The sequence below is a fragment of the Salmo salar genome, chromosome 06, assembly GCF_965601325.2.
Source record: "Salmo salar chromosome 06, fSalSal1, whole genome shotgun sequence".
In the NCBI taxonomy this organism is placed as follows: domain Eukaryota; kingdom Metazoa; phylum Chordata; class Actinopteri; order Salmoniformes; family Salmonidae; genus Salmo; species Salmo salar.
The window spans coordinates 4035366-4107454 of record NC_138296.1 but is presented as its reverse complement, the minus strand read 5'-3'; the positions used below and the strand labels follow the sequence as shown (position 1 = coordinate 4107454).

At 40.7% G+C, this 72089-nt stretch overlaps 1 protein-coding gene and 2 long non-coding RNA genes across 4 annotated transcripts; all 3 read left to right on the top strand.

The window, feature by feature from the left end:
- The first annotated feature begins 5511 nt into the window (after positions 1 to 5511).
- On the top strand, positions 5512 to 9530 carry LOC145879746 (uncharacterized). Its single transcript, XR_014392506.1, has 3 exons — positions 5512 to 8255; positions 8468 to 8523; positions 8896 to 9530. It is a non-coding gene; the product is annotated as an uncharacterized LOC145879746 (long non-coding RNA).
- Positions 9531 to 16895: 7365 nt separating this feature from the next.
- On the top strand, positions 16896 to 42927 carry LOC123740220 (NLR family CARD domain-containing protein 3-like). The gene is made up of 9 exons (XM_082976241.1): positions 16896 to 16976; positions 29054 to 29121; positions 31439 to 31537; positions 37628 to 37744; positions 39244 to 39360; positions 39677 to 39761; positions 39873 to 40101; positions 40457 to 42254; positions 42538 to 42927. The coding sequence occupies exons 3-9, from the start codon at positions 31455 to 31457 to the stop codon at positions 42725 to 42727; spliced, it is 2619 nt and encodes an 872-aa protein (XP_082832367.1). The 5' UTR covers positions 16896 to 16976; positions 29054 to 29121; positions 31439 to 31454; the 3' UTR covers positions 42728 to 42927.
- A 4317-nt stretch (positions 42928 to 47244) lies between these two features.
- On the top strand, positions 47245 to 52594 carry LOC145879786 (uncharacterized). 2 transcript variants are annotated; one of them, XR_014392543.1, is made up of 4 exons: positions 47245 to 47414; positions 47596 to 47642; positions 48084 to 48220; positions 50533 to 52594. It is a non-coding gene; the product is annotated as an uncharacterized LOC145879786 (long non-coding RNA). The 2 variants fall into 2 exon arrangements; XR_014392542.1 differs by lacking the exon at positions 50533 to 52594 and having other exon boundaries at positions 48084 to 49267.
- Positions 52595 to 72089: the final 19495 nt, after the last annotated feature.

Genomic DNA, 72089 nt, shown 5'->3' with positions numbered 1-72089 from the left:
CTCCGCTCTCTCTCTCTGATATCTGCTTTCCCTGCTCTCTCTCTCTGCTCACTCTCTGCTTGCTGTCTCTGCTCTCTCTTTTTTCTCTGCTGTCTCTGGTCTCTCTCTCTGCTCTCTCTCTGATCTCCCAGCCTGCTCTCTCTCTCTATCTCTCTCTCTGCTCTCAATCTGCTCTCTCAGCCTGCTCTCTGCTCTCTCTCTGCTCTCAATCTGCTCTCTCAGCCTGCTCTCTGCTCTCTGCTCTCTCTCTGCTCTCTGCTCTCTCTGCTCTCTGTTCTCTGCTCTCTCACTCTGTTCTCTGCTCTCTCTCTGCTCTCTCTGCTATCTGCTCTCTCTCTCTGTTCTCTGCTCTCTCTGCTCTCTCTTTGCTCTCTCTCTGCTCTCTCTGCTCTCTGCTCGCTCTCTGCTCTCTCTCTCTGCTCTCTCTGCTCTCTCTCTGCTTTCTCTTCTCTCTCTCTGCTCTCTCTCTCTGCTCTCTCTGCTCTCTCTCTCTGCTCTCTCTGCTCTCTCTCTCTGCTTTCTGCCCTCTCTGCCCTCTCTGCTATTTCTCTCTGATATCTGCTTTCCCTGCTCTCTCTCTGCCCACTCTCTGCTTGCTCGCTGTGCTCTGTCTGCTCTCTCTCTGATCTCTCAGCCTGCTCTCTGCTCTCTCTCTCACTCTCTGCTCTCTCTGCTCTCTGCTCTCTTGCTCTGCTCTCTCAGCCTGCTCTTTGCTCTCTCTCTCTGCTCTCTCTGCTCTCTCAGCCTGCTCTCTGCTCTCTCTCTGCTCTCTGCTCTCTCTCTGCTCTCTCTGCTCGCTCTCTCTGCTCTCTGCTCTCTGCTCGCTCTCTGCTCTCTCTCTCTGCTCTCTCTGCTCTCTCTCTCTGCTTTCTCTGCTCTCTCTCTGCTCTCTCTCTGCTCTCTCTCTGCTCTCTCTACTCTCTCTGCTCTCTCTTTGCTCTCTTTCTGCTCTCTCCTGTCACTGCTCTCTCTCTCTGCTTGCTCTGCTCTCTCTGCTCTCTCTCTGATCTCTCAGCCTTCTCTCTGCTCTCTCTCTGCTCTCTCTGCCCTATCTGCCCTCTCCGCTCTCTCTCTCTGATATCTGCTTTCCCTGCTCTCTCTCTCTGCTCACTCTCTGCTTGCTCTCTCTGCTCTCTCTGCTCTCTCTTTGCTCTCTGCTGTCTCTGGTCTCTCTCTCTGCTCTCTCTGCTCTCTCTCTGATCTCCCAGCCTGTTCTCTGCTTTCTCTCTCTCTCTCTGCTCTCAATCTGCTCTCTCACTCTGTTCTCTGCTCTCTCTCTCTGCTCTCTCTGCTATCTGCTCTCTCTCTGTTCTCTGCTCTCTCTTTTCTCTGCTCTCTCTGCTCTCTCTCTGCTCTCTCTCTGCTCTCTGCTGGCTCTCTGCTCTCTTTGCTCTCTCTGCTCTTTCTCTCTGCTTTCTCTGCTCTCTCTCTGCTCTCTCTCTGCTCTCTGCTCTCTCTCTCTCTGCTCTCTCTCTGCTCTCTCTGTTCTCTCTCTGCTTTCTGCCCTCTCTGCCCTCTCTGCTCTCTCTCTCTTATATCTGCTTTCCCTGCTCTCTCTCTGCTCACTCTCTGCTTGCTCTCTGTGTTCTCTCTGCTCTCTCTCTGATCTCTCAGCCTGCTCTCTGCTCTCTCTCTGCTCTCAATCTGCTCTCTCAGCCTGCTCTCTGCTCTATCTCTCTCTGCTCTCAATCTGCTCTCTCAGCCTGCTCTCCCTCTCTTCTCTCTGTTCTCTGCTCTCTCACTCTGTTCTCTGCTCTCTCTCTGCTCTCTCTGCTATCTGCTCTCTCTCTCTGTTCTCTGCTCTCTCTGCTCTCTCTTTGCTCTCTCTCTGCTCTCTCTGCTCTCAGCTCGCTCTCTGCTCTCTCTCTCTGCTCTCTCTGCTCTCTCTCTCTGCTTTCTCTGCTCTCTCTCTGCTCTCTCTCTCTGCTCTCTGCTCTCTCTCTCTGCTATCTCTGCTCTCTCTCTCTGCTCTCTCTGCTATCTCTCTCTGATATCTGCTTTCCTTGCTCTTTCTCTGCCCACTATCTGCTTGGTCTCTGTGCTCTGTCTGCTCTCTTTCTGATCTCTCAGCCTGCTCTCTGCTCTCTCTCTCTCTCTGCTCTCAATCTTCTCTCTCAGCCTGCTCTCTGCTCTCTCTCTCTGCTCTCTCTGCTCTCTCTGCTCTCTTGCTCTGCTCTCTCAGCCTGCTCTCTGCTCTCTCTGCTCGCTCTCTCTGCTCTCTGCTCGCTCTCCGCTCTCTCTCTCTGCTCTCTCTGCTCTCTCTCTGCTTTCTCTGCTCTCTCTCTGTTCTCTCTCTGCTCTCTCTCTGCTCTCTGTACTCTCTCTGCTCTCTCTTTGCTCTCTCTCTGCTCTCTCCTGTCACTGCTCTCTCTCTCTGCTTGCTCTGCTCTCTCTGCTCTCTCTCTGATCTCTCAGCCTTCTCTCTGCTCTCTCTCTGCTCTCTCTCTGCTTTCTGCCCTATCTGCCCTCTCCGGTCTCTCTCTCTGATATCTGCTTTCCCTGCTCTCTCTCTCTGCTCACTCTCTGCTTGCTCTCTCTGCTCTCTCTGCTCTCTCTTTGCTCTCTGCTGTCTCTGGTCTCTCTCTGCTCTCTCTGCTCTCTCTCTGATCTCCCAGCCTGCTCTCTGCTTTCTCTCTCTCTCTCTGCTCTCAATCTGCTCTCTCACTCTGTTCTCTGCTCTCTCGCTCTGCTCTCTCTGCTATCTGCTCTCTCTCTGTTCTCTGCTCTCTCTTTTCTCTGCTCTCTCTGCTCTCTCTTTGCTCTCTCTCTGCTCTCTCTGTTCTCTGCTCGATCTCTGCTCTCTTTGCTCTCTGCTCGCTCTCTGCTCTCTTTGCTCTCTCTGCTCTTTCTCTCTGCTTTCTCTGCTCTCTCTGCTCTCTCTCTCTGCTCTCTGCTCTCTCTCTCTGCTCTCTCTGTTCTCTCTCTCTGCTTTCTGCCCTCTCTGCCCTCTCTGCTCTCTCTCTCTCTTATATCTGCTTTCCCTGCTCTCTCTCTGCTCAATCTCTGCTTGCTCTCTGTGCTCTCTCTGCTCTCTCTCTGATCTCTCAGCCTGCTCTCTGCTCTCTCTCTCTGCTCTCAATCTGCTCTCTCAGCCTGCTCTCTGCTCTATATCTCTCTCTGCTCTCAATCTGCTCTCTCAGCCTGCTCTCTGCTCTGCTCTCTCTCTGACTCTCTGCTCTCTCTGCTCTCTGCTCTCTTGCTCTGCTCCCTCAGCCTGCTCTTTGCACTCTCTCTCTCTGCTCTCCCTGCTCTCTCAGCCTGCTCTCTGCTCTCTCTCTGCTCTCTGCTCTCTCTGTTCGCTCTCTCTGATCTCTTCTCTGCTCTCTCTCCTCTCTGCTCTATCTCTCTGCTCTCTCTGCACTCACTCTCTCTGCTCTCTCTCTCTCTCTGCTCTCCCTGCTCTCTCAGCCTGCTCTCTGCTCTCTCTCTGCTCTCTGCTCTCTCTGCTCGCTCTCTCTGATCTCTTCTCTTCTCTGCTCTCTCTCCTCTCTGCTCTCTCTATCTCTCTGCTCTCTCTGCACTCACTCTCTCTGCTCTCTCTCTCTGCTCTCTGCTTTTCCTGCTCTCTATGCTCTGTTCTCTCTGATCTCTCTGTTCTCTGCTCTCTCTGCTCTCTCTTCCCTCTCTCTGCTCTCTTCGCACTCTCTGCTCTCTGCTCTCTCTCTCTGCTATCTCTCTCTGCTCTCTCTGTTCTCTGCTCTCTCTGCTCTCTCTTCTCTCTCTCTGCTCTCTTCTCACTCTCTGCTCTCTGCTCTCTCTCTGTTCTCTCTCTCTGTTCTCTGCTCTCTCTCTCTGCTCTCTGCTCTCTCACTCTGCTCTCTCACCCTGCTCTCTGCTCTCTCTGCTCTCTCTGCTTTCTCTCTCTCTGCTCTCAATCTGCTCTCTCAGCCTGCTCTTTGCTCTCTCTCTCTCTGCTCTCTCTCTCACTCTCTGCTCTCTCTGCTCTCTGCTCTCTTGCTCTGCTCTCTCAGCCTGCTCTTTGCTTTCTCTCTCTCTGCTCCCTCTCTGCTCTCTCAGCCTGCTCTCTGCTCTCCCTCTGCTCTCTCTGCTCTCTCTCTGCTCTCTTCTCTGCTCTCTCTCTCTCCTCTCTGCTCTCTCATCTCTCTGCTCTCTCTGCACTCACTCTCTCTGCTCTCTCACTCTGCTCTCTCACCCTGCCCTCTGCTCTCTCTGCTCTCTCTATGCTTTTTCTCTCTGCTCTCAATCTGCTCTTTCAGCCAACTCTCTCTCTTCTCTCTGTTCTCTGCTCTCTCACTCCGTTCTCTGCTCTCTGCTATCTGCTCTCTGCTCTCTGCTCTCTCTCTCTGTTCTCTGCTCTCTCTGCTCTCTGCTCGCTCTCTGCTCTCTCTGCCCTCTTTCTCTGCTCTCTCTGCTTTCTCTGCTCTCTCTCTCTCTGCTCTCTGCTCTATCTCTCTCTGCTCTCTCTGCTCTCTCTCTCTGCTCTCTCTCTGCTTTCTGCCCTCTCTGCCCTCTCTGCCCTCTCTGCTCTCTCTCTCTGATATCTGCTTTCCCTGCTCTCTCTCTGCTCACTCTCTGCTTGCTCTCTGTGCTCTCTCTGCTCTCTCTCTGATCTCTCAGCCTGCTCTCTGCTCTCTCTCTCTCTCTGCTCTCAATCTGCTCTCTCAGCCTGCTCTCTGCTCTGCTCTCTCTCTGCTCTCTCTCTCACTCTCTGCTCTCTGCTCTCTTGCTCTGCTCTCTCAGCCTGCTCTTTGCTCTCTCTCTCTGCTCTCTCTCTGCTCTTTCAGCCTGCTCTCTCTGCTCTCTCTCTCTGCTCTCTCTCCTCTCTGCTCTCTCTATCTCTCTGCTCTCTCTGCACTTACTCTCTCTGCTCTCTCTCTCTGCTCTCTGCTTTTCCTGCTCTCTATGCTCTGTTCTCTCTAGTCTCTCTGTTCTCGGCTCTCTCTGCTCTCTCTTCTCTCTCTCTGCTCTCGGCTCTCTCTCTCTCTGCTACCTCTCTCTGCTTTCTCTGTTCTCTGCTCTCTCTGCTCTCTCTTCTCTCTCTCTGCTCTCTTCTCACTCTCTGCTCTCTGCTCTCTCTGTTCTCTGCTCTCTCTGTTCTCTGCTCTCTCTGTTCTCTCTCTCTGTTCTCTGCTCTCTCTCTCTGCTCTCTGCTCTCTCGCTCTGCTCTCTCACCCTGCTCTCTGCTCTCTGCTCTCTCTCTGCTTTCTCTGCTCTCTGCTCTCTCTCTGCACCTTCTGCACTCTCTCTCTGCTCTCTCTCTCTCTGCTCTCAGCCTGCTCTCTCTCTGCTCTCTGCTCTCTCTCTCTGTTCTCTGCTCTCTCTCTGCTCTCTGCTCTCTCTCTGCTCTCTGCTCTCTGCTCGCTCTCTCTGCTTTCTGCCCTCTCTGCCCTCTCTGCTCTCTCTCTCTGATATCTGCTTTCCCTGCTCTCTCTCTGCTCACTCTCTGCTCACTCTCTGCTTGCTCTCTCTGCTCTCTGCTGTCTCTGGTCTCTCCCTCTGCTCTCTCTCTGATGTCTCAGCCTGCAGGGAACAGAGCATCAAGGTACATTCAAATCTGACCTCCGCCTGAAGCTAAGGGTGAAGGAACACTGTGGAAACTAAAAAGGTCTGTGTATGGCCTGCCAGGTGCATCACTATACTGGTACAGCAAAGTCAAGGCAACAGTGCTGAGTACAGGTGGAAAAATGTCACAAGTGTATCCTGCAGATTTCTATTGGCTTGACTGGAGTACTTGCCTGTCATGTTGATGACTTCATCTGGGGTGGCTCACAGACCTTTGCTACAACTGTGATTCCACACCTCAAAGCTGTTTTCCTGGTCGACCACAAAGGAGCAGCTTGCTGACTGTCTGACTGAAAAGGGAGCATCCAGTCTTGTGCTCCTAAAGGCACTCAGTAATGGAAAGTGGCAGCTTGAGTAATACAAATATAAACTGAGTCACACAACCCATTTGTAATGAGGAAGTTAAATAATACTTGGGACATTTCATTATTTAGTTGTTTTATTTGTCTTTAAAGAAAAGTGGGAGATTGTTAAGTTCATGTTTTAAGTCTCCCTATATTTATGTTACTACGGTGATATCACTCTGTTATTAGTACGCCTGGGAGTCTCAGTGTTGATGGACCTGGCCTGAGTGCTATGGTAACCATGGTAACCATGTATTGTGGTAATACGGTTTAGTAAACGTTGTTCAACTGAAACATAGTCGTTGTGTCATTTTAAGTTAACATTGGTAACAGAGGAGGGTTAATAACTACAATGTGCCTCCTCACTTCTCACCAGAAGAATATCATTTTAGAGTTAACATTGGTAACAGAGGAGGGTTAATAACTACAATGTGCCTCCTCACTTCTACCAGAAGAGGTTGTATGAACGTTGGAAAAATGAACTTGGAATCTGGACACTGGTTACTAATCTGGATAAGAAAAAGCAAGTACTTCGGTGGTATTATCGCTGGAAGGAAGAGCGAGAGATACAGCACTGGAAATATCCCTGGAGGATTTGAACAAGGATGACGGTATGGGAACTTTGATCAGAGCACTGGATTCTGTGTTTCTTAAAGAAGAGAAAGGCCGTGCCTACGAGGCATATTCAAACTTTGAGTGAACACTGTTTACTCAATACAATCTAATTCTGATACCTCACTGTCAAAATAGATATGGTGTGGACTGTATACTCAATACAATCTAAATCTGATACCTCACTGTCTGTCTTTTGACTGATACTGCTTTTTAAACTGGTCTGGTCAGTCTACTCAAATATTTGTACAATAAATGTTTCTATCTACAAGCAATAATTTGATAGTTTGTCAATTCTAATAATGATACATTTATTAATTTATGAATAGATATGGAAGGTTTCAGGACACTGATATATCTGAATATGATGAAAAATTATACTGCCACTATTTTCACCACCAAAGAATAGCAGTGTGATTTTAATATGATTTGACTCTTTGCAGGCTGTCACGCTGTCTAGTCACAGAGGAAGGCTGTGCTTCTCTGGTCTCAGCTCTGAGGTCAAACCCCTCACACCTGAGAGAGCTGGACCTGAGTAACAATGACCTGAAGGATTCAGGAGTGAAGCTGCTCTCTGCTGGACTGGGGAATCCCCACTGTAAACTGGAGACTGAGCTCAGTATTCCTGTAGTTGGTCAACAAGTGATAACTGTTCACCAGATCCACATGTGTTTACCAGGAACACATAGCATTTTTTTTTTGTACTGGCCCTCCGTGGGAAACAAACCCACAACTCTGGCATTGCTAACACCATGCTGTACCAACTGAGCCACAGGGAAGGCTAGTTAATGGTGAGAGTTTAGCATGTTATGTAGCCTCTGTTATTGGTAATGGTGAGAGGTTAGCATGTTTTGTTGTATCCTCTGTTATTGGTAATGGTGAGAGGTTAGCATGTTTTGTTGTAGCCTCTGTTATTGGTAATGGTGAGAGGTTAGCATGTTTTGTTGTAGCCTCTGTTATTGGTAATGGTGAGAGGTTAGCATGTTTTGTTGTAGTCTCTGTTATTGGTAATGGTGAGAGGTTAGTATGTTTTGTTGTAGTCTATGTAATTCTCATTATGAGAAGAATATGGGACCAAATACTATACTTTTGACTACTTTAATACACTAAGTGAATTGGTCAGAATACTTATGACTTCTTCAAATAGGGGGGACTAGATACATCAAGTGATTTTATTTTTCTAAATGGTGAAACAGATATGTATTAAAATACCCTCAAATAAAAGGTGACATTATATACTGTCACCTCATATGAAACATTTGATCTGAAATCCAAAATGTTGGAGTATAGAGCCACATTTAAAATTTTAGCTTCACTGTCAAAATAGATATGTTGTGGACTGTATACTCAATACAATCTAAATCTGATACCTCACTGTCTGTCTTCTGACTGATACTGCTTTTTAAACTGGTCTGCTCAGTCTACTCAAATATTTATAATATACATTCTCTAAAATTACATTCTCTCTACAAGTAATATTATTATTTATAATAATGATACATTCATTTATTTATGAATAGATATGGCAGGTTACAGGACACTGATGTATGTGTATTTGTTGAAAAATATACCTCCATTATTTTATGATTTGACTCTTTGCAGGCTGTCAGGCTGTCTAGTCACAGAGGAAGGCTGTGCTTCTCTGGTCTCAGCTCTGAGGTCAAACCCCTCACACCTGAGAGAGCTGGACCTGAGCTACAATCACCCAGGAGACTCAGGAGTCAGACTGCTCTCTGCTGGACTGGAGGATCCACACTGTAGACTGGAGAAACTCAAGTATGTAGAGGGTTTATGTCAATGTTCATATCAGACATGTTTGACTTATCAGGCTAGTTAAGACAAACATTCTTTCCACCACTTGGATAAAGTTATATGTTACTGTGTGTGTGTGTGTGTGTGTGTGTGTGTGTGTGCGTGTGTGTGTGTGTGTGTGTGTGAGTTCAGGTGTATCCCTCAATGACTGTCTGTTCTTCTGCTTACTGCTACAGTGTGGAACATGGTGGAGAGAACACAATGAAACCTGGGCTCAAAAAGTGAAGAAAATGTGAGTGTTGACTTCTTCAATTTGTGTGTGTGTGGCGCGTTCTGTTACATTAGAAATGTGTGTTCATGCATAATGTGTGTGTGTGTGTGTGTGTGTGTGTGTGTGTGTGTGTGTGTGTGTGTGTGTGTGTGTGTGTGTGTGTGTGTGTGTGTGTGTGTGTGTGTGTGTGTGTGTGTGTGTAATTATTGGGAATAAGTGTGTTTTATATTACCATACAGTATAACATATGATCATTCAACAAGTCTCAAGTTACCTTAACTTCTCCTTTTGATACCTAGTAACATCTACATTAAATGAATTAGTGAAAAGTGAGTTAACATTCTAATGTGAATGATGATGATTTCTAATATTGTGTCTGGTTTCATCCATCAGATGTCTGTGATCTCACACTGGACCTAAACACAGTAAACAGACACCTCTCTCTGTCTGAGAACAGAAAGGTGACATGGAGGACAGAGGAGCAGCCGTATCCTGATCACCCAGAGAGATTTGAGGACTGTAGACAGGTGCTGCGTAGAGAGGGTCTGACTGGGCGCTGTTACTGGGACGTAGAGTGGAGTGGGAGAGGGGCTGATATAGGAGTGACATATAAAGGAATCAGCAGGAGAGAAGAGGTTAACCTCTATGGGCTAGGTGGGACGCTAGCGTCCCCCCCGTGGTGCACTCCATCAACAGCAGGTGCATTTCAAGAGCGGCAAATTTGAAACCAAATAAATGTCAAAATTCAAATTTTTCAAACATACAACTATCTTACACCCTTTGAAAGATAAACATCTCCTTAATCTAACCACGTTGTCCGATTTCAAAAAGGTTTTACGGCGAAAGCATAAAGTTAGATTATGTTAGGAGAGTACATTGACAATAGCTGTGTGTAATGTTTTGTCAATTCAAAGACAGGGTCACCAAAACCATAAAACCAGCTAAAATGATGCACTAACCTTTTACAATCTCCATCAGATGACACTCCTAGGACATTATGTTAGACAATGCATGCATTTTTAGTTCTATCAAGTTCATATTTATATCCAAAAACAGCGTTTTACTATGGCATTGATGTTGAGGAAATCGTTTCCCTCCAATAACCGGCAGTCAAGTCAGCACCACAAATTAAATAATTAAAATTAGAAAACATTGGTAAAATATTATATTGTCATTTAAAGAATTATAGATTTACATCTCTTGAACGCAATCAACTTGCCAGATTTAAAAATAACCTTACTGGGAAATCACACTTTGCAATAATCTGAGCACTGCGCCCAGAAAAATACGCGTTGCGATACAGACTAGCCGCCATGTTGGGGAGATCTAAAATCGAAAATACTATGTAAATAATCCATTACCTTTGATTCTCTTCATCAGATGTCACTTCCAGGTATCACAGGTCCATAACGAATGTAGTTTTGTTCAAAAAAGCTCATCATTTATGTCCAAAAATCTCCGTCTTGTTAGCACATGATCTAAGCCCGCCGGACTTCACTTCATGAACGAGGGGAAAAAATATATTTACGTTCGTTCAAACATGTCAAATGTTGTATAGCATAAATCATTAGGGCCTTTTTTAACCAGAACATGAATAATATTCAAGGTGGACGAATGCATTCTCTTTTATAACGTATTGGAACGAGGGTACCCAACATGAACTCGCGCGCCAGAGTCTAATCGGCCATCACCGTTCCATGGCTCTTGTTCGGTCAGATCTCACAGTAAAAGACTCAAAACACTTTGTAAAGGCTGGTGACATCTAGTGGAAGCAATAGGAAGTGCCAAAATATTCCTCAGCCCCTGTGTTTTTCAATGGCATAGGTTTAAAGGTAATACAACACATCAGATATCCACTTCCTGTCAGAATCTGTCTCAGGGTTTTGCCTGCCAAATGAGTTCTGTTATACTCACAGACACCATTCAAACAGTTTTAGAAACTTTAGGGTGTTTTCTATCCATATATAATAAGTATATGCATATTCTAGTTACTGGGTAGGATTAGTAACCAGATTAAATCGGGTACGTTTTTTTATCCAGCCGTGAAAATACTGCCCCCTAGCCCCAACAGGTTAATGACTGTTGGCTTGGATGTAATGACAAGTCCTGGAGTCTGTTCTGCTCTGACATCGGTTACTCTGCCTGTCACAATAATAATCTCACTACCATAGGCGTCCCCTCCTCCAGCTCCCACAGAGTAGGAGTGTATCTGGACTGGCCAGCCGGCACTCTGTCCTTCTATAGAGCCTCCTCTGACACACTGACCCACCTGAACACATTCACCACCACATTCACTGAGCCCCTCTATCCAGGGTTTAGGGTTTATGATGACTCCTCAGTGTCCCTGTAAATAATAACCTGACACACACACACTGGACACACACACACACACACACACACACACACACACACACACACACACACACACACACACAAACACACACTCTGGACACACTCACACACTGGACACACACACACACACACTCTGGACACACTCACACACTGGACACACACACACACACACTGAACACACTCTCACACACACTTAACACACTCACACACTGAACACACTCACACACTGGAAACACACACACACTGACACACACACACACACACACACACACACACACACACACACACACACACACACACACACACACACACACACACACACACACACACACACTCAAACGGACACACACACAAACACACCGGACACACACACACAAACACTGGACACACACAAACACACACTCTGGACACACTCACACACTGGACACACACACACACACACACTGGACACACACTCACTGGACACACACACACACACACTGAACACACTCACACACACACTTAACACACTCACACACTGAACACACTCACACACTGGAAACACACACACACACTGACACACACAAACACACTGACACACACACACACACACACACACACACACACACACACACACACACACACACACACACACACACACACTGGACACACACACACTCACACACAGTCAGATACAGCGGACACACTCACAGTGTGATTGTATGATATATTTTACTGTTTGTATTTGTACCACAGGAGGTTGTTGGGACCTTATTTAGGGAGGACAGGCTTGTAATGGCTGGAGTGGAATAAGTGGAATGGTATCAAACACGTAGTTTCCATGTGTTCCATTTCATTCACTCTGTTCCAGACATTATTATGAGCCGTCCTCCCCTCAGCAGCCTCCTCTGGTATGTACTGTCCTATATGTGAGAGAGCTCCAACAAGGAATTACAATGTATGTATTACTTTTAATACCTGCAAATGGGAAATAAACTACTTAAACTCCTTATGATTGTCTGCAGCCAACTAGGCTGTTGGCGTCTGACAAATGTTGATGAAGACGTCACTCAATCCACCCAAAACAACATGCAGTCTTTCCGCCAGACTCCCATGAAGTTATAGTGTGACGTTATGAGTTGAGGTTAAAGTAACATTCTCAGAACATACTGCACTTGTTTTATACTGTTTTAGATGTATCCTCTGTTTATCATCTTGTATTATACTGTTTTAGATGGATCCTCTGTTTATCATCTTGTATTATACTGTTTTAGATGGATCCTCTGTTTATCATCTTGTTTTATACAGTTTTAGATGTATCCTCTGTTTATCATCTTGTTTCATACAGTTTTAGATGGATCCTCTGTTTATCATCTTGTTTCATACAGTTTTAGATGGATCCTCTGTTTATCATCTTGTTTTATACTGTTTTAGATGGATCCTCTGTTTATCATCTTGTTTTATACTGTTTTAGATGGATCCTCTGTTTATCATCTTGTTTTATACTGTTTTAGATGGATCCCCTGTTTATCATCTTGTTTTATACTGTTTTAGATGGATCCTCTGTTTATCATCTTGTTTTATACTGTTTTAGATGTATCCTCTGTTTATCATCTTGTATTATACTGTTTTAGATGGATCCTCTGTTTATCATCTTGTTTTATACTGTTTTAGATGGATCCTCTGTTTATCATCTTGTTTTATACAGTTTTAGATGGATCCTCTGTTTATCATCTTGTTTCATACAGTTTTAGATGGATCCTCTGTTTATCATCTTGTTTTATACTGTTTTAGATGGATCCTCTGTTTATCATCTTGTTTTATACTGTTTTAGATGGATCCTCTGTTTATCATCTTGTTTTATACAGTTTTAGATGGATCCTCTGTTTATCATCTTGTTTTATACTGTTTTAGATGGATCCTCTGTTTATCATCTTGTTTTATACTGTTTTAGATGGATCCTCTGTTTATCATCTTGTTTTATACTGTTTTAGATGGATCCTCTGTTTATCATCTTGTTTTATACTGTTTTAGATGGATCCCCTGTTTATCATCTTGTTTTATACTGTTTTAGATGGATCCTCTGTTTATCATCTTGTTTTTCCTACTCAGAAAAATTGACATTTTAGCTTGACCCAAAATAAAATGTAACATTTGACATTTTCTTTTCTGTGGCTTACTATATTGAAACCCCAAAATAAAAACAGTGTTATTAAAATCTCCCCTACAGCTGTAAACAAAGACTCTACTATTTCAAAGAGAGGCTTTATCCTCTCACACTCCATAAAACAGTGAACAATAGTTTATCTTATATTACATAAAGGACATCCATCTCCAACATCTGAGTTAATGACAGAAACAAAAGCATTAACTGCTTTGATGCCATGCATCACCCTCCATTACATATCACCAGTACCCTTTTGTAACGGTGGTTTGTACAGTGCTCTCCATGCTGGCTTTACCTTGTCATCAAGGTCCAGTTTTACCCTCTAAGGAGTTTCTTTTCTATTCTTCAATGTATCTTTATTTAAAACCTTGACACACCCCCTATATAACTCCTTCCCATTCACCTCATCCAAACCCACCTCTTCCAACCCTCTCAAATCCACTAATAAAGCCTTTCTGTCTGACTCTGGGATATTGGGTGTAATCAAATCAAATTTTATTGGACACGTAAACATGGTTAGCAGTGTAGTGACATGCTTGTGCTTCTAGTTCCAACAGCACAGTAATATCTAACAATTCCCAACAACTACCTAATACACACACATCTATAGGGGTGAATGAGAATATGTACATATAAAAATATGGATGAACGATGGCCGAGCGGCATAGGCATGGTGCAATAGATGTTATAAAATACAGTATATACTTGTGATATGAGTAACGTAAGATATGTAAACATTATTAAAGTGACATTATTTAAAGTGGCACTGTTTAAAGTGACTAGTAATCCATTTATTAAAGTGTCCAGTGATTGGGTCTCAGTGTAGGCAGCAGCTTCTCTGTGTTAGTGATGGCTGTTTAACAGTCTGATGGCCTTGAGATAGAAGCTGTTTTTCAATATCTCAGTCCCAGCTTTGATGCACCTGTACTGACCTCGCCTTCTGGATGATAGCGGGGTGAACAAGCAGTGGCTCGGGTGGTTGTTGTCCTTGATGATCTTTTTGGCCTTCCTGTGACATCGGGTGGTGTAGGTGTCCTGGAGGGCAGGTGGTTTGCACCTGGTGATGCGTTGTGCAGACCTCACTACCCTCTGAAGAGCCTTACGGTTGTGGGCGGAGCAGTTGCCGTACCAGGCGGTGATATGACCTCAAATGACAAAGGCAAAAAACCTTTTGAGAACAGGATGGCCACACCCCCACATGTTGAGTTTTTATGACTAAACACCACTGCCCCCCCCCCCACCCCACTCCTGTTGCCACATAACTTCATTTCCATATTACTATGCGTTTCTTGTAGAAAAATGATGTCACTTCCCTTTGCCTTTATTATCTCATACACTATGACTCTTTTTTTCCCGTCTCTTGCCCCATTTACGTTTAATAAAGAAGAAATCTTAAAACTGCTCATGGCTGAAAAAAATACAGAGTAAGAAACAGAAAACACATCTCTTTACAGAGTTAAGGCTGAGACTGAAATCAGAAAACACATCTCTTTACAGAGTTAAGGCTGAGACTGAACTCAGAAAACACATCTCTTTACAGAGTTAAGGCTGAGACTGAACTCAGAAAACACATCTCTTTACAGAGTTAAGGCTGAGACTGAACTCAGAAAACACATCTCTTTACAGAGTTAAGGCTGAGACTAAACTCTTTCATTTCCTTTAGAATTTACCTCACTTGTCTCCTGACCACTTTCTTTAGTCTAGTGATTTCTGGGCTTGTCAAACCTCCACCCGTTTTGACATCAGAAACTTTGCTGATACAGTAAACATTTCACTTTCAGGAAAAAAATGTGTTACATTATAATTCTGCGTATATCTCTTCCCTTTTGTCAAATTCAGAAATTGACGTACCTTCTCAATCCCATACCACCCTTCCACCCCATTTCTCTCACTATTTTGTTGTGACGCATCAGATGACTCACTCTCACTATCCTCCCCAGAGGAAAACTCCACCATCTCTACAACCTGTTTATTTTTGTTAAATATTTGTATTTATTTAACTAGGCAAGTCAGTTAAGAACAAATAATTTTTACAATGACGGCCCACACCAGCCAAACAGACGATGCTGGGCCAATTCACCATATTTTGCCCCACTGTAGCTCAGTTGGTAGAGCATGGCGCTTGCAACGCCAGGGTTGTGGGTTCGATTCCCACGGGTGGCCAGTATTTAAAATGTAATAAAAGTGTATGCACTCTACTGTAAGTCGCTCTGGATAAGAGCGTCTGCTAAATGACTAAAATGTAAAATGAAAAAAATGTCCTGACCGGATGCCCAAATATGGGCATGCACACATCATCCGGACACAGGGTCATAAATCAAACGTTTAACGCATGTCGTCTACTGTATTCTCTCTAAGGACACTTTTCTCATTCCGGAGTGAGAGCGCATATGAAGTGTCTATGTTGAGCATGAAAGTGGTAATTTGAAACAGTTATTTGGCAACTTTAGTTGTGATTGATACCAACCTCAGTAAAGCCAATTCTAAAGGGTAGTTTCACCAGGACATCTAACTGAGGCATTTCAACAGTGGTACAGCAACAGGTAGCCATGGAGACATGCACTTATTAAACACATCCCCTACATTCATATAGAAATATAACAGACTTTATTATAGTTTCACCAGGACATCTAACTGAGGCATTTCAACAGTGGTACAGCAACAGGTAGTCAGGAAGACATGCACTTATTAAACACATCCCCTACATTCATCTAGAAATATAACAGACTTTATTATAGTTTCACCAGGACATCTAACTGAGGCATTTCAACAGTGGTACAGTAACAGGTAGTCAGGGAGACATGCACTTATTAAACACATCCCCTACATTCATCTAGAAATATAACAGACTTCATTCTAAAAATATAATGTTGAGTATATTATCAAAATATTGCCACTTTATTCTCGAAATATTGCCACTTTTAAAAGTACTATCAAAAAAGTGTGACTTTAGAGAGAGAGAAAAAAAAGAAAGAAGGGATTGCGGGGTAATTTAATCAGATTGGCTTTTTGGACAGGTCAGAGTCAATGTTTGAAGTTGTTGGCAATACACTGTAGATGTATGTGTTCAAAAGTAGCTCCCAATGTCTTCAAATCCCTGGGGAGAAAGGAGCTGCTACCCCTGTGGAGAGAGGAGCTGCTACCCCTGGGGAGAGAGGAGCTGCTACCCCTGGGGAGAGAGGAGCTGCTACCCCTGGAGAGAGAGGAGCTGCTACCCCTGGGGAGAGAGGAGCTGCTACCCCTGGGGAGAGAGGAGCTTCTACCCCTGGGGGGAGAGGAGCTTCTACCCCTGGGGAGAGAGGAGCTGCTACCCCTGGGGAGAGAGGAGCTTCTACCCCTGGGGAGAGAGGAGCTGCTACCCCTGTGGAGAGAGGAGCTGCTACCCCTGGGGAGAGAGGAGCTGCTACCCCTGGGGAGAGAGGAGCTGCTACCCCTGGAGAGAGAGGAGCTGCTACCCCTGGGGAGAGAGGAGCTGCTACCCCTGGGGAGAGAGGAGCTTCTACCCCTGGGGGGAGAGGAGCTTCTACCCCTGGGGAGAGAGGAGCTGCTACCCCTGGGGAGAGAGGAGCTGCTACCCCTGGGGAGAGAGGAGCTGCTACCCCTGGGGAGAGAGGAGCTTCTACCCCTGGGGAGAGAGGAGCTGCTACCCATGGGGAGAGAGGAGCTGCTACCCCTGGGGAGAGAGGAGCTGCTACCCCTGGGGAGAGAGGAGCTGCTACCCCTGGGGAGAGAGGAGCTGCTACCCCTGTGGAGAGAGGAGCTGCTACCCCTGGGGAGAGAGGAGCTGCTACCCCTGGGGAGAGAGGTGCTACCCCTGGGGAGAGAGAGGAGCTGCACATTGTAAGAGCTGTAAAGAGAGAGGGAGTGGAGAGAGAACAGGCAGAACCTGATATGTAAATGAGCAGAGCAAACGAAACTAACTTTCGACGACCGAATGATCATTCAGACTCTGTTTCTATTGAGAGAGAGATAAAAGGTAAGATGATTATTGTGTATTCATATAGTTGATGATATTGTTATGTGTATTAATATAGTTGATGATATTGTTATGTGTATTAATATAGTTGATGATATTGTTGTGTGTATTAATATAGTTGATGATATTGTTATGTGTATTAATATAGTTGATGATATTGTTATGTGTATTAATATAGTTGATGATATTGTTATGTGTATTAATATAGTTGATGATATTGTTATGTGTATTCATATAGTTGATGATATTGTTATGTGTATTAATATAGTTGATATTGTTATGTGTATTAATATAGTTGATGATATTGTTATGTGTATTAATATAGTTGATGATATTGTTATGTGTATTAATATAGTTGATGATATTGTTATGTGTATTCATATAGGTGATGATATTGTTATGTGTATTAATATAGTTGATGATATTGTTATGTGTATTAATATAGTTGATGATATTGTTATGTGTATTCATAGTTGATTATATTTTTGGTGGACAGTGTTATAATAGTCCTACTGTCCTTAAAATATTTTTGATATAAATTAGATGTGTGGGGTGAATTCGTTCTGTGCCCCAGGGTGATCGCTCCTACACCATCTAGAATCTAAAAGGGTTCTTTGGCTGTCCCCATAGGAGAACCCTTTGTAGAACCCTTTTTGGTACTAGGTAGAACCCTTTTGGGTTCCATGAAGAACCCTTTCCACAGAGGGTTTTACACTGAAGCCAGAAGGGTTCTACCTGGAACCCCAAATAATCTCCTATGGGGACAGCCGGAGGACCCGTTTGGAACCCTTTATTCTAAGAGTGTACTGGATCATAGGTCTATAGACTTGTCTTCTCAAAACATTTTTAAAACATTTTGTGGAAAGCCAAACAATAACTTACACTTCCTCAAAACAGGTTGTGTGTATTCATTAGTGCCGACCGTAGCAAAACGTTTGGCAACAGAAACCGTTTAGGTCATATTGTACAGTGTTTGGAGTAAACTGTTTATGCATCATTTTAGAACTGTTGGCTGTGGAGTAAACTAATGAATACAACCCAGTTTGTAGCCAACAACTCGGCTGTTTATACCTGATGCTGAAACCTGAACATAGCCTGAGGGGTGTACTATGATGCAAGCTAGATATACTGGTTTTCTAAAGTTAGCCAGCTTCAGTTATCTTCACATTCCATCTCAGGCCTCATCCATCAGAATATACAGAGCGCTAGTCATCAGGAAGCTGCTCTCTCATCAGAACAGAAAATATCTCAATGACTTGACATGTTCTGGTTGTGAATTCAGGCTACAAGGTGACAATCCTGTCAGGGATTATTGTAAAGTGTGTAGATAAATTAAATGTAATGTTAGTATAGTGAATGACAGTAAAACACTCCTAACGGTCTACTACTACTGAGACAGGTTGGTGTAATGTTAGTATAGTGAATGACAGTAAAACACTCCTAACAGTCTACTACTACTGAGACAGGTTGGTGTAATGTTAGTATAGTGAATGACAGTAAAACACTCCTAACAGTCTACTACTACTGAGACAGGTTGGTGTCAGTTTAATCAGACAAAATGGAGCTGACTGGACGTGGTCAAGTCAAATTCAATATATCAATATTCAGATATTATAGTTCTACATTTAACATTTCAATGTAATTGTATCATAGTTCCTCTATAGCGTAGTGATCCTCTACATTTCATATGATAATGTATTTGTATCATAGTTCTACTATAGTGTAGTGACCCTCTACATTTCATATGATAATGTAATTGTATCATAGTTCCTCTATAGTGTAGTGATCCTCTACATTTCATATGATAATGTAATTGTATCATAGTTCCTCTCTAGTGTAGTGATCCTCTACATTTTATATGATAATGTAATTGTATCATAGTTCCACTATAGTGTAGTGATCCTCTACATTTTATATGATAATGTAATTGTATCATAGTTCCACTAAAGTGCAGTGATCCTCGCTATTTGAGCCACTTCACAATTCCAACCAAGTGACCCAATTGGTGCCAATGGCACGATGCATAGGTTGTTGGCCTTTTACATGTGCGACCTGGGTTCGCTTCCCTGCCCCGCTGTTCGCTACATTGGTGTCAGAAGTGGTATGGTGTCTGGGAGGCCATCAGAATGCATGGACCGGATGTGTGAGGGGTTCTGGTAGTTGAAGCACGGGACTTGCTTTTATAGGGAGCAGTGTGAGCCAGGTTACAATTCCCATCGCAGCTATAGGACCCTGTTTATACTGATACTGGGTTAACCCTATTTATACTGATACTGGGTTAACCCTGTTTATACTGATACTGGGTTAACACTATTGATACTGATAGTGGGATAACCCTATTGATACTGATACTGGGTTAACCCTATTTATACTGGTACTGGGTTAACCCTATTAATACTGATACTGGGTTAACACTATTAATACTGATACTGGGTTAACCCTATTGATACTGATACTGGGTTAACCCTCTTTATACTGATACTGGGTTAACACTATTGATACTGATACTGGGTTAACCCTATTGATACTGATACTGGGATAACCCTATTTATACTGATACTGGGTTAACACTATTTATACTGATACTGGGTTAACCCTATTGATACTGATACTGGGATAACCCTATTAATACTGATACTGGGTTAACACAATTTATACTGATACTGGATTAACACTATTTATACTGATACTGGGTTAACACTATTTGAGCACATCAATTTACAAAAATACTCATCATAAACGTTGATAAAATTTACAACAGTTATAGAAATAATTATAGATATACTTCTCCTTAATGCAAACGCTGTGTCAGATTTTAAAATAGCTTTACGGAGAAAGCATATTTTTCAATATTCTGAGTACAGACCTCAGCAATCAAAGCAAGCTATACAGATACCCGCCAAGTTCTGGGTTCAACTAAACTCAGAATTAGTATTATAAATATTCTCTTACCTCCGAGGACTCCGACTTCCACAAGAAACATTCGTTTTGTTCAAAATACTCCATATTTATTTCCAAATACCTCCGTTTTGTTCGTGCGTTCAGATCACTATCCAAAGGCATAACGTGCGAGCGTAAATCAGGACACAAAAAGTCAAAAGTCAAAAGTATACTGATACTGGGTTATACCTATTTATACTGATACTGGGTAAACCCTATTGATACTGATACTGGGTTAACACTATTGATACTGATAATGGGTTAACCCTATTTATACTGATACTGGGTTAACCCTATTTATACTGATTCTGGGTTAACACTATGTATACTGATACTGGGTTAACACTATTTATACTGATACTGGGTTAACACTATTGATACTGATACTGGGTTAACACTATTTATACTAATACTGGGTTAACTTCTATGGGCTACGTGGGACGCTAGCATCCCACCCCCGGTACACACTATCAACAGCCAGTGAAATATCAAGGGCTCCAAATTTCTCAAACATACAACTTTCTCAATCTTACACCCTTTGAAAGATAAACATCTCCTTCATCTAACCACGTTGTCCGATTTCAAAAAGGCTTTACAGCGAAAGCATAAAGTTAGATTATGTTAGGACAGTACATTGACAAAACATTACATACAGCCATTTTCAATGCAAAGACAGGCGTCACCAAAAGCAGAAAACCAGCTAAAATTATGCACTAACCTTTGACAATCTTCATCAGATGACACTCCTAGGACATTATGTTAGACAATACATGCATTTTTTGTTCTATCAAGTTCATATTTATATCCAAAAACACGAAAGTATTGCCACGAAAGTACAAAAAAAAAATATTTACGTTTGTTCAAACATGTCAAATGTTGTATAGCATAAATCTTTAGGGCCTTTTTCAATCAGAACTTCAATAATATTCAAGGCGGACGATTGCATTGTCTTATAAAATGTTTCGGAACGAAACAGTCCTCACATGCATGCGCGTCATAGTAGTATAGGCCATCCGCTTATGACAAACTTTCCAGGCTTCTCGATCGGTCAGTTTTTACCGGAGAAGACTCAAACCACTTTGTAAAGACTGTTGTCATCTAGTGGAACTCACTGTGTGTTTCATAGGCAAAGGCATGAAAGTAATTCCACACATCAGCTTTCCACTTCCTGTTAGGATTTGTCTCAGGGTTTTGACTGCCATATGTTCTGTTATACTTACAGACACCATTCAAACAGTTTTAGAAACTTCAGAGTGTTTTCTATCCAAATCTAATAATAATATGCATATCCTAGCTTCTGAGTTTGTGTAGGAGGCAGTTTAATATGGGCACATTTTCAAAATTCTCAATACTGCCCCCTAGCCCCAACAGGTTAACCCTACTTGGGGCGGCAGGTAGCTGCACTCCAACGCTTTAGTGGTTAGAGCGTTGGATTAGTAACCAAAAGGCTGCAAGATCAAATCCCCGAGCTGACAAGGTAAAAATCTGTTGTTTACCTCTGAACAAGGCATACCTGGTTGGGGCTAGGGGGCAGTATTTGCGCGGCCGGATAAAAAACGTACCCGATTTAAACTGGTTACTGCTCTTGGCCAGAAACGAGAATATGTATATAATTAGTAGATTTGGATAGAAAACACTCTAATGTTTCTAAAACTGTTTGAATGGTGTCTGTGAGTATAACAGAACTCATATGGCAGGCCAAAACCTGAGAAGATTCCATACAGGAAGTGCCCTGCCTTACAATTTGTTCTCCTTCTGTGGCATCTCTATCGAAAATACAGCATCTCTGCTGTAACGTGACATTTTCTAAGGCTTCCATTGGCTCTCAGAAGGCGCCAGAAAGTGGAATGACGTCTCTCCAGTCTCTGGGCAAAAAACAGAAGGAGATTTTGTAAGTGGTCAGGCTGAGAACAGTGACACTGGAGATGCGCGTTCATGTGAATTCTCCATGTTTTTCTTTCTCTCTTTGAATGAATACAATGTTGCCCGGTTGGAATATCATCGCTATTTTACAAGAAAAATTGCATAAAAATTGACATGCTTCGAAGTACGGTAATGGAATATTTTGACATTTTTTGTCACGAAATGCGCTAGCGCGTTACCCTTAGGATACTGACCTGAACGCACGAACAAAACAGAGCTATTTGAACATAACTATGGATTATTTGGAACCAAAACAACATTTGTTGTTGAAGTAGAAGTCCTGGGAGTATATTCTGATGAAGAACAGCAAAGGTAATCCAATTACTCTTATAGTAAATCTGAGTTTGGTGAGGGCCAAACTTGGTGGGTGTCAAATTAGCTAGCCGTGATGGCCGGGCTATCTACTCAGAATATTGCAAAATGTGCTTTCACCGAAAAGCTATTTTAAAATCTGACATCGCGATTGCATAAAGGAGATCTGTATCTATAATTCTTTAAAAAAATGTTATGTATTTTGTGAACGTTAATCGTGAGTAATTTAGTAAATTCACCAGAAGTTTGCGGTGGATATGCTAGTTCTGAACATCACATGCTAATGTAAAAAGCTGGTTTATGATATAAATATGAACTTGATTGAACAAAACATGCATGTATTGTATAACATAATGTCCTAGGAGTGTCATCTGATGAAGATCATCAAAGGTTAGTGCTGCATTTAGCTGTGGTTTTGGTTTTTGTGACATATATGCTTGCTTTGAAAATGGCTGTGTGATTATTTGTGGCAGGGTACTCTCCTGACATAATCTAATGTTTTGCTTTTGCTGTAAAGCCTTTTTGAAATCGGACAACGTGGTTGGATTAATGAGAGTCTTATCTTTCAAATGGTGTAAAATAGTCATATGTTTGAGAAATTGAAGTTATAGCATTTTTGAGGTATTTGTTTTTCACGCCACGCGATTCCACTGGCTGTTGACTAGGGTGGGACGCTAACGTCCCACTGCCCCAGAGAGGTTAACCCACTGTTCCTAAGCCATCATTGAAAATAAGAATTTGTTCTTAACTGACTTGCCTAGTAAAATAAATAAATAAATACTGGGTTAACCCTATTTGTGCGATGCATAGGGTGTTTTCCTTGTTCACCAGTGACCTGGGTTCACTGCCCTGCCCCACTGTTTGCTACAATATTAATATCATAGATTACCTGTTAACCTCTATGGGCTAGGCGGGACGAATTCGTCCCACCTACGCAACAGCCAGTCTAATCCTGTGGCGCGATTTTCAAAACGTTTGAAATGCTATTACTTCAATTTCTCAAACATATGACTATTTTACAGCTATTTAAAGACAAGACTCTCGTTAATCTAACCACACTGTCCGATTTCAAAAAGACTTTACAACGAAAGCAAAACATTAGATTATGTCAGCAGACTACCCAGCCAGAAATAATCAGACACCCATTTTTCAAGATAGCATATAATGTCACAAAAACCCAGAAGACAGCTAAACGCAGCACAAACCTTTGATGATCTTCATCAGATGACAACCCTAGGACATTATGTTATACAATACATGCATGTTTTGTTCAATCAAGTTCATATTTATATCAAAAAACAGCTTTTTACTTTAGCATGTGACGTTCAGAACTAGCATACCCCCCGCAAACTTCCGGGGAATTTACTAACCATTTACTAAATTACTCACGATAAACGTTCACAAAAAGCATAACAATTATTTTAAGAATTATAGATACAGAACTCCTCTATGCACTCGATATGTCCGATTTTAAAATAGCTTTTCGGATGAAGCACATTTTGCAATATTCTAAGTACATAGCCCGGCATCACAGGGCTAGCTATTTAGACACCCAGCAAGTTTAGCCTTCACCAAAATCACATTTACTATAAGAAAAATGGTCTTACCTTTCCTGTTCTTCGTCAGAATGCACTCCCAGGACTTCTACTTCAATAACAAATGTTGGTTTGGTCCCAAATAATCCATCGTTATATCCGAATAGCGTCGTTTTGTCCGTGCGTTCCAGAAACTATCCGAAATGGCAAATAACGGTCGCGCGCATGGCGCTTTTCGTGACAAAAAAATTCTAAATATTCCTTTACCGTACTTCGAAGCATGTCAACCGCTGTTTAACTTGTTAGGGCTAGGGGGCAGTATTGTCACGGCTGGATAAAAAACATACCCGATTTAATCTGGTTACTAATCCGACCCAGTAACTAGAATATGCATATACTTATTATATATGGATAGAAAACACCCTAAAGTTTCTAAAACTGTTTGAATGGTGTCTGTGAGTATAACAGAACTCAAATGGCAGGTCAAAACCTGAGAGATTCCTTTACAGGAAGTGGCCTGTCTGACCATTTCTGGAACTTCTTTGCCATCTCTATCTTTTACAAGGGATCTCTGCTCTAACGTGACACTTCCTACGTCGTCCATAGGCGCTCAGAGCCCGGGAAAAAACAGAATGTCGTCATCCCAGCCCCAGGCTGAAGCGCTTTATCGCCTTTCTCAAGTGGCCGATCAAGGTACTCTGGGCTTATGCGCATGACCCGGTCGCCCCCGTCTTTGTGATTTTTCCCTCTGTTTGCTGAAAAGGAGATTCCCGGTCGGAATATTATCGCTTTTCTACGAGAAAAAATGCATAAAAATTGATTTTAAACAGCGGTTGACATGCTTCAAAGTACGGTAAAGGAATATTTAGAATTTTTTTGTCACGAAATGCGCCATGCGCACAACCGTTATTTACCATTTCGGATAGTTTCTGGAACGCACGGACAAAACGACGCTATTCGGATATAACGATGGATTACTTGGGACCAAACCAACATTTGTTATTGAAGTAGCAGTCCTGGGAGTGCATTCTGACGAAGACAACAAAAGGTAATCAAACTTTTATAATAGTAAATCTGATATTGGTGAGTGCTAAACTTGCCGGGTGTCTAAATAGCTAGCCCTGTGATGCCGGGCTATGTACTTAGCTATTTTAAAATCGGACATATCGAGTGCATAGAGGAGTAATGTATCTATAATTCTTAAAATAATTGTTATGCTTTTTGTGAACGTTTATCGTGAGTAATTTAGCAAACTGTTAGTAAATTCCCCGGAAGTTTGCGGGGAGTATGCTTTTTCTGAACGTCACATGCTAATGTAAAAAGCTGGTTTTTGATATAAATATGAACTTGATTGAACAGACATGCATGCATTGTATAACATAATGTCCTAGGGTTGTCATCTGATGAAGATCATAAAAGGTTAGTGCTGCATTTAGCTGTCATCTCTATATGTTTGAGAAATTGAAGTAATAGTATTTCAAACGTTTAAAATATCGCGCCACTGGATTCAAGTGGCTGTTACGTAGGTGGGACGAATTCGTCCCGCCTAGCCCATAGAGGTTAAAATCAATTTTTATGCCATTTTTCTCGTAGAAAAGCGATAATATTCCGACCGGGAATCTCCTTTTCGGCAAACAGAGGAAAAAATCACAAAGACCGGGGCGGCCAGGTCACGCGCCTAAGCCCAAAGTACCTTGATCGGCCACTTGAGAAAGGCGATAAAGCGCTTCAGCCTTTATCAACAGGGTGAAATGTAACAAATTACATCAAAGTTGGGAGATAACCAGTCCCAGTTTAACATCTCTACTCAACAGCCAGTGTAATCCCGTGGCGCGATATTCAATTACCTTAGAAATGCTATTACTTCAATTTCTCAAACATATGACTATTTTACACAATTTTAAAGACAAGACTCTCATTAATCTAACCACACGGTCCGATTTCAAAAAGGCTTTACAACGAAAGCAAAACATTAGATTATGTCAGAAGAGTACCCAGCCAGAAATAATCAGACACCCATTTTTCAAGCTAGCATATAATGTCACATAAACCCAAACCACAGCTAAATACAGCACTAACCTTTGATGATCTTCATCAGATGACAATCCTAGGACATTATGTTATACAATACATGCATGTTTTGTTCAATCAAGTTCATATTTATATAAAAAAAACAGCTTTTTACATTAGCATGTGACTAGCATGTGACTAGCATTCCCACCGAACACTTCCGGTGAATTTACTAAATTACTCACGATAAACGTTCACAAAAAACATAACAATTATTTTAAGAATTATAGATACAGAACTCCTTTATGCACTCGCTATGTCCGATTTTAAAATAGCTTTTCGGTGTAAGCACATTTTGTAATATTCTGAGTAGATAGCCCGGCCATCACAGGCTAGCTATTTTGACACCCACCAAGTGTGGTACTCACCAAACGTTGATTTACTATTAGAAAAGTTTGATTACCTTTGCTCTTCTTCGTCAGAATGCACTCCCAGGACTTCTACTTCAATAACAAATGTTGGTTTGGTTCCAAATAATCCATAGTTATATCCAAACAGCGGCGTTTTGTTCATGCGTTCAAGACACTATCCGAAGGGTAAAGAAGGGTGACGCGCCCGACGCGTTTCGTGACAAAAAAATTCAAAATATTCCATTACCGTACTTCGAAGCATGTCAACCGCTGTTTAAAATCAATTTTTATGCTATTTTTCTCGTAAAAAAAGCGATAATATTCCGACCGAGAGTCGTTGTTTTCGTTCAAAGAGAGAGAAAGTAAAAACATGGTGTCGGCTTGTGCCCGCGCCTCCAGTCTCATTGTCCTCAGGTCGACCACTTACCAAATGCGCTAATGTTTTTCAGCCATGGCCTGCAAAGCCACCATTCATCGTTCTGGCGCCTTCTGAGAGCCTATGGGAGCGTTAGAAAATGTCACGTTATGCCAGAGATCCCCTGTTTTGGTTAGAGATGATCAAGAAGGCCATGAAATGGTCAGAGAGGGCGCTTCCTGTTTGGAATCTTCTCAGGTTTTGGCCTGCCAAATGAGTCCTGTTGTACTCACAGACACCATTCAAACAGTTTTAGAAACTTTAGGGTGTTTTCTATCCAAATCAAACAATGATATGCATATTCTAGTTACTGGGCAGGAGTAGTAACCAGATTAAATTGGGTACGTTTTTTATCCGGCCGTGCAAATACTGCCCCCTATCCCCAACAGGTTAAATCACCATGACAACCATTTCATTATTTCTCCAGAGCAGCAAGGGAATCTATAGACTCAACCTTTGTAGAATCACAATCACCTTTATTCACCAAGTACATTTGCACGTACATATGTAGGATCTTAATTTGAGCCAATTTACTACAGCAGGAAAATATTCCTGCAGGAACAGGAAATGTGAATTATTATGTGAATTATACTTAATTGACATTTTTGTAGGAGTTACTACATTTTTCGTAAGGAAAAGATCTAAGTGGAAATTACAAACTTCAGAAGCCTTTGTAAACCTTTTACATTTGAGTCATTTAGCAGACACTCTTATCCAGAGCATACATTTGATGCATTTTTATTTTAATGTACTGGCCCCCCATGGGAATCGAACCCACAACCCTGGCGTTGCACACACCATGCTGGCGTTGCAAACACCATGCGCTACCAACAGGGCCACAAGGAATACACTACAAGTTTTACATGTCCTGCATTGCTGGAAAGTTATTCTGCAGTGGGGGGTGATCAAATGAAGATCCTATATCTGTACATATAATTGTACATGGGGATATGTATGGGGGTCTATAACATCCAATCACAGAGGTTTACAGCAGCTGACAGTTGCAATGTTATTGCTAATAAGTCAAACTGCCCTTTTCAGATAAAGATTAGCCTTCCCTGTAGCTCAGTTGGTAGAGCATGGTGTTTGCAGGGTTGTGGGTTCAATTCCCATGGGGGGCCAGCACAGAAAAAATAAAATGTATGAAATGTATGCATTCACTACTGTAAGTCGCTCTGGATAAGAGTGTCTGCTAAATGACGTAAATGTAAAGACATAATCTCTGTACAGATGTAGGATCTTAATTTGATCACCCTGTTGCAGAAAAAATAAACTTGTAGTGTAGTTGAGTGTAATTAAACTTTAAAAAAGGTTTCTGAAGATGATAAATTCCACAAAACTGTTCATTAATTATAATCCACATAATAATTAAAATGTCCTGTTTCTGCAGGATTATTTTCCTGCTGTAGCAAACTGGCTCAAATTAAGATCCAACACCTGTAGCAATATACCTCTAATGTATATGGCTATATCAGGATATATATACCTCTCTCTAATGTATATGGCTATATCAGGATATATATACCTCTCTCTATTGGATATGGTTATATAAGGATATATATACCTCTCTCTAATGTATATGACTATATCAGGTTATATATACCTCTCTCTAATGTATATGACTATATCAGGATATATATACCTCTCTGTAATGTATATGACTCTATAAGGTTATATATACCTCTCTCTAATGTATATTGCTCTATCAGGATATATATACCTCTCTCTAATGTATATTGCTCTATCAGGTTATATATACCTCTCTCTAATGTATATGACTATATCAGGATATATATACCTCTCTCTAATGTATATGACTATATCAGGATATATATACCTCTCTCTAATGTATATGACTATATCAGGATATATATACCTCTCTCTAATGTATATGACTATATCAGGATATATATACCTCTCTCTAATGTATATGACTATATCAGGATATATATACCTCTCTCTAATGTATATGACTATATCAGGATATATATACCTCTCTCTAATGTATATGACTATATCAGGATATATATACCTCTCTCTAATGTATATGACTATATCAGGTTATATATACCTCTCTCTAATGTATATGACTATATCAGGATATATATACCTCTCTCTAATGTATATGACTATATCAGGATATATATACCTCTCTCTAATGTATATGACTATATCAGGATATATATACCTCTCTCTAATGTATATGGCTCTATCAGGATATATATACCTCTCTCTAATGTATATGACTATATCAGGATATATATACCTCTCTCTAATGTATATGACTATATCAGGATATATATACCTCTCTCTAATGTATATGACTATATCAGGATATATATACCTCTCTCTAATGTATATGACTATATCAGGATATATATACCTCTCTCTAATGTATATGACTATATCAGGATATATATACCTCTCTCTAATGTATATGGTTATATCAGGATATATATACCTCTCTAATGTATATGACTATATCAGGATTGGCTTTTGACCATTTGACATCTTTTATTTACTGTTGTTTAGGCTGGTTGAATGAGTTGCCTGTGAAAGCTACTTCATCTGCAAGAAAACAGACGGCTGCACCAGTGACTGTAAGTTATGTGATTTCCTCATATGAAATTAAAAGTAGGTTTGTAACCTACGCAGTTACAAAACGGCTGTTGAAACTGTGGCACATATTTCTCGGTAACATTAAATAAATGTGTTGGTATGTAGGAAAGACTGGCAGACTCTCGTACTGTATGTCTAGGTTACCTACAAACTATTATAAGGTTAGGGCGACGTCAGACATTAAATAGTCAGAGTAGGTTTGAGATATGATCACTTATCATGCTGACAAACCTGATGGTCTCTGTGAACTGATCTGAACAGGTTTAGACTGGTCATCTATGATATGTAGGTTATATAAAGTACATTCTCTGACTTGCTAATGGTAGGACTATAACATTATGTTGATCTGAACAGGTTTAGACTGGTCATCTATGATATGTAGGTTATATACAGTACATTCTCTGTCCTGCTACTGGTAGGACTATAACATTATGTTGATCTGAACAGGTTTAGACTGGTCATCTATGATTTGTAGGTTATATACAGTACATTCTCTGTCCAGCTACTGGTAGGACTATAACATTATGTTGATCTGAACAGGTTTAGACTGGTCATCTATGATATGTAGGTTATATAAAGTACATTCTCTGTCCTGCTACTGGTAGGACTATAACATTATGTTGATCTGAACAGGTTTAGACTGGTCATCTATGATATGTAGGTTATATACAGTACATTCTCTGTCCTGTTACTGGTAGGACTATAACATTATGTTGATCTGAACAGGTTTAGACTGGTCATCTATGATATGTAGGTTATATAAAGTACATTCTCTGTCCTGCTACTGGTAGGACTATAACATTATGTTGATCTGAACAGGTTTAGGCTGGTCATCTATGATATGTAGGTTATATACAGTACATTCTCTGTCCTGCTACTGGTAGGACTATAACATTATGTTGATCTGAACAGGTTTAGACTGGTCATCTATGATATGTAGGCTATATACAGTACATTCTCTGTCCTGCTACTGGTAGGACTATAACATTATGTTGATCTGAACAGGTTTAGACTGGTCATCTATGATATGTAGGTTATATACAGTACATTCTCTGTCCTGCTACTGGTAGGACTATAACATTATGTGAACTGATCTGAACAGGTTTAGACTGGTCATACATTTTAGGCCTTCAGTCTATATTCTCAGGTACATTTAGAAAATAACAGATTGAAAGACAATATATATCCTACTTTTAATGAATAAAAATAATTTTGAGATTTGGCCTTGTGTTGTTGCACTGTCTATAACTACCTTAACAAACAGTGACTTATTATTATTATTAATATTATTATTATTGTTGCTGTACTGTCTATAACTACCTTAACAAACAGAGACTTATTATTATTATTGACAGTTACCATGGAGATGAAATGTCCCAACTACATGTTCATGTGATGCATTAAATCACCTGACTGTTTCTATGTCTGTTAGTAAATGTTTTATTTCTCAAAGAGATAATGAATAAATGATAACAATTGACCTTCAATAATTAGTTGTTACTGTGTTGACCACAACCAACATGTTGGATCTCTGTTTAGTTGTCACTGTGTTAACCACAACCAACATGCTGGATCTCTGTTTAGTTGTCACTGTGTTAACCACAACCAACATGTTGGATCTCTGTTTAGTTGTCACTGTGTTAACCACAACCAACATGCTGGATCTCTGTTTAGTTGTCACTGTGTTAACCACAACCAACATGTTGGATCTCTGTTTAGTTGTCACTGTGTAAACCACAACCAACATGCTGGATCTCTGTTTACTTGTCACTGTGTTAACCACAACCAACATGCTGGATCTCTGTTTAGTTGTCACTGTGTTAACCACAACCAACATGCTGGATCTCTGTTTAGTTGTCACTGTGTTGACCACAACCAACATGTTGGATCTCTGTTTAGTTGTCACTGTGTTGACCACAACCAACATGCTGGATCTCTGTTTAGTTGTCACTGTGTTAACCACAACCAACATGCTGGATCTCTGTTTAGGTGTCACTGTGTTAACCACAACCAACATGCTGGATCTCTGTTTACTTGTCACTGTGTTAACAAACATGCTGGATCTCTGTTTAGTTGTCACTGTGTTGACCACAACCAACATGCTGGATCTCTGTTTAGTTGTCACTGTGTTAACCACAACCAACATGTTGGATCTCTGTTTAGTTGTCACTGTGTTAACCACAACCAACATGCTGGATCTCTGTTTAGTTGTCACTGTGTTAACCACAACTAACATGCTGGATCTCTGTTTAGTTGTCACTGTGTTAACCACAACTAACATGCTGGATCTCTGTTTAGGGGTCAGTGCTGTAAAATGAGTCTCTCTGAGGAGAGAGAGGAGGGGGGCCCTGCCTCTAAAATGAGTCTCTCTGAGGGACATGACACCAAAGCTAAGAGGTAAGATGACAATTTTATGAAGAATTTATTATGTTTATTTCCAAAATAAATAGCAATCTCAAGATGAATGCAGTTACTGTAAATCTCTCTAGATAAGAGCATCTGCTAAATCAGGGGTTCTCAATCCGGGGTCTGTGGAGGTACTGCAGGGGTTCCGCGGCACCCTGACTGTACTCGTTGCAATGTAAGACATTTGATAGAACTTTCACATGACACGACAACTTTGCCTACTCTTAATTATTGCCTAATATAATGGCATGCATATTTTTTTTAACCAATTGTGATCGTTTTTACAAGCAGAATTCTGACAATATTACCGTTATATCAACACACTCTTCACACCCGTTTAACAACTCTAAATAGCTTTGGCATAGTAGACATCAAGTCCCTTGCCAATAATGTTGCCGACAACGTTGCATACAATGTTAATTTTCATCAAACACATATTATGCCCTAGATGCCTTCAATTGCCTAATTTATAGCCATGTCCAATTTAGGATTATTTTTTAACAATGTGATGTTGCGCTCCAAAGGGAGAACTTGAAATAACATGATGTAGATAATTAAATAATTTTAAAAAACTTGTTTATTATACACTCTTAGAAAAGAAGGTTCCTTATAGAACCAAAAAGGCTTCTATCACTTCCTTAATATATGGAACCACTAAAAGTGATATATATTTTTGGGTTCAGTGAAGAAGAACCTCTAGAGTTCTGATCAACGAAAGGTTAATGTTTTGAGGACGTGAACCCAGCAGCCCTCCAGGGGTCAGATCAATTCATCCCGTTTTTTCCAGCGCCCGGACCGGGATATAAACCAGCCACCTTTGAACCACAGGTCCAACTCCTGCCACAGCTCCAACTCCTTAGCCGCTGGGTGAAAACCTGAGTTAATTTTGTGAAATAAGCATGAGTTAATCTGCCAAAATGAAGACAAAATGTTTTAGAGACATACATGGTATCACTTGTTATACATAAGTATTATACATAAATCATTGCCAAAAGCACAAGACATATATTATTAATGGATTGATCATATAGAAATATAAAACATTATTTTTAACCACTCCAAAGCAATGACGTGTTTGAGGAACCATTTGACTCACTGCATTATTCTATAGTATTATCAAGACACCTGCTGTTAACTCTTAAATCCGTGGAGGGCTTCTCCCTCTCTTGTTGACGGATGCTGGCTACCTCTGTCCGGTTCTCCTCTCCTCACTAGATGGACGGTAACTTTAGTGTTTAAACCCTCTGTGTCCAAGGACCAAACTTTTGAATATTATTTTCGGGGCTCCTCAGTAGGCTGGACACATTACATTTTTAACAATGTTTTTTGTTGTTGATAAAAAGTACTTAATTGCATCCGCCATGGAGCCCAGTTTCGTAACATTACCTTATGTCTCTAGTTGTGAAGTAATTGCTAAAGAACAGGCCTTATTTCAGGTCATTTTTCACCCTGCCAGCTCCTATTAGTTCTATTGAGCACTGCAGCACCAACTCACCTTCTGTTCTGCTTTTCCATTGTTATCAATGAGACTTGTCGGCATTAAATTGAACGATGACCTCAGGTAACTTATTAACAGTATTACAGCTACTTTTTGAGTGATATCACTATTCGCCTGTGTTTATGTTGTGGTGACCCACAGTACTAAATGTTAAACATTTTCTGGTCATGGTTAACCATATGTGTTTTCAGAAAAAGGTTTACAACTATAACAAAACACGTCCCTGTCCTCTTTTTCAAGATGTAGCCGATTTAAACAGACAGAAGACATTTTTTAATTAAGAAATAACACTTTTTTTAACGACTTGTTGTCCCTAAATGGCTGCTGGGTAATTTGATCGAAATCTTCGTTCGTAGGCATCAGTTTGAGCGAATGAAGCGCAGGTTCACTGATTTGCAAACCAAATGGACAGGTCTAGCTCATTGATTTGTAGATCTGACGCAGTTTGCTACCTCAGATTATGAGCCCAGCAGGTGTCGTGAATGAGTTATGTAGAACCCACAGAAGGCCACAGGGAGGAGTAAGAGAGATATAAACCCACACTGATTTTTACCTTAAAAACCCTGAACCTAACATTCACTCAAATGTATTTATAAAGCCCTTTTTACATCATCAGATGTCTCAAAGTGCTATACAGAAACTCTAACCCTAGGTATAATCTATTTTATCCTTAACCCTAGTCCTAGGTAGAACCTATTTTAGCCTTAATCCCTAACCCTAATTGTAGGATAGGGTAGAGTAGCCTAGAACACGTTTATAAACTATTTTAGTTATACTATTATGTTAGTAAATACCATTATAGCACTAAATAGCATGTTGATTATTTTGTTAATCAAAACCTGTCTAATCATTTTGCTTTTTTGTTTTGTTATTTTATTATATTTATTGTTGCAAGGCAGAACACTTGATAAACAAGACACATTCGTTTTATTTTCAAATGTGGTTTGAACTGGGTGACCTAGTAACCTCTATGTGAAAGTCCAGGAATTGGTGTAGGATAGGTGGGGCAGGTTTGAGATTGATCTAACGAATTAATGATAAAAATACACTTTATTTCTCAGCTGCCTCACAAATGTCTGTCAGTGAATTAATAACTTTTAATTGCTAAATATTTCCAATAGATGGCAGCATAAGACCACAAAGCATCAGTTATAGGCTACAAGCAGCAATATGATTGACATAAAATAGCATGCAACCACAGACTATATGTCCCATGATTTTCTAAAATGGCCACTTTACTTTAGTTAGATATATATCTCATATTAGGCCTGTGTTGTTTTTGGGAGAGCAACATAAATAGTGACTATAGCAGGTATTGAACCCCGGGTAAATGATCACTAGTCACCACCTCAACCTTAGTATACATGCATTATAAAACATTTTCTTAATTCCGAACTGAATTTGGTAAAAGGGCTTTTATGTTCTCTGCGCCATCGTCTTGGAACGCCTTACAAAATACTTTTAAACTGGAAGAACTCGTCCCGATTGGTATTTTTAAATCACTGATGAATGATCTTGAGACTGATTCCCTGACCTGTCAATGTTTTTAATATGCTGTTTTGATTTTGTTATACTCTTGTGAATTCTATGGTTTTTACTAGATTACTTGTAGTTTTTCATGTTGTTTGTCTGTAATTTTTGTAATGTCTTGGTGCTGGATATCTTGGCCAGGACGCTCTTGAAAAGGAGATTTTAAATCTCAATGAGCCCTTCCTTGTTAAATAAAGGTTAAATAAAATTAAATAAAATTCATATCTCATATTGGGACTAAACGGCCACGATACAGAAAAGACAAGAGTGCGTCTTCCAGCCCGCCAATAAATTACATCATGCAACCCTCCCGGTGAGGAAATTTACCTCAACATGCCCCTGGAGAAGGCAGAGTGACGACACCAGCCTTTTAGTGGGGCTGAGTTGACTACTTGTGTGAGAAGGCAGAGTGGGTCGATGCTGGTTGATGAATTTGACAATGAATGTACTGGGAAAATACGTTTTTCTCAACCAGAGGTGACTGAATTAATGTTCAGGCTTATTGGTAATCGAAATAGTGATGAAGTACAATTTCAAAACATGCCCCTATTTAAGATTACTCTGATGTTTCTTTGTTGATGTACCCAATGATTAATGATAGACCTACCGAGCAAGTTATGTCCTCATTGTGATTTTACAGACGTATTTAATATCTCTTATTTATACACTTTATTTGATTATTTATGAAATACATATTGTTATATTTGGTAGCACTTATATGTTTTTCCTCCAACCCCTTTCGATGTGAACGGATAAAGATCAGTGATACTATCAAGAGCAGTGTGCGGTTTCCTTTTTCCCTCAAAACATGAGCATAAAAACAGGTAATAATAAACATGAATCATCATTATTTTACTTCACGGTTATCTATTAAATGCTTCTTCTGTCCTTCCTCTTGCGTTAGCAGTGTGGAAAGGGACAGAAAGAAGCCACACAGGAGTTTTCCTGTGAGGGGGAGTGGTGGTGTATCCCGGGAGAAAACTAAACTAATCTTCTGAAATATCATTTGTGGTCTTATGCTGCCATCTATTGGAATTATGTAGGAACTGCAGTACTACTAAATAATTTTTAATTCCTTACTAAAGTAGTAATTACTCAGAATTGCAAGATATAACATTTTCTAGTTCATTTTACCACTTAACCTGTTAGGGATAGGGGGCAGTATTTTCAAGGCCGGATAAAAAAACGTACCCGATTTAATCTGGTTATTACTCCTGCCCAGAAACTAGAATATGCATATAATTAGTAGATTTGGATAGAAAACACCCTAAAGTTTCTAAAACTGTTTGAATGGTGTCTGTGAGTATAACAGAACTCATATGGCAGGCAAAAACCTGAGAAGATTCTATATGGGAAGTGCCCTGTCTGACCATTTCTTGTCCTTCTATAGCCTCTTTATCGAAAATACAGGATCTCTGCTGTAACGTGACATTTTCTAAGGCTTTCATTGGCTCTAGGAAGGCGCCAGAACGTTGAATGATAGCTCTGCAGTCTCTGGGCGAAAAACAGCAGGGGTTTTGGTGAGTGGTCCTTCTGAGGACAATGGCACTGGTGCACGCATGCATGTGACGACTCCATGTTTAATTTCAGTGTTTGAACGGATACAACGTCTCCCGGTTGGAATATTATCGCTATTTTATGAGAAAAATTGCATAAAAATTGATTTTAAACAGCGTTTGACATGCTTCGAAGTACGGTAATGGAATATTTTGAATTTTTTTGTCACGAAACGCGTCGGGCGCGTCACCCTTCTTTACCCTTCGGATAGTGTCTTGAACGCACAAACAAAACGCCGCTATTTGGATATAACTATGGATTATTTGGAACCAAACCAACATTTGTTATTGAAGTAGAAGTCCTGGGAGTGCATTCTGACGAAGAACAGCAAAGGTAATCCAATTTTTCTTATAGTAACTCTGAGTTTGGTGAGTGCCAAACTTGGTGTGTGTCAAAATAGCTAGCCATGATGGCCGGGCTATCTACTCAGAATATTACAAAATGTGCTTTCACCGAAAATCTATTTTAAAATCGGACACCGCGATTGCATAAAGGGGTTCTGTATCTATAATTCTTAAAATAATTGTTATGTTTTTTGTCAACGTTTATCGTGAGTAATTTAGTAAATTCACCGGACGTTTTCGGTGGGTATGCTAGTTCTGAACGTCACATGCTAATGTAAAAAGCTGGTTTTTGATATAAATATGAACTTGATTGAACAAAACATGCATGTATTGTATAACATAATGTCCTAGGAGTGTCATCTGATGAAGATCATTAAAGGTTAGTGCTGCATTTAGCTGTGGTTTTGGTTTTTGTGACATATATGCTAGTTTGAAAAATGGGTGTGTGATTATTTCTGGCTGGGTACTCTCCTGACATAATCTAATGTTTTGCTTTCGTTGTAAAGCCTTTTTGAAATTGGACAATGTTGTTAGATAAAGGAGAGTCTTGTCTTTAAAATGGTGTAAAATAGTCATATGTTTGAAAAATTGAAGTTTTTGCATTTTTTAGGTATTTGTAATTCGCACCACTCTATACCATTGGATATTGGTGAGGCGCCTCGCCAATATCCAATGATAGAGCGTGGCACATCACCCACTTTATATCTCCCTCACTAACTTTAAGCATAATTTATCTGAGCAGCTTACCGATCGCTGCAGCTGTACACAGCCCATCTGTAAATAGCCCTTCCAATCAACCTACCTCATCCCCATATTGTTTTTATTTACTTTTTTTGCGTTCGGTCACATTTGAGAGTGAGGCAGATGTATAGCATTTAGCAAAAAAAAGATGATTATTTGTCCCTCTGAAATGAAACCATCAAGTGATAGACTTTAAACAAATACATGTCTGTTATTGAACAGCCCCATGCCATGATTAGATAGTGAAGAAACACAACAATCTCTTTCATAATTTCTTTAAACAATAAAAGCTAATTTACCAACATTTCTGAAAAGTGAAATATAGCATTTTAGAATTAAACTCTTCTTATGTTTCCCCATCTGAGCTCAGAGTAGATGAGAGATATAATGTTTGTCTCTGTTGTGTTGAAGACCAATCAAGCAGGAGAGACCAGCCTCCCCTGTACCCAGCTGTGTGTCCATGAAGAGTGACCGGTCTATGGATCAACCTATACTGTTTAGAGAGGGAGACTTTTCTACTGAACAAAGGTAAGAAGAACTCATGGGTCATGGTCAGTGAGTAAAACAACACTGTCTCTAGTCATTTCTCCTCTCCCATTTTGTGTGTGTGTGTGTGTGTGTGTGTGTGTGTGTGTGTGTGTGTGTGTGTGTGTGTGTGTGTGTGTGTGTGTGTGTGTGTGGTGTGTGTGTGTGTGTGTGTGTGTGTGTGTGTGTGTGTGTGTGTGTGTGTGTGTGGGGGATGAATCTTTGTGTGCGTCTTTGTGTGTGTGTGTGTGCACTCCCTGGATGAGGAGATGTAATCTCTATCCTGGTCACTTTTACCCCTACCTACATGTACATATTACCTCAATTATAGCCTCATTATTACCTCAACTACCTGGTACCCCTGCACATTGACTCAGTAATGGTACTCCTTATAGCCTCATTATTACCTCAACTACCTGGTACCCCTGCACATTGACTCAGTACTGGTACTCCTTATAGTCTCATTATTACCTCAACTACCTGGTACCCCTGCACATTGACTCAGTACTGGTACTCCTTATAGCCTCATTATTACCTCAACTACCTGGTACCCCTGCACATTGACTCAGTACTGGTACTCCTTATAGTCTCATTATTACCTCAACTACCTGGTACCCCTGCACATTGACTCAGTACTGGTACTCCTTATAGTCTCATTATTACCTCAACTACCTGGTACCCCTGCACATTGACTCAGTACTGGTACTCCTTATAGCCTCATCTCTGAGAGTGAGACAGATATATATATATTATTACCGTGTAAAACCTAGCAGTACTACTGATTTCTCTGAGAGTGAGACAGATATATATTATTACTGTATAAAACCTAGCAGTACTACTGATTTCTCTGAGAGTGAGGCAGATATATATTATTACTGTGTAAAACCTAGCAGTACTACTGATTTCTCTGAGAGTGAGGCAGATATATATTATTACTGTGTAAAACCTAGCAGTACTACTGATTTCGCTGAGAGTGAGGCAGATATATATTATTACTGTATAAAACCTAGCAGTACTACTGATGTCTCTGGGAGTGAGACAGATATATATTATTACTGTGTAAAACCAAGCAGTACTACTGATTTCTCTGAGAGTGAAGCAGATATATATTATTACTGTATAAAACCTAGCAGTACTACTGATGTCTCTGAGAGTGAGACAGATATATATTATTACTGTGTAAAACCTAGCAGTACTACTGATTTCTCTCAGAGTGAGGCAGATATATAGCTTTTTGCAAAACAACATGAATATTTGTCTCTGAAATGAAACCATCAAGTGATAGATTTTAAGCAAATACATGTCTGTTATTGAACAACCCCATGTCATGACTAGATAGTGAATAAACACAACAATCTCTTTCATCATTTCTTTAAACAATAAAAGCTAATTCACCAACATTTCTTAAAAAGGACATATAGCTTTTTGGAATTAAACTCTTGTTTCCCCATCTGAGCTCAGAGTAGATGAGAGATGTAATGTTTGTCTCTGTTGTGTTGAAGCCCAATCAAGCAGGAGAGACCAGCCTCCCCTGTACCCAGCTGTGTGTCCAGGAAGCGTAAGCGGTCTATAGATCAACCTATACAGTTTAGAGAGGGAGACTTTTCTACTGAACAAAGGTAAGAAGAACTCATGGGTCATGGTCAGTGAGTTAAACAACACTGTCTCTAGTCATTTCTCCTCTCCCATTTTCCATTTATTTTTGTTGTTTTCATAATCCATAGGCTAATCCTTTTGTCCATTTTCATAGTCCTAAAACAATATTAAACACAACATTCCCTCCCTGTGTGTGTGTGTGTGTGTGTGTGTGTGTGTGTGTGTGTGTGTGTGTGTGTGTGTGTGTGTGTGTGTGTGTGTGTGTGTGTGTGTGTGTGTGTGTGTATGTGTGTGTGAACTCCCTGGATGAGGAGATGTAATCTCATGTTTTGTCCACAGAAACCAACAGGAGAGATCAGAGTCAGAGATACTCAGTGGTCAGTCTTCCCAAAGTCATCAAACAGACCTGGACTCCATATTCAATGTATGTGGTCCTGTTATGTACATTTGTTTTTGTTTACCTCAAGTAAAGTTGATCTGTCAATCATTCATTAACGTGTTGATGAGAAAGCATTTATTCTCTTGCTTAACTTAGTTGCTTGAAGAGAATATTATGACATTTGTGAAGAACGAGCTGAAGATGTTCAAGAGGATTCTTAGTCCAGAACTCCCAGAAGGCTTTGAGAGTCAGAAGCAGGATAAGGAAGTGGTGGACCCTGAAGATGAGAAGCAGGAGAGCAGTGCCAGAGAGGGAGCTCTGAAGATCACACTGCACGTCCTGAGGAAAATGAACCAGAAGGAGCTTGCTGACACACTAGAGAACTGTAAGATCTGTCTGCCTCATGTTGAATGATGTTTTATAACATTTAAAAGCTGTAGCTAAAGTACAGCTAAAATAGCTGTGTAACTCAATGATATTGTAGCAGCCTTAACACAACACCTAGTGACCTCATCAAGTAGCAGCAGGGATGTGTTGTGTTGATTAATTTAGAGAGACAGAGAGACAACAATAATACCATCAATAATACCAATAATAATATAATCATTCACACCAGTCTTTACACATTTATACAGTCAGTTAAGAGAAGAAATGATAATAATTTAAAACTAAATAACAGTCCTACAATACTGTAGGCATTAAAATAAACGTGATATTAATATCCTCTGTGTTATTCCTAGATTCAGATGAGCTTGCTGTGATTTGCCAACGTGAACTCAAATCTAATCTAAAGAAGAAGTTTCAATGTGTATTTGAGGGGATCGCTAAACAAGGAAACCCAACACTTCTCAATAAGATCTACACAGAGCTCTACATCACAGAGGGTGGAACAGGAGAGGTCAATAATGAACATGAGCTGAGACAGATTGAGACAACAACCAGGAAACAAGCAAGACCAGAGACTGCAATCAAATGTAACGACATCTTCAAACCCTTAACTGGACAAGACAAACGTATCAGAACTGTGCTGACAAAGGGAGTTGCTGGCATTGGAAAAACAGTCTCTGTGCAGAAGTTCATTCTGGACTGGGCTGAAGCAAAAGCAAATCAGGATGTCCAATTTGTATTTTCAGTCCCTTTTCGGGAGCTGAATTTGATGAAAGAGGACAAACACACTTTCATTGAACTTCTCAATCACTTCTCAATGGAAACCAAACAATCAAGAATCTCAAACTACGACAAGTACAAAGTTCTGTTCATCTTTGATGGTCTGGATGAGTGCCGACTGCCCCTAGACTTCCAGAAGAACAAGATCTGTTGGGACGTCACAGAGTCAACCTCAGTGGATGTTCTGCTGACAAATCTCATCAAGGGAAATCTGCTTCCCTCTGCTCTCCTCTGGATAACTACCCGACCTGCAGCAGCCAATAAGATCCCTTCAGGGTGTGTTGACCAGGTGACAGAGGTACAAGGTTTCAATGACCCACAGAAGGAGGAGTACTTCAGAAAGAGATTTAGTGATGAAGACATGGCCAGTAGAATCATCTCACACATAAAGACATCAAGGAGCCTCCACATCATGTGCCACATTCCAGTCTTCTGTTGGATTTCTGCAACAGTCCTTGAACACATGCTGAAACATAAGAGAGAAGAGATGCCCAAGACTCTGACTGAGATGTACACACACCTTGTGGAGTTTCATACCAAACAGAAGAATGAAAAGTATCTTGGGAAAGAAGAGACAGGTCCACACTGGAATAAAGAGAGCATTCTGTCACTGGGAAAACTGGCTTTTCAACAGCTTGTGAATGGCAATCTGATTTTCTATGAAGAAGACCTGAAAGAGGCTGGCATTGATATCAATGAAGCCTCAGTGTACTCAGGATTGTGCACACAGCTCTTTAAAGAGGAATGTGGGCTGTACCAGGAGAAGGTGTACTGCTTTGTTCATCTGAGCATTCAGGAGTTTCTGGCTGCTGTATATGTGTTCCTCTCATTCATCAACAACAATGAGAATCTCATGGACAAACTGCAAACAAAATCCAGTAAGTTTTCTTCGCTGTTCAGAGACGAGCCTGAAGTTACTTTCTACAAGAGTGCTGTGGATAACGCCTTACAAAGTGAGACGGGAAACTTGAACATTTTTCTTCGCTTCCTTCTGGGCCTCTCACTGGAGTCCAATCAGAAGCACTTACGAGGTCTACTGACAAAGACAAGAAGCAGCTCACAGACCCATGAAGAAACAGTCAAGTACATCAAGGAGAAGATCAGGGAGAATCTCTCTCCAGAGAGGAGCATCAATCTGTTCCACTGTCTGAATGAACTGAATGACCATTCTCTAGTGGAGGAGATCCAAAGCTACCTGAGAACAGGAAGTCTTTCTAGAGCCAAACTGTCACCTGCACAGTGGTCAGCTCTGGTCTTTGTGTTGCTGACTTCAGAAAAGGAGCTGGATGTGTTTGACCTGAAGAAATACTCCAGATCAGAGGAAGGTCTTCTGATGCTGCTGCCAGTGGTCAATGCCTCCAGAGCTGCTCTGTGAGTAAATAAAATGACATATAAGAACTAATCATCAGGAAGAAATATTCAGTTTAGAGACACATATGTATTATAATATGTATATCATATTTTATTGAATAACATATTGAATCAGTGCATTGGTGTTCACATTAGTATAACAATATGACCATACAATTCTTGGAGACGGAAGATGAATCTATATGTTGTTTGAGAGAATAAACCAAATGCTTCTGCCATTGTCCTTCTAATTTACTCGTTAAATGAACAGTGTGTTTGTGAAGTCATGATGATCTCTTTGCAGGCTGTCAGGCTGTGGAGTCACAGAGGAAGGCTGTGCTTCTCTGGTCTCAGCTCTGAGGTCAAACCCCTCACACCTGAGAGAGCTGGATCTGATTAACAATGACCTGAAGGATTCAGGAGTGAAGCTGCTCTCTGCTGGACTGGGGAATCCCCACTGTAAACTGGAGACTCTGAGGTCAGTATTCCTGTAGTTGGTCAACAAGTGATAACTGTTCACCAGATCCACATGTGTTTACCAGACACACATAGTCCACACCATATGTGTTTGGACAGTGAAACATACAGTTTTACATTTGACGCATTTTGAACCGTGTGTGTGTGCGTGTCAAGTGTGTGTGTGTCCTGTGTGTGTGTGTCCTTTGTGTGTGTGTGTGTGTGTGTGTGCACATGTATCACTCAATTAACACACACACACACACACACACACACACACACACACACACACACACACACACACACACACACACACACACACACACACACACACACACACACACACTAGGGCTGGAAGATATGGCCCAAATATTATATTGGTGTTTAAAAAGATTTGGACGGAGAGACTGTATTTTTAGCTTTTGAATAGTAAAAGTTGTACATTTGATTTATGAGTAGTGAGTGATCCCAGGGTGCTTTATGAGTAGTGAGTGATCCCAGGGTGCTCTATGAGTAGTGAGTGATCCCAGGGTGCTCTATGAGTAGTGAGTGATCCCAGGGTGGTTTATGAGTAGTGAGTGATCCCAGGGTGCTTGATGAGTAGTGAGTGATCCCAGGGTGGTTTATGAGTAGTGAGTGATCCCAGGGTGCTTTAGGAGTAGTGAGTGATCCCAGGGTGCTTTATGAGTAGGTAGTGATCCCAGGGTGCTTTATGAGTAGTTAGTTATCCCAGGGTGCTTTATGAGTAGTGAGTGATCCCAGGGTGGCAACACATACATTCTAAGTGATTTCAATGAGTCTTTCTCCATTCTGATTGGTTTATACTGTTCAATTCAACTTCAACCAAAACAAATGTCAGCACTTTTATCATTTCTGCATTTCCACTCAATTGCAGTGATGGAAAAAGTACCCAGTTGTCATTCTTGAGTAAAAGTAAAGATACCTTAATAGAAAATTACTCAAGTAAAAGTGAAAGTCACCCAGTAAAATACTACTTGAGTAAAAGTCTAAAAGTATTTGGTTTTAAATATACTTAAGTATCAAAAGTGCGGCGGCAGATAGTCTAGTGGTTAGAGCGTTGGGCCAGTAACTGAAAGCAGTGCATTGGTGTTCACATTAGTATAACAATATGACCATACAATTCAAGGAGATGGAAGATGAATCTATATGTTGTTTGAGAGAATTAACCAAATGCATCTGCCATTGTCCTTCTACATCAATTAATTAACAGTGTGTTTGTGAAATGATGATGATCTCTTTGTCAGGCTGTCAGGCTGTGGAGTCACAGAGGAAGGCTGTGCTTCTCTGGTCTCAGCTCTGAGGTCAAACCCCTCACACCTGAGAGAGCTGGATCTGAGTAACAATGACCTGAAGGATTCAGGAGTGAAGCTGCTCTCTGCTGGACTGGGGAATCCCCACTGTAAACTGGAGACTCTGAGGTCAGTATTCCTGTAGTTGGTCAACAAGTGATAACTGTTCACCAGATCCACATGTGTTTACCAGGCACACATAGTCCACACCATATGTGTTTGGACAGTGAAGCTTAGAGTTTTAAATTTGATGCTATGCTCCAGCATTTTGAACTGTGTGTGTGTGTCCAGAGCGTGTTTGTATGTAAGTCCTGTGTGTGTGTATGTCCTGTGTGTGTATGTGTGTCATGTGTGTGTGTTCAGTTCATCCAGTGCGTGTGCGTGTGTGTGTCCAGTTTGTCCAGTGTTTGTGTCACTCAATGAACACACACACACTAGGGCTGGGCTATATGGCCAAAATATTATACCACAAAAAAAAAACTTTGATGGTATTTCTTGTTTCTGAATAGTAAAAGTTGTACACTTGCTTCATGAGTAGTGAGTGATCCCAGGGTGCTTGATGAGTAGTGAGTGATCCCAGGGTGCTTCATGAGTAGTGAGTGATCCCAGGGTGCTTGATGAGTAGTGAGTGATCCCAGGGTGCTTTATGAGTAGTGAGTGATCCCAGGGTGCTTTATGAGTAGTGAGTGATCCCAGGGTGCTTTATGAGTAGTGAGTGATCCCAGGGTGCTTTATGAGTAGTGAGTGATCCCAGGGTGCTTTATGAGTAGTGAGTGATCCCAGGGTGCTTCATGAGTAGTGAGTGATCCCAGGGTGCTTTATGAGTAGTGAGTGATCCCAGGGTGCTTGATGAGTAGTGAGTGATCCCAGGGTGCTTCATGAGTAGTGAGTGATCCCAGGGTGCTTTATGAGTAGTGAGTGATCCCAGGGTGCTTGATGAGTAGTGAGTGATCCCAGGGTGCTTTATGAGTAGTGAGTGATCCCAGGGTGCTTGATGAGTAGTGAGTGATCCCAGGGTGCTTTATGAGTAGTGAGTGATCCCAGGGTGCTTTATGAGTAGTGAGGGATCCAAGGGTGGCAACACAAACGTGATTTCAATTAATCCACTGTTCCTGGTAGGCCGTCATTGTAAGTAAGAACTTTTCTTAACTGACTTGCTAAGTTAAATAAAGGTTACTTTTTTTTTAAGTCATTGATAAAATGTACTTAGGTATCAAAAATAAAAGTATAAATAATTTCAAAATCCTTATATTATGCAAACCAGATGGCACCACTTTCTTTTTGAATTTTTTATTTACAGATAGACAGGGTCACACTCCAACACTCAGACATCATTTTTAAACAAAGCATTTGTGTTTAGTGAGTCCTTCAGATCAGAGGCAGTAGGGATGACCAGGATGTTCTCTTGATAAGAGTGTGAATTGGACCATTCTTCTGTCCTGCTAAGCATTCAAAATGAGTACTTTTAGGTGTTAGGGAAAATGTATTGAGTAAAAAGTATAGTATTTTCTTTAGGAATGTAGTGAAGTAAAAGTTAAAGTTGTCAAAAATAAAACAGTAAAGTAAGTAGTACTTGAAAGTATTTTTACCTAAGTCCTTTACACCACTGCTCAATTGAGATAATTTCCACACTGCCACGTAGGGCTGTACGATATGGGCAAATAATCTAGGACTTATTTTTAACCAAATGTTGCAATTGTGATTTGACTTACGAATTAGAGCAAAACTGTTAGAATCATGGAAATAGAATGACTATTCTAATTCTATAGTTAGAGTATAATAGTGGGTACTTTGAATACAGTGTTTGAGATGACAACGAATTAAAATGCCAGGGAGGAGTTATTGTGACAGCGTAGGAACTAAAGTGTTGATAGGTGTTTCCTAGGGGACCCTATAAGCTTTGGCTACATTGCATGTTTTCTCTTAGCTACTTCATGTAGCTAACAGTCTTGCTTTGCATATTCCTCTTTGATTTAGACGATACTGTTGCACAAACAACATGCTGATTTAGGTCTACACCATCACTGGTATTACCAGGCTGTATTAGCTAGCTACGTTTGATCTTACTCAGTACATTTATTAGCTAGCTAGCTATTAGCATTAGCGGCTAACAATTAGCGTCTAACAAGATTCTAGGGCAACTTGCAAAGAAAAGACAAACTTGCTGTTTTGCTGATGTAAGAAACACAGACTAATAGTGTCATTATAGAACACTAGTGGATTTATATAAAGAAGCAAAGTGAAAACAGCATTGTTGTCATCAACATTGTTCCATGTGCTGCATTGACCAGGCAGAGTGAAAACAGCATTGTTGTCATCAACATTGTTCCATGTGCTGCATTGACCAGGCAGAGTGAAAACAGCATTGTTGTCATCAACATTGTTCCATGAGCTGCATTGACCAGGCAGAGTGAAAACAGCATTGTTGTCATCAACATTGTTCCATGTGCTGCATTGACCATGCAGACAGAACGCAAGTGTCTTGCGGTTGAGGAACATCAAATGCGCTCCTTGAGTGACAGGGGAAGTGGCTAGGTCACTGTGGAAAGTGTCACGGAGAGAAAGAGCAGACTCAAGTATCGAAGTAAACTATAAAAATTGACATTACACATGGCGTGTCACATTTAACAAACCAAACATTAAAATACCGGTATACAAACAACGGACACACACAAACACTGGACACACACGCTGGACACACTGGACACACACATTGGTCACACACACTGGACACACACACTGGCACACAATGGACACACACACACATTGGACACACACACACATAAACACTGGACACACACGCTGGACACATACACTGGGCACACACACACTTGGGCTCCCGAGTGGTGCAACGGTCTAGGCAGTGCGTCCCTGGTTTAAATCCACATTTGATCTCAAATCCAAAATGCTGGAATATAGAGACACATTAAAAATGTTAGCTTCACTGTCAAATAGATATGGTGTGGACTGTATACTCAATACAATCTAAATCTGATACCTCACTGTCTGTCTTTTGACTGATACTGATTTTTAAACTAGTCTGGTCAGTCTACTCAAATATTTGTACTATACATTTTTCTCTCTACAACTTTGATAATTTGTCATTTATAATAATGATACATTAATTTATGAATAGGTATGGCAGGTTTCAGGACACTGATATATCTAAAAATATATAAAAAATATACTGCCACCACCAAAGAATAGCAGTGTGATTTTAATATGATTTTACTCTTTGCAGGCTGTCACGCTGTCAAGTGACAGAGGAAGGCTGTGCTTCTCTGGTCTCAACTCTGAGGTCAAACCCCTCACACCTGAGAGAGCTGGACCTGAGCTACAATCACCCAGGAGACTCAGGAGTCAGACTGCTCTCTGCTGGACTGGAGGATCCACACTGCAGACTGGAGAAACTCAAGTATGTAGAGGGTTTATGTCAATGTTCATATCAGACATGTTTGACTTATCAGGCTAGTTAAGACAAACATTCTGACCACAACTTGGACAAAGTTTTATGCTGATTGTGTGTGTGTGTGTGTGTGTGTGTGAGTTCAGGTGTATCCCTCAATGACTGTCTGTTCTTCTGCTTACCGCTACAGTGTGGAACATGGTGGAGAGTACACAATGAAACCTGGGCTTAGAAAATGTGAGTGTTGACTGCTGTGAAGAATATGACTAAGAATAAGTCTTAATTCAAGTTAAGTCAAAGTCAAAGACCACCATCATTACTGACTTGGTCATATCAAATATCAGCTGTCGTTCTACAGAAGCAGAAATCAGGGACACCAAAGTTTAGAAAGAGTTGCTTTGACAATGTGTGTGTGTGTGTGTGTGTGTGTGTGTGTGGGTGTGTGTGTGTGTGTGTGTGTGTGTGGTGTGTGTGTGTGGGGGGGGGAATTAATGGGAATAAGTGTGTTTTATATTACCATACAGTATAACATATAATCATTCAACAAGTCTCAAGTTACCTTAACTTCTCCTTTTGATACCTAGAAAGATTTACATTAAAATAATTAGTGAAAAGTGAGTTAACATTCTAATGTGAATGATGAGGATTTCTAATATTGTGTCTGGTTTCATCCATCAGATGTCTGTGATCTCACACTGGACCCAAACACAGTAAACAGACTCCTCTCTCTGTCTGAGGAGAACAGAAAGGTGACATGGAGGAGAGAGGAGCAGCCGTATCCTGATCACCCAGAGAGATTTGAGGACTGTCAACAGGTGCTGTGTAGAGAGGGTCTGACTGGGTGCTGTTACTGGGAGGTAGAGTGGAGTGGGAGAGAGGCTGCTATAGGAGTGACGTATAAAGGAATCAACAGGAGAGGAAGGGTTAAGGACTGTTGTCTTGGATGGAATGACAAGTCCTGGAGTCTGTTCTGCTCTGACAACTGTTACATTGTCTGGCACAATAATAATCTCACTACCATAAACGTCCGCCCCTGCAGACCCCACAGAGTAGGAGTGTATCTGGACTGGCCAGCCGGCACTCTATCCTTCTATAGAGCCTCCTCTGACACACTGACCCACCTGATCACATTCTCCTCCACATTCACTGAGCCCCTCTATCCAGGGTTTTGGGTTAACCTCTATGGGCTAGGTGGGACGCTAGCGTGCCACCCGTGGTGCACTCCATCAACAGCAGGTGCATTTCAAGAGCGGCAAATTTGAATCCAAATAAATGTCAAAATTCAAATTTTTCAAAAATACAACTATTTTACACCATTTGAAAGATAAACATCTCCTTAATCTAACCACGTTTTACGATTTCAAAAAGGTTTTACGGCGAAAGCATAAATTTAGAGTATGTTAGGACAGTACATTTACAAGAGTTGTGTGTAATGTTTTGTCAAGTCAAAGACAGGGTCACCAAAACCATAAAACCAGCTAAAATGATGCACTAACCTTTTACAATCTCCATCAGATGACACTCCTAGGACATTATGTTAGACAATGCATGCATTTTTAGTTCTATCAAGTTCATATTTATATCCAAAAACAGCGTTTTACTATGGCATTGATGTTGAGGAAATCGTTTCCCTCCAATAACCGGCAGTCAAGTCAGCGTCACAAATTAAATAATTAAAATGAGAAAACATTGCTAAAATATTATATTGTCATTTAAAGAATTATAGATTTACATCTCTTGAACGCAATCAACTTGCCAGATTTAAAAATAACCTTACTGGGAAATCACACTTTGCAATAATCTGAGCACTGCGCCCAGAAAAATACGCGTTGCGATACAGACTAGACGTCATGTTGGGGAGATCTAAAATCGAAAATACTATGTAAATAATCCATTACCTTTGATTCTCTTCATCAGATGTCACTTCCAGGTATCACAGGTCCATAACGAATGTAGTTTTGTTCAAAAAAGCTCATCATTTATGTCCAAAAATCTCCGTCTTGTTAGCACATGATCTAAGCCAGCCGGACTTCTCGTCATGAACGAGGGGAAAAAATATATTTCCGTTCGTTCAAACATGTCAAACGTTGTATAGCATAAATCATTAGGGCCTTTTTTAACCAGAACATGAATAATATTCAAGGTGGACGAATGCATACTCTTTTATAACGTATTGGAACGAGGGTACCCAACATGAACTCGCGCGCCAGGTGTCTAATGGGACATCATCGTTCCATGGCTCTTGTTCGGTCAGATCTCCCTCCAGAAGACTCAAAACACTTTGTAAAGGCTGGTGACATCTAGTGGAAGCAATAGGAAGTGCCAAAATATTCCTCAGCCCCTGTGTTTTTCAATGGGATAGGTTTAAAGTCAATACAACACATCAGGTATCCACTTCCTGTCAGAAAATGTCTCAGGGTTTTGCCTGCCAAATGAGTTCTGTTATACTCACAGACACCATTCAAACAGTTTTAGAAACTTTAGAGTGTTTTCTATCCATATATAATAAGTATATGCATATTCTAGTTACTGGGTAGGATTAGTAACCAGATTAAATCGGGTACATTTTTTTTATCCAGACGTGCAAATGCTGCCCCCTAGCCCTAACAGGTTAATGATGATTCCTCAGTGTCCCTGTGTCAAACACAACATGATGTTTCACTCTAATCATGTGTTTTATGTTTGATCACAATATGACATTTAAATACATGGAGTAACACACACACACCAGTTTCAGGCCAGTTTATTACTGTAAATAATATAGACCTCTGTTTCTGTCTCTTTCCATGGTCCTCTGGACACACACTCACACACACATGCACGCACACACACACACACACACACACACACACACACACACACACACACACACACACACACACACACACACACACACACACACACACACACACAGGAGACACACACAATTGGACACACACACACTCACACACACACACACACACACACACACACACACACACACACACACACACACACACACACACTGGACACTCATACACTGGACACACACACACACTGTAATGGAACATGTTAATTGTTTGTGTCCACATAACTGAGTATGTTACTAACCTTGTGAAACGGTCCTGTTATAATGTCCTGTTCTTAGGAGTATAATCCTGTGTTGCAAACCAGCTGTTCCTGCGAGTTCCGCCCAAGAACAGGAAACTATGAAGATATGTGCTTATTAACCAATGCTTCAGAATTCAGACTGTCTACACTGTGGAACTCTGTTATTCTCTCTGAGATCACAATGCTTCTGAATTCAGACTGTCTACACTGTTGAACTCTGTTATTCTCTCTGAGATCACAATGCTTCTGAATTCAGACTGTCTACACTGTGGAACTCTGTTATTCTCTCTGAGATCACAATGCTTCTGAATTCAGATTGTCTACACTGTGGAACTCTGTTATTCTCTCTGAGATCACAATGCTTCTGAATTCAGACTGTCTACACTGTGGAACTCTGTTATTCTCTCTGAGATCATAAATAAACAATCTGGGTTTGACTTGGACTCCAGCAGATCTTCAATTGTATATATCCATGACAACACAAACCACACAAACACACTGTATACACATACTGGAAACACACACACACACTGGACACATACTGGACACACACACTGGACACACACATACACAGTCTGGGCCAACACACACTGGACACACACACCAGTTTGGGCCAGTTTATTCCTGTAAATACACTGAACTAAAATATAAAGGCAACATGTAAAGTGTTGGTCCCATGTTTCATGAGCTGAAATGTTCCATATGCACAAAAAGCTTATTTCTGTCAAAATATTTTACATCCCTGTTAGTGAGCCTTTCTCCTTTGCCAAGATAATCCATCCACTTGACAGGTGTGACATTTCAAGAAGCCGATAAAACAGCATGATCCTTACACAGGTGCACCTTGTACTGTGGACAATAAAAGGCCCCTCTAAAATATGCAGTTTTGTCACAGAACACAATGCCACAGATGTGTCAAGTTTTGAGGGTGCGTGGTATGCTGACTGCAGGAATGTCCACCAGAGATGTTATAGAGAATTGAATGTTAATTTCTCTAAGCCACGTTGTTGTAGAGAATCTGGCAGTATGTCCAACCGACCTAAAAACCACAGACCACATGTATGGAGTCATGTGGGCAAGCGGTTTGCTGATGTCAACGTTGTGAACAGAGTGCCTGATGGTGGGGATGGGGTTATGGTATGGGCAGGCATAAGCTACAGACAATGAACATCAGTGCCTTTTATCGATGGCTATTTGAATGCACAGAGATACCGAGATGAGATCCCATTGTCGTGCCATTCATCCAGCATGATAATGCACGACCCGATGTCGCAAGGATCTGAACACAATTCCATGGCCTGAGTACTCACCAGACATGTGTTATGACATCTTCTGTTTGGGTGTCTCAGGTCTGAGCCATGATCAGAATGTGTCTCTGTCTATTTCCAGCCCTGACATTTCTATCTGTCCTGATCTAGTGTTTCACCTCTGACCTCCTCACACCGTCTCACTGTCCATGTCTTCTTTTAGCCCCCACCTCTATTTCACTGTGTTATAATGGACCTCATGCTTGTTATGTTACCTCTGTAACCAGCTATCAAACATACTGTAATGGCTGTCGGGAGAGAGAGTAGACCAAGGCGCAGTGGAGTTAGTGTTCATCATGATTTTAATTAACGTAAGAACACTATACAAAACTGAACAAAAACACCACAGCAAAACAGTCCTGTTAGGAAATAATCTAACAGAAACAATTACCCACAAAACCCCAACGGAAAAACAGGCACTTATGTGTGACTCCCAATCAGCAAAAACCAACAACAGCTGTGCCTGATTGGAAGCCACACGGCCAAAATCAATGAAACAGACAACATAGAAAATGAGCATAGAACTCCCACCCAATGTAACACCCTGGCCTAACCAAAATAAGAACAAAAAACCCCTCTCTATGGCCAGGGTGTTACACATACTGAGCTTTCTGACCTTATCCCATGGCCCTACTTTCTAGAACTAAACATTGAAAGTCCTCTTAAAATTTTGCTTAGTGTCCTTTTACTTATTTATTGATATATTTGTTGTATATTGGGGTTGTGCCTCAGAGCATCATGGGGGTTTGTATGTGTTGAGATGATCACATTCCAGATAAATGGTTGAACTGATTCCTGTCTCCCGTCTCATCATTATTGAATTGTTATACAGACGTGGTTATGAAACCCACCAGACATAACAACAGATTGGTGATGAGTAAGTCTGAACCTACAGGAACTATTCTGTCTGGAAAAAGTATGTTTTAACAACTGTTTAAAACTTATTTTCTGTGGTACAGTCCAGGCTAATGTTAGCACAGTGTATTGCTAGCAGAGGCAAGTGCATAGTGGAGCTAGCTAAGAGAGTTAGCATCGTCATGGACGGCAGAAAAGGACCCGAGACGGATGTCGGCGCGGGAAAACAACTTGATTAAAAAGGGAGGAATATACATTGATTAAAGGAAAATACATTTATTCAACTGTGAAGACAAACTGAGGAATTAATAACTGCTAAATGAGTGAATGAAGATTACGTGACTGAGGAAAATATTGCTGTGGTTGAGGACAATACTGAAATATGTGACAATCAGGATCCTATTGAGAAATGAAAAATGACTGGAATTGTTGGAAACATTGGACAGTTTGATGAAAGTATTGAGCAGGGGACCTCATATACAGAACTGTTTGAATATTTTGTTCTTGTAAATTACATTGATGAGGACAACATTGTACTTACAGTTTTTAGTGTAATGGGGCCAAAGACATGTAATTTACTAGTCAGCCTGCTACAGCCAGACAGAACAGGTAACAAGACGTATGGGGATATTGTGGAGATACTTAAAGGACATTTTTCACCAGAACCACTAGTTAATGCTGAAAGGTTCAGGTTCCACAGGAGACATCAGGAAGAGGGAGAATCAGTACCAATGTTTGCTGCTGCATTAAAGAAACTATCAGAACACTGTGAGTTGAATGGTGTTGTAAATGACATCATTAGAGACAGACTAGTATGTGGGCTACGGAGTGAAGCTACACTAAAGAGACTGTTGACTGAAAGTCATCTGACCTTGGTGAAGGACATTGAAATCACTGTGTCCATGGAACTAGCTGCTAAAGAGTCTCACCAGCTGAGTTCATCAGGAACTTAGTGGTTTCATCTAACAATCCTAATCACCAGCTGATACTTTGTAATCTCATACACAGGGTTCACCTTCCACCTAGAAAACATCATTTAATGAAAATCAGAACCTCTCCTCTTTGGGGTGGTCCCAGGAGGGGTTGGAGGGTGGGTTGGGGTGGTCCCAGGAGGGGTTGGAGGGTGGGTTGGGGTGGTCCCAGGAGGGGTTGGAGGGTGGGTTGGGGTGGTCCCAGGAGGGGTTAGAGGGTGGGTTGGGGTGGTCCCAGGAAGGGTTGATGCTGCTCAGGTGCGTGATTGTATATGTGGTTAATTATAATTCCCTTCAATAACTGGTTTACATAATATACAGATTTTTGTATTTTTTAACAGTGTTGTCTCTAGCTGTATAACCATTCCTGCTGCTATTTGTTCTGATATATATTTTAACAGTGTTGTCTGTAGCTGTATAACCATTCCTGCTGCTATTTGTTCTGATATGTATTTTAACAGTATTGTGTCTCCAGCTGTATAACCATTCCTGCTGCTATTTGTTCTGATATATATTTTAACAGTATTGTGTCTCTAGCTGTATAACCGTTCCTGCTGCTGTTTGTTCTTGTCTGTGTTCCTTTATAATAAATAAAAAAGTTGATCACAAAAAAAGGAAAAGTGCGCAGTGTTTCAACTGAAAATCAGAGACAGAAATCAAGTCACATGCTTCCACTGTGGCAGGTGGGACATCAGACACCATGCTGGTGTAAGGACATGGATTGTCCTGCCTGTGGTATAAAGGGATGTCAGGATTCTACATGCTGGTGTAAGGACATGGATTGTCCAGCCTGTGGTATAAAGGGATGTCAGGATTCTACATGCTGGTGTAAGGACATGGATTGTCCAGCCTGTGGTATAAAGGGATGTCAGGATTCTACATGCTGGTGTAAGGACATGGATTGTCCAGCCTGTGGTATAAAGGGATGTCAGGATTCTACATGCTGGTGTAAGGACATGGATTGTCCAGCCTGTGGTATAAAGGGATGTCAGGATTCTACATGCTGGTGTAAGGACATGGATTGTCCAGCCTGTGGTATAAAGGGATGTCAGGATTCTACATGCTGGTGGAAGGACATGGATTGTCCAGCCTGTGGTATAAATGGATGTCAGGATTCTACATGCTGGTGTAAGGACATGGATTGTCCAGCCTGTGGTATAAAGGGATGTCAGGATTCTACATGCTGGTGTAAGTACATGGATTGTCCAGCCTGTGGTATAAAGGGATGTCAGGATTCTACATGTTGGTGTAAGGACATGGATTGCCCTGCCTGTGGTTTAAAGGGATGTCAGGATTCTACATGCTGGTGTAAGTACATGGATTGTCCAGCCTGTGGTATAAAGGGATGTCAGGATTCTACATGCTGGTGGAAGGACATGGATTGCCCTGCCTGTGGTTTAAAGGGATGTCAGGATTCTACATGTTGGTGTAAGTACATGGATTGTCCAGCCTGTGGTATAAATGGATGTCAGGATTCTACATGTTGGTGTAAGTACATGGATTGTCCAGCCTGTGGTATAAATGGATGTCAGGATTCTACATGTTGGTGTAAGTACATGGATTGTCCAGCCTGTGGTATAAAGGGATGTCAGGATTCTACATGTTGGTGTAAGTACATGGATTGCCCAGCCTGTGGTAAAAAAAATACACATTTGACAAAACCTCTAGAAACAAAAAGAGAACAGAAAATGCAAAACGGGAAACAAGAAACAGACATTCTCAAGAAAGACAAATAAACATGTTCACACTGTTGAGTAAGAGAACACTGAGGTGAGTGACTCATCAGACCAGGAAGTAAGACTGAAACACCTTCCACTTTAACCAGCGCACCTCGTGCTAAAGACTTACAGAGGTGAATCTGTCACTGTGAGAGGCATCACTGATGTCACAGTTCAGGTATACAGACAAACTGAAAGCTGCCACTCTACCTCCTGAAAGGAGACTATGCGCCACAACTGGGATGTTCATAGTTAGAGAAAATCACACTGACTGGCCATCAGTGCAGACAATGACACATGGAGACACAGACCTACCTGCCATCTTAAAGAAACAGACAGATTTAACGGACAGCAGGGTTGTATGAACGACATCACAGGGAAGCTTGGCATTAAGCCAGACAGCAAACCAAAGTTTCTGAAAGCAGGACCTGTACCTTATGCTATCAGACCAAAAGTGGAGGCTGACTTGGAGGATTTAGTCAAGAACAAAGTACTGGAGCCGGTCAGCATGAGTGAATGGTCAACACCCATCTACCAATCATTAACACTAGAACCACCTGGTCTTTCAGCCTATCAGAACACCCATCTACCAGTCCTTAACACTAGAATCACCTGGTCTATCAGAACACCCATCTACCAGTCCTTAACACTAGAACCACCTGGTCTTTCAGCCTATCAGAACACCCATCTACCAGTCCTTAACACTAGAATCACCTGGTCTATCAGCCTATCAGAACACCCATCTACCAGTCCTTAACACTAGAACCACCTGGTCTTTCAGCCTATCAGAACACCCATCTACCAGTCCTTAACACTAGAACCACCTGGTCTTTCAGCATATCAGAACACCCATCTACCAGTCATTAACACTAGAACCACCTGGTCTTTCAGCCTATCAGAACACCCATCTACCAGTCCTTAACACCAGAACCACCTGGTCTTTCAGCACATAAGTCCCCGCTAGAGAAAGTTGCCAGGCGTCCACTTTATCATATGCATCAGATGAATTTCAACCAGCAAGGTGCAGAAATAAACACTTGATAAATAGTGTATAAACTATTGTACAGGATTAATTACATGAAGAAATATATCAATAAAATAACAACAATTGTTAATTCTACTAAGTAGAAAATAAATCGTCCTACAGCCCATTTCCGTTTCCCTTACAATAAAAACATTACAGTGTAATCCATTTGATCAACTTTATTTGTAGATCCGATTAGTAATAGAGTTATTGTACTTAATAAAGTCCAGTTACAGCTTCTTTTGACAAAGTAGAAACAATAAAATATATAATAATAATAAAACCAGCCAGGTGAAATGTATTCTGTGTTCCTAAACAAAAGCACCAGTGCATGAACAATTATTATTAACAATTACGATTAATTTCATAAATAAATATTTGTGGAAATATATTGATGACAAGACTGTGGTGCTTGGAGCTGTGGTGCTTGGGGAAGAGGGAGAGCAGGACCTGCTGACTGCTTGGAGCTGTGGTGCTTGGGGAAGAGAGAGAGCAGGACCTGCTGCCTGCTTGGAGCTGTGGTGCTTGGGGAAGAGGGAGAGCAGGACCTGCTGGCTGCTTGGAGCTGTGGTGCTTGGGGAAGAGGGAGAGCAGGACCTGCTGCCTGCTTGGTGAATGTAGCTTCTTTCTCTGCCTTCATGTGGTTCTCACGAAGCTCACATGCCAGATCCATCATGAAATCTCTCCTGCTGACTGTCTTGTCAAAGCATTGCTTGTACAACACGTGTTGCTAGCAGCCATGTCGAGCACATTGTAGAACACTGCAACAGCCCAGCGGCAAGTACCTCATTTTACAGTCTTGCCATCTAATAGTAATAATATGAATGTAATATAATAAAGGTGATACTAGTTGGTTTCTGGCAGATGGAAGGCTCTCTGTATATGGTAGAGATATTGTATATACTGTAATGACCTGGCTAGATCATAAAGGGGATACTAGTTGGTGTCTGTATATGGTAGAGATACTGTATATACTGTAATGACCTGGCTAGATCATAAAGGGGATACTAGTTGGTGTCTGTATATGATAGAGATACTATATATACTGTAATGACCTGGATAGATCATAAAGGGGATACTAGTTGGTGTCTGTATATGATAGAGATACTATATATACTGTAATGACCTGGATAGATCATAAAGGGGATACTAGTTGGTGTCTGGCAGATGGAAGGCTGTCTGTATATGGTAGAGATACTGTATATACTGTAATGGGTGGGTTGGGGTGGTCACTGTCCCAGCAGGCTAGTCTTCTTCGCAATCAACTTGTCTGAGGGAAATTGATGTGAAGAAGCTGTCCATGGTCACAATTCTGCCTTTGCCCATGTAAGGCTCCACGTGACTCAAAACCACAGTCTCAGTAACTCACTCGCTGGCCTGGTTTCATCTTTCCCCAGACATGGAAAAACATCGAGCAAGTTGGTTTGGACATCTGTGGCTAACCAGACCTGAAGTCACATGCACCACGATCAGTTTCTATCTGGTTTCTATTGGCCGTTCATCCATTGATGACAGAATAGCAGGTTTTAATTTGATTATGTTACTAGTTTTTTCTTAGTTGCCAGATCAATGCTGCTGCTGGAGTGGTCATGTGATAAATACATGGACAACACGGATATTGTTTAAGAAAGTGAACTTTGGAAATAAAGCTGCACCTCTTGAATGTTGAGAGTTATTTGATAAAGGTAAGTGTCATATAAACTGCAGAATCTGCTCTTTCAGATACAGTATTATATAGAAATCACAATGTTTAACCTGCAGAATCTGCTCTTTCAGATACAGTACTATATAGAAATCACAATGTTTTACCTGCAGAATCTGCTCTTTCAGATACAGTACTATATAGAAATCACAATGTTTTACCTGCAGAATCTGCTCTTTCAGATACAGTACTATATAGAAATCACAATGTTTTACCTGCAGAATATGCTCTTTCAGATACAGTACTATATAGAAATCACAATGTTTTACCTGCAGAATCTGCTCTTTCAGATACAGTACTATATAGAAATCACAATGTTTTACCTGCAGAATATGCTCTTTCAGATAGGGTACTATATAGAAACACAAAGTTTTACCTGCTGGAGTAGTATCGATGGGCCGACTGATCAGGCTAACTCTTATCATGTGTGAAATTAGTTGTGGTATAGTTTAGGAGTAGTGTCGATGGGCCGACTGATCAGGCTAACTCTTATCATGTGTGAAATTAGTTGTGGTATAGTTTAGGAGTACTGTGGATGGGCCGGTTGTGAAGGTTGACTGGTATCATTTGTTTCCCGCTCATCAACTTGGATAGAGTCCAGGACATGTTTTATATTATTCTAAAGGCCTACTGCAACACATAGCATGTTTTCGTTTCCCTTACATCATTACACTATTGTTCTACATTAAATCAACCTCTTCACCTCATCATTACACTATTGTTCTACATTAAATCAACCTCTTCACCTCATCAATACACTATTGTTCTACATTAAATCAACCTCTTCACCTCATCATTACACTATTGTTCTACATTAAATCAACCTCTTCACCTCATCAATACACTATTGTTCTACATTAAATCAACCTCTTCACCTCATCATTACACTATTGTTCTACATTAAATCAACCTCTTCACCTCATCAATACACTATTGTTCTACATTAAATCAACCTCTTCACCTCATCAATACACTATTGTTCTACATTAAATCAACCTCTTCACCTCATCAATACACTATTGTTCTACATTAAATCAACCTCTTCACCTCATCAATACACTATTGTTCTACATTAAATCAACCTCTTCACCTCATCATTACACTATTGTTCTACATTAAATCAACCTCTTCACCTCATCAATACACTATTGTTCTACATTAAATCAACCTCTTCACCTCATCAATACACTATTGTTCTACATTAAATCAACCTCTTCACCTCATCAATACACTATTGTTCTACATTAAATCAACCTCTTCACCTCATCATTACACTATTGTTCTACATTAAATCAACCTCTTCACCTCATCAATACACTATTGTTCTACATTAAATCAACCCTCACCCTCATTATCATTCAGTTAGGCCTAATTTAAATTAGATTGTGAATTAAGGTGCACAATTATGGCCCATTCATCTATTTATCATTTATTCAGTGAGGAAAGAGAGACTCAATAGTGGCTGGCTGGACACCACGATCCTACAGCACATTGTCTTGGAGCCTGGCTGGGTACCAAGGTCCTACAGCACATTGTCTTGGTGGGTTATAGTAGTTAATAGGTAACATTGTCTTGGTGGGTAACATTGTCTTGGTGGGTTATAGTAGTTAATAGGTAACATTGTCTTGGTGGGTAACATTGTCTTGGTGGGTTATAGTAGTTAATAGGTAACATTGTCTTGGTGGGTAACATTGTCTTGGTGGGTTATAGTAGTTAATAGGTAACATTGTCTTGGTGGGTTATAGTAGTTAATAGGTAACATTGTCTTGGTGGGTTATAGTAGTTAATAGGTAACATTGTCTTGGTGGGTTATAGTAAACTTCTATGGGCTACGTGGGACGCTAGCGTCCCACCTGCGGGACACAGCCAGTGAAATATCAGGACGGCAAATAAAAAAATAAAAAATGTCATAATTCAAATTTCTCAAAACTACAACTATTTTACACCATTTTATAGATAACCATCACCTTAATCCAACCACGTTGTCCAATTTCAAAAAGGCTTTACGGCAAAAGCATAAAGTTAGATTATGTTAGGACAGTACATAGACAAAAAATTACACACAGCCGTTTTCAATGCAAGGACAAGCGTCACCAAAAGCAGAAAACCAGCTAAAATTATGCACTAACCTTTGACAATCTTCATCAGATGACACTCCTAGGACATTATGTTAGACAATACATGCATTTTGTTGTTCTATCAAGATCATATTTATATCCAAAACCCCATTTTACATTGGCGCGTGACGTTCAGAAAATGTATTTCCCCCAAAACTCTCGGTGAATCAGCACAACAATTTACAAAAATACTCATTATAAACGTTGATAAAATATTAAACTGTTATTCAAAGAATTCTAGATTAACATCTCCTGAATGCAACCGCATTGACAGATTTCAAAATAACTTTACTGGGAAAGCACACTTTGCAATAATCTGAGTACTGCACTCAGAAAAAAACATCAGGCAATTACAGATACCCGCCATTTTGGAGTCATCTAAATGCATAAATAGCATTAGAAATATTCACTTACCTTTAATAATCTTCATCAGAAGGCACTTCCAGGAATCTCAGGTCCACAATAAATGTTGTTTTGTTCGATAAAGTTCATAACTTATGTCCAAATAACTCCATGTTGTTTGCACGTTCAGTGAGCTACTCAAAATGTAGGACGCGCGAGGAAAATGTCACAACGAAAAGTTAAAAAAAAAGTAATATTTACGTTCGTTCAAACCTGTCAAACGTTGTATAGCATCAATCTTTAGGGCCATTTTAACTTCAAACTTCAATAATATTCCAACCGGACGTTTGCATTGTCTTAAAAACGTTTTGGAACACAGGTCCCTTCTCACGTGAACGCGCGCAATGAACTGATGTGATTTTCTGAGTCACCTACTTCCCAGCCTTCTCGTTTGGTCTGTGTTTACCGCAAAAGCCTCAAACAACTTTCTAAAGACTGTTGACATCTAGTGGAAGCATTAGGAAGTGCAAAATGAACCCTAACTCACTGTGCGTTAGAAAGGCAATGACTTGAAAAAACTACAGGCACCAGATTTTCATTTCCTGGTTGTATCTTCTCAGGTTTTTGCCTGCCATATGAGTTCTGTTATACTCACAGACATCATTCAAACCGTTTTGGAAACTTTAGAGGGTTTTCTATCCAAATCGACTAAAAATGTGCAAATATTTGACTCTGGGCCTGAGTATTAAGCCGTTTACTCTGGGCATGCTTTTCATCCAAAAGTGAAAATACTGCCCCCAAGCCCAAACAGGTTTTAATAGGTAACATTGTCTTGGTGGGTTATATTAGTTAATAGGTAACATTGTCTTGGTGGGTTATAGTAGTTAACCTCTTGGGGCTAGGTGGGACGCTAGCGTGCCACCCGTGGTGCACTCCATCAACAGCAGGTGCATTTCAAGAGCGGCAAATTTGAATCCAAATAAATGTCAAAATTCAAATTTTTCAAAAATACAACTATGTTACACCATTTGAAAGATAAACATCTCCTTAATCTAACCACGTTTTACGATTTCAAAAAGGTTTTACGGCGAAAGCATAAATTTAGAGTATGTTAGGACAGTACATTTACAAGAGTTGTGTGTAATGTTTTGTCAAGTCAAAGACAGGGTCACCAAAACCATAAAACCAGCTAAAATGATGCACTAACCTTTTACAATCTCCATCAGATGACACTCCTAGGACATTATGTTAGACAATGCATGCATTTTTAGTTCTATCAAGTTCATATTTATATCCAAAAACAGCGTTTTACTATGGCATTGATGTTGAGGAAATCGTTTCCCTCCAATAACCGGCAGTCAAGTCAGCGTAACAAATTAAATAATTAAAATTAGAAAACATTGGTAAAATATTATATTGTCATTTAAAGAATTATAGATTTACATCTCTTGAACGCAATCAACTTGCCAGATTTAAAAATAACCTTACTGGGAAATCACACTTTGCAATAATCTGAGCACTGCGCCCAGAAAAATACGCATTGCGATACAGACTAGCCGCCATGTTGGGGAGATCTAAAATCGAAAATACTATGTAAATAATCCATTACCTTTGATTCTCTTCATCAGATGTCACTTCCAGGTATCACAGGTCCATAACGAATGTAGTTTTGTTCAAAAAAGCTCATCATTTATGTCCAAAAATCTCCGTCTTGTTAGCACATGATCTAAGCCCGCCGGACTTCACTTCATGAACGAGGGGAAAAAATATATTTACGTTCGTTCAAACATGTCAAACGTTGTATAGCATAAATCATTAGGGCCTTTTTTAACCAGAACATGAATAATATTCAAGGTGGACGAATGCATTCTCTTTTATAACGTATTGGAACGAGGGTACCCAACATGAACTCGCGCGCCAGAGTCTAATCGGCCATCACCGTTCCATGGCTCTTGTTCGGTCAGATCTCACAGTAAAAGACTCAAAACACTTTGTAAAGGCTGGTGACATCTAGTGGAAGCAATAGGAAGTGCCAAAACATTAATCAACCCCTGTGTGTTTCAATGGCATAGGCTTAAAGGTAATTCAACACATCAGGTATCCACTTCCTGTCAGAAAATGTCTCAGGGTTTTGCCTGCCAAATGAGTTCTGTTATACTCACAGACACCATTCAAACAGTTTTAGAAACTTTAGGGTGTTTTCTATCCATATATAATAAGTATATGCATATTCTAGTTACTGGGTAGGATTAGTAACCAGATTAAATCGGGTACGTTTTTTTATCCAGCCGTGAAAATACTGCCCCCTAGCCCCAACAGGTTAAAAGTTAATTGCACCACTGACAATCTAATTGTGTTTGAAAATCGTTGCTTTTAAAATGTTTAAACTTTTGATTATGTCATCAGGTAGAACTTTTTAACAAAACTTAGAAATGCACCATTTTCACATATTATTTTATTTTAACTGCTGCATTTAACTGCAGCTCAACAAACAATAAAGAAAAACACATTCCTCAGCAAATAGCTCCCTAATCAATATTTGAAATTTTCCCAATCGTTCCAATTACAGTATATTTTGATGTTGGTTCCAGCTATGAGGTGCGTTAAAACTGATGTTGGCCGTATCTATATTAATCCACAAGTGTTGTTCTGGAGACTGATGGGGAAGAGTGAAATGGGCTGTAGGGAATATTTGCAACTACTGTGGTTAGTACAATCTTGTGATTTATTTAACTTCCTGTTTGTCTTTGTAATACTTGTGAGAGGGAGCCCAAAGTAATAGTGTTAAAAAGGATTTTGGAGTTTGTAATAGAATTGCCTATGAAAGCTACTTCCCCTGCAAGAAAACAGGCGTCAGCATCACGTGACTGAAGTTATGTGATTTCCTCATATGAAATTAAAAGTAGCCTACGCAGTTACAAAACGGCTGTTGTAACTGTGGCAAACATTTGTCAGCAACATTAGAAGTGGGATAAATGTGTTGTTTTAAGGAAAGACGGGCAGCCTGGTAAGTCTACTATTGGCTACATAGAACTATTATAAAGTTATGTTGTGGTCAGACAATGCTTGAGATATGATCCTTTATCATGCTGACTGACCTGAAGGTCTCTGTAGGAAATGAGATATGATCCTTTATCATGCTGACTGACCTGAAGGTCTCTGTAGGAAATGAGATATGATCCTTTATCATGCTGACTGACCTGAAGGTCTCTGTAGGAAATGAGATATGATCCTTTATCATGCTGACTGACCTGAAGGTCTCTGTAGGAAATGAGATATGAAATGTTGTGATAATATCAGGTCTAGACTACATGCTCTGGTATTTAGACTGAAAACTGAAATGTAGGTGATCAGTCCTGCTACTGATAGTTTATGTGAACTGATCTGAACAGGTTTAGACTGGTCATCTATGATATGTAGGTCATATACAGTACATTCTCTGTCCTGCTACTGGTAGGACTATAACATTATGTGAACTGATCTGAACAGGTTTACACTGGTCATCTATGATATGTAGGCTATAGCTGAGGTATAGACCTTGATCTGCATATCACTAACAAACTGCTACTATACATTATAACCTAGTCTACTTTACATAATATAACGTCGACATATCACTAACAACCCACTACTATACATTATAACCTAGTCTACTTTACTTTACATTATTTAAAATCTCTTACTTGATGCAAATAAACTTTCTGAATGGATCAATGATTTCCCCCTCAGATCAATCATGTCCGTTTTAACCCTTCTGTCTATATTCTCAGATACATTTAAAAAATAACAGATTAAAAGACAATAAATAGCCTACTGTTAGTGAATACAAATAAGTGTGAGAAATGGCCTTGTGTTGCTGTACTGTCTATAACTACCTTAACAGTGACGTATTATTATTATTATTATTATTATTGCTGTACTGTCTATAACTACCTTAACAAACAGTGACTTATTATTATTATTGACAGTTACCATGGAGATGAAATGTCACAACTTGTCACAGTATTCTCCTTCGTCAGAAGATATCTCGAAATCACTGTCAGACCAATACGCAGCGGGTTGCGTGCTCCACATCATTTTATTAAATATGATGTACACGAAAAACAATAAACACGACAGATGCCAGTTTCACAGGCTGACCAGACAGCAATGCAAAAGATAACTACCCACAACCTACTAAACAAACACACACCCCTATATAGGACTCTCAATCAGAGGCAACTAGAAACACCTGCCTCCAATTGAGAGTCCAGCACCCAAACCTAAACATAGAAAACCTAAACTAGAAAGAATGCAGAAATACAACCTAGAACATACTAACCTAGAACATACACCCAAAACCCAGGAAGACATAAATCAAACACCCCTCTACAACACACACAAAACCACCACCATACAAAAACAAACATCCCTCTGCCACGTCCTGACCAAAATACTAAACAACTACTCCCTCTGCTGGTCAGGACGTGACACAACTACATGTTCATGTGATGCTTTAAATCACCTGACTGTTTCTATGTCTGTTAGTAAATGTTTTATTTCTCAAAGAGATAATGAATAAATGAGAACATTTGACTTTCAATGATTAGTTGTCACTGTGTTAACCACAACCAACATGTTGGATCTCTGTTTAGGGGTCACTGTGTTAACCACAACCAACATGTTGGATCTCTGTTTAGTTGTCACTGTGTTAACCACAACCAACATGTTGGATCTCTGTTTAGGGGTCACTGTGTTAACCACAACCAACATGCTGGATCTCTGTTTAGTTATGTCGTGGACGAATCAGAATTAGTTGGGTAACATAGATAATTAAGATGTTTTATTAGTATAATATGCTTATTTGAGGTACTTGTCATTAGAAAGTGTCCATTGGACTCTGGTGTCTTTTCAGTTGCATGTCTACCTTAGCTGGGGCTCAGACACTTGGGGCCCAGAGAGGGGAGAGGTCAGACTTGTCATCATGGGAATGTGTCTTTACCTATGCTTAAACCATGTGAAAGGATGGCGTGATTACTGGGGAACCAATGACTTGTCTCCACAATGTCTGTGAGCAAGTCACTCCCTCCTTGTCCTTATTGTGGGGAGGTTTATGGCAGTAACTGGACCCTTGTATGTCCTCTCTTAGATCTCACACTTATCCTGTGATAATATATGGCCTAGAGGCTCACTCCCTCCAGTGAGCCTGTCCAGGAGTAGGGTCAAGAGGGGGTTTGCTTGAGATGGGAGTATCTAGAGTTGACAATTGATATATGCCATTGGATGAAATAGTTCTGTTCAATACCGTACCAGGGAGGGACAGTTCTAAGGAGACCAGATACTGGGCTATACCATTAATCCTGTTGACATAGCAGTTACTGTCTGATGTGTTTTATTGATATCTGTCATACAAAACGTAACCTTTGTGAACTGTTACTAAGTATCTGTGGTTTGTCAATGTACATTGAAGGGGGTATCGTTGCTATAAAAGATCCCTGAGCCATTCTGTAAGCACCTCATTAAATGATTCATTCGAGAGAATGCATTATTGGGGGTCAAGAACTTTTGCAAAAGTATCTTAATAAGTATTAAAGATGTAGTTTAACTCGGACTGGTGTGTTTGTAACTCCTCATTTGGTAATGCGGAAATTAGCCAAAACAGTTGTCACTGTGTTAACCACAACCAACATGTTGGATCTCTGTTTAGTTGTCACTGTGTTAACCACAACCAACATGTTGAATCTCTGTTTAGTTGTCACTGTGTTAACCACAACCAACATGCAGGATCTCTGTTTGGTTGTCACTGTGTTAACCACAACCAACATGCTGGATCTCTGTTTAGTTGTCACTGTGTTAACCACAACCAACATGCTGGATCTCTGTTTAGTTGTCACTGTGTTAACCACAACCAACATGCTGGATCTCTGTTTAGGGGCCAGTGCTCTAAAATGAGTCTCTCTGGGGAGAGAGAGGAGGGGGGTCCTGCCTCTAAAATGAGTCTCTCTGGGGGACATGACACCAAAGCTAAGAGGTGAGCGGACAGTTTTGTTTAAGAATTATTACATGTATTTCCAAAACTTTATCCACAATTGTTTCACATTTGTTTTTTCATCAGAAATGATTGCTTATGGATTCATTCAATATTACTGATCTCAGATTTTTTTATTAATAGACTTTAGATGGGTATGAAAATGTGTTTATTTGCAAAACGCTATATTTCCAATGTTTAGCTGGAATGGGATGTTCATATCCTGTATTTTGGACTGTGATATGTGGTTTTCTCACTTAGCTATCTTAAAGATGAATGCATTTACAGATGCCATATCTTAATTTGACCCAGTTTCTCACAGCACAAAAATAATCCTGCAGCAACAGGAAATGTGAATTATTATATGGATAATAATTCATTGACATTTTTTTGTTAGGGCAAATCAAGTTTGTCATTGTAAAAGCTAAAATACACTACAATACGGCAACTGTATTGTAAGTCACTCTGGGCCCAGTTTCCCAATAGCGATGGAATTTAGGGTTACAAGTGTTTTAAGTGTATCTTTCCTACAACAGATGAAGATGTAACATGCATTTCCCACACACCACGCAGAGAGAACAGTCGCTATGATGACTGAAAACACAACCGTGGGACGAACTAGTGACACATTTCTGGCCATTTAAAATTAATGAATTATTCCCTTGGCCTTTGCCCTGCACATGTCAACTCATCATACGTCATCAGAAGTGTCCACTTAATTTGAGGGCAGAGGGGAGAGGGTGTCTTTAAGTGTTTGAAACGCAGCCATGGATCATTTAGAAGTAACATTACAACATGATCAATGATGTCCGAAGCGTTGTTTGATCTCATGCTTTTTCTAACCATGTGTTGAAAAATGTGAGAGATCTCACTGATTTCCACCTGGTGCCGGTGCTTTTTTAGAATCAAAGTCTCTTTCAAACACTGACCTCTACTGGACACCTTATTAACACATTTAGTTTGATGTCTTCCAGTTTGTAGAGACTGAACTGTATCTCAGCAGGTAGGGACGGGGATTTGGATCAGACCTCTACTGGACACCTTATTAACACATTTAGTTTGATGTCTTCCAGTTTGTAGAGACTGAACTGTATCTCAGCAGGTAGGGACGGGGATTTGGATCAGACCTCTACTGGACACCTTATTAACACATTTAGTTTGATGTCTTCCAGTTTGTAGAGACTGAACTGCATCTCAGCAGGTAGGGACGGGGATTTGGATCAGACCTCTACTGGACACCTTATTAACACATTTAGTTTGATGTCTTCCAGTTTGTAGAGACTGAACTGTATCTCAGCAGGTAGGGACGGGGATTTGGATCAGACCTCTACTGGACACCTTATTAACACATTTAGTTTGATGTCTTCCAGTTTGTAGAGACTGAACTGTATCTCAGCAGGTAGGGACGGGGATTTGGATCAGACCTCTACTGGACACCATAGAGGTTAACACATTTAGTTTGATGTCTTCCAGTTTGTAGAGACTGAACTGTATCTCAGCAGGTAGGGATGGGGATTTGGATCAGACCTCTACTGTTAACACATTTAGTTTGATGTCTTCCAGTTTGTAGAGACTGAACTGTATCTCAGCAGGTAGGGATGGGGATTTGGATCAGACCTCTACTGTTAACACATTTAGTTTGATGTCTTCCAGTTTGTAGAGACTGAACTGTATCTCAGCAGGTAGGGATGGGGATTTGGATCAGACCTCTACTGTTAACACATTTAGTTTGATGTCTTCCAGTTTGTAGAGACTGAACTGTATCTCAGCAGGTAGGGATGGGGATTTGGATCAGACCTCTACTGTTAACACATTTAGTTTGATGTCTTCCAGTTTGTAGAGACTGAACTGTATCTCAGCAGGTAGGGATGGGGATTTGGATCAGACCTCTACTGTTAACACATTTAGTTTGATGTCTTCCAGTTTGTAGAGACTGAACTGTATCTCAGCAGGTAGGGATGGGGATTTGGATCAGACCTCTACTGTTAACACATTTAGTTTGATGTCTTCCAGTTTGTAGAGACTGAACTGTATCTCAGCAGGTAGGGATGGGGATTTGGATCAGACCTCTACTGTTAACACATTTAGTTTGATGTCTTCCAGTTTGTAGAGACTGAACTGTATCTCAGCAGGTAGGGATGGGGATTTGGATCAGACCTCTACTGTTAACACATTTAGTTTGATGTCTTCCAGTTTGTAGAGACTGAACTGTATCTCAGCAGGTAGGGATGGGGATTTGGATCAGACCTCTACTGTTAACACATTTAGTTTGATGTCTTCCAGTTTGTAGAGACTGAACTGTATCTCAGCAGGTAGGGATGGGGATTTGGATCAGACCTCTACTGTTAACACATTTAGTTTGAAGTCTTCCAGTTTGTAGAGACTGAACTGTATCTCAGCAGGTAGGGATGGGGATTTGGATCAGACCTCTACTGTTAACACATTTAGTTTGATGTCTTCCAGTTTGTAGAGACTGAACTGTATCTCAGCAGGTAGGGATGGGGATTTGGATCAGACCTCTACTGTTAACACATTTAGTTTGATGTCTTCCAGTTTGTAGAGACTGAACTGTATCTCAGCAGGTAGGGATGGGGATTTGGATCAGACCTCTACTGTTAACACATTTAGTTTGATGTCTTCCAGTTTGTAGAGACTGAACTGTATCTCAGCAGGTAGGGATGGGGATTTGGATCAGACCTCTACTGTTAACACATTTAGTTTGATGTCTTCCAGTTTGTAGAGACTGAACTGTATCTCAGCAGGTAGGGATGGGGATTTGGATCAGACCTCTACTGTTAACACATTTAGTTTGATGTCTTCCAGTTTGTAGAGACTGAACTGTATCTCAGCAGGTAGGGACGGGGATTTGGATCAGACCTCTACTGGACACCTTATTAACACATTTAGTTTGATGTCTTCCAGTTTGTAGAGACTGAACTGTATCTCAGCAGGTAGGGATGGTGATTTGGATCAGACCTCTACTGTTAACACATTTAGTTTGATGTCTTCCAGTTTGTAGAGACTGAACTGTATCTCAGCAGGTAGGGATGGGGATTTGGATCAGACCTCTACTGTTAACACATTTAGTTTGATGTCTTCCAGTTTGTAGAGACTGAACTGTATCTCAGCAGGTAGGGATGGGGATTTGGATCAGACCTCTACTGTTAACACATTTAGTTTGATGTCTTCCAGTTTGTAGAGACTGAACTGTATCTCAGCAGGTAGGGATGGGGATTTGGATCAGACCTCTACTGTTAACACATTTAGTTTGATGTCTTCCAGTTTGTAGAGACTGAACTGTATCTCAGCAGGTAGGGACGGGGATTTGGATCAGACCTCTACTGGACACCTTATTAACACATTTAGTTTGATGTCTTCCAGTTTGTAGAGACTGAACTGTATCTCAGCAGGTAGGGACGGGGATTTGGATCAGACCTCTACTGGACACCTTATTAACACATTTAGTTTGATGTCTTCCAGTTTGTAGAGACTGAACTGTATCTCAGCAGGTAGGGATGGGGATTTGGATCAGACCTCTACTGTTAACACATTTAGTTTGATGTCTTCCAGTTTGTAGAGACTGAACTGTATCTCAGCAGGTAGGGATGGGGATTTGGATCAGACCTCTACTGTTAACACATTTAGTTTGATGTCTTCCAGTTTGTAGAGACTGAACTGTATCTCAGCAGGTAGGGATGGGGATTTGGATCAGACCTCTACTGTTAACACATTTAGTTTGATGTCTTCCAGTTTGTAGAGACTGAACTGTATCTCAGCAGGTAGGGATGGGGATTTGGATCAGACCTCTACTGTTAACACATTTAGTTTGATGTCTTCCAGTTTGTAGAGACTGAACTGTATCTCAGCAGGTAGGGATGGGGATTTGGATCAGACCTCTACTGTTAACACATTTAGTTTGATGTCTTCCAGTTTGTAGAGACTGAACTGTATCTCAGCAGGTAGGGATGGGGATTTGGATCAGACCTCTACTGTTAACACATTTAGTTTGATGTCTTCCAGTTTGTAGAGACTGAACTGTATCTCAGCAGGTAGGGATGGGGATTTGGATCAGACCTCTACTGTTAACACATTTAGTTTGATGTCTTCCAGTTTGTAGAGACTGAACTGTATCTCAGCAGGTAGGGACGGGGATTTGGATCAGACCTCTACTGGACACCTTATTAACACATTTAGTTTGATGTCTTCCAGTTTGTAGAGACTGAACTGTATCTCAGCAGGTAGGGACGGGGATTTGGATCAGACCTCTACTGGACACCTTATTAACACATTTAGTTTGATGTCTTCCAGTTTGTAGAGACTGAACTGTATCTCAGCAGGTAGGGATGGGGATTTGGATCAGACCTCTACTGTTAACACATTTAGTTTGATGTCTTCCAGTTTGTAGAGACTGAACTGTATCTCAGCAGGTAGGGATGGGGATTTGGATCAGACCTCTACTGTTAACACATTTAGTTTGATGTCTTCCAGTTTGTAGAGACTGAACTGTATCTCAGCAGGTAGGGATGGGGATTTGGATCAGACCTCTACTGTTAACACATTTAGTTTGATGTCTTCCAGTTTGTAGAGACTGAACTGTATCTCAGCAGGTAGGGATGGGGATTTGGATCAGACCTCTACTGTTAACACATTTAGTTTGATGTCTTCCAGTTTGTAGAGACTGAACTGTGTCTGAGCAGGTAGGGACGGGGATTTGGATCAGACCTCTACTGGACACCTTATTAACACATTTAGTTTGATGTCTTCCAGTTTGTAGAGACTGAACTGCATCTCAGCAGGTAGGGACGGGGATTTGGATCAGACCTCTACTGGACACCTTATTAACACATTTAGTTTGATGTCTTCCAGTTTGTAGAGACTGAACTGTATCTCAGCAGGTAGGGACGGGGATTTGGATCAGACCTCTACTGGACACCTTATTAACACATTTAGTTTGATGTCTTCCAGTTTGTAGAGACTGAACTGTATCTCAGCAGGTAGGGACGGGGATTTGGATCAGACCTCTACTGGACACCATAGAGGTTAACACATTTAGTTTGATGTCTTCCAGTTTGTAGAGACTGAACTGTATCTCAGCAGGTAGGGATGGGGATTTGGATCAGACCTCTACTGTTAACACATTTAGTTTGATGTCTTCCAGTTTGTAGAGACTGAACTGTATCTCAGCAGGTAGGGACGGGGATTTGGATCAGACCTCTACTGTTAACACATTTAGTTTGATGTCTTCCAGTTTGTAGAGACTGAACTGTATCTCAGCAGGTAGGGATGGGGATTTGGATCAGACCTCTACTGTTAACACATTTAGTTTGATGTCTTCCAGTTTGTAGAGACTGAACTGTATCTCAGCAGGTAGGGATGGGGATTTGGATCAGACCTCTACTGTTAACACATTTAGTTTGATGTCTTCCAGTTTGTAGAGACTGAACTGTATCTCAGCAGGTAGGGACGGGGATTTGGATCAGACCTCTACTGTTAACACATTTAGTTTGATGTCTTCCAGTTTGTAGAGACTGAACTGTATCTCAGCAGGTAG

Coding starts and splice junctions, on each gene's coding strand:
- LOC123740220 (XM_082976241.1), top strand. CDS start 31,455: ATGAGTCTCTCTGAGGAGAGAGAGGAGGGGGGCCCTGCCTCTAAAATG. Junction 39,361..39,676: donor GACTTTTCTACTGAACAAAG/GTAAGAAGAACT, acceptor TTTTGTCCACAG/AAACCAACAGGAGAGATCAG. Junction 39,762..39,872: donor ACCTGGACTCCATATTCAAT/GTATGTGGTCCT, acceptor TGCTTAACTTAG/TTGCTTGAAGAGAATATTAT.